The sequence below is a fragment of the Populus alba genome, chromosome 11, assembly GCF_005239225.2.
Source record: "Populus alba chromosome 11, ASM523922v2, whole genome shotgun sequence".
In the NCBI taxonomy this organism is placed as follows: Eukaryota; Viridiplantae; Streptophyta; class Magnoliopsida; order Malpighiales; family Salicaceae; genus Populus; species Populus alba.
Window position 1 is genome coordinate 18708405 of NC_133294.1, and position 72089 is coordinate 18780493.

The 72089-nt window shown below is 31.4% G+C and overlaps 4 protein-coding genes across 8 annotated transcripts; 3 read left to right on the forward strand and 1 right to left on the reverse strand.

The window, feature by feature from the left end:
* The first annotated feature begins 7619 nt into the window (after positions 1–7619).
* On the forward strand, positions 7620–12957 carry LOC118031370 (putative E3 ubiquitin-protein ligase RING1a). Of its 2 annotated transcripts, none has more exons than XM_035035751.2 (10): positions 7620–8084; positions 8204–8255; positions 10042–10100; positions 10374–10455; positions 10569–10689; positions 10774–10815; positions 11351–11857; positions 12093–12200; positions 12312–12521; positions 12629–12957. In XM_035035751.2, the coding sequence occupies exons 1-10, from the start codon at positions 7940–7942 to the stop codon at positions 12653–12655; spliced, it is 1353 nt and encodes a 450-aa protein (XP_034891642.1). In that variant the 5' UTR covers positions 7620–7939; the 3' UTR covers positions 12656–12957. The 2 variants fall into 2 exon arrangements, with proteins under 2 accessions (XP_034891642.1, XP_034891643.1); XM_035035752.2 differs by having other exon boundaries at positions 7620–8078.
* An 11523-nt stretch (positions 12958–24480) lies between these two features.
* On the reverse strand, positions 24481–31878 carry LOC118031371 (protein FRIGIDA-ESSENTIAL 1). 4 transcript variants are annotated; one of them, XM_035035754.2, is made up of 6 exons: positions 31431–31878; positions 26696–27152; positions 26347–26564; positions 25926–26258; positions 24787–25781; positions 24481–24685 (listed from the first exon to the last, which is right to left on the reverse strand). In XM_035035754.2, the coding sequence occupies exons 1-6, from the start codon at positions 31666–31668 to the stop codon at positions 24656–24658; spliced, it is 2271 nt and encodes a 756-aa protein (XP_034891645.1). In that variant the 5' UTR covers positions 31669–31878; the 3' UTR covers positions 24481–24655. The 4 variants fall into 4 exon arrangements, with proteins under 4 accessions (XP_034891645.1, XP_034891644.1, XP_034891648.1 ...); XM_035035753.2 differs by having other exon boundaries at positions 26347–26573; positions 31431–31876; XM_035035757.2 differs by having other exon boundaries at positions 26347–26573; positions 26696–26828; positions 31431–31875.
* Positions 31879–52477: 20599 nt separating this feature from the next.
* Positions 52478–58142, forward strand: LOC118031372 (receptor-like protein 4). Its single transcript, XM_035035758.2, has 9 exons — positions 52478–52677; positions 53642–54697; positions 55029–55176; positions 55739–55810; positions 55934–56005; positions 56669–56740; positions 56819–56896; positions 57101–57282; positions 57565–58142. The coding sequence occupies exons 1-9, from the start codon at positions 52605–52607 to the stop codon at positions 57684–57686; spliced, it is 1875 nt and encodes a 624-aa protein (XP_034891649.1). The 5' UTR covers positions 52478–52604; the 3' UTR covers positions 57687–58142.
* Positions 58143–63404: 5262 nt separating this feature from the next.
* LOC118031373 (ethylene-responsive transcription factor 12-like) lies at positions 63405–64304 on the forward strand. Its single transcript, XM_035035759.2, has one exon. The coding sequence runs from the start codon at positions 63562–63564 to the stop codon at positions 64090–64092; it is 531 nt and encodes a 176-aa protein (XP_034891650.1). The 5' UTR covers positions 63405–63561; the 3' UTR covers positions 64093–64304.
* Positions 64305–72089: the final 7785 nt, after the last annotated feature.

The window sequence follows — 72089 nt, forward strand, 5'->3', positions numbered from 1 at the left end:
GATGGTTAAGATAAGGATTGATACAGCATCTTGGATGGTAGAGGAGTCGAGGATATGTGTTTGTTCTTCAATCATTTGGATGGGATTTAAGATTTGGAGGTGTTCGATTTTAATGAGATGATAATCCCACGATTTTTTTAACTAACTAGAGAAACCAGCTATAACTTTATTAGGAGTGTCAGTCTGAGTTTTGTAGGTCTTGGTTGTCATGGTCATTTGTTGGAAGGTATTTAGAATGTGGTATTCTGACATTCCATCTATATTACTTTCATAGAGAGAGAAAGCATTATATTGATGTTAGTTGATAATGGTAGGTTCATTTTGAATGTATATATCTGGGGCAGGAAGGGTTTTGGGATTTTTCCGAAGAAGTTTATTAATTTCAGGAATTTGTTTTTGAAAGATATCATCATATGAAGTGTGGATAGTTGCTTGGCTATTTTGAATGATGTTTATTTGGTTTGTGGAGGTTGACAGATTGTTAATGACTTGAGGAGTGTTAAGTAGAATTAGGGTTGAGACCTCAATTTAGTGAAGGTGGTCTTTTATGGCTTTTAAAAAATCATTTTTACTTTGGAGTTATGTTTGGCTTGTTATGGTGACTTGATATAGTTTGAAAATTGGGTTTTTTAGTTCGAGGTTTATGGGTTTTGTAGTGTCGGCAAGGTTGGTGATTGTTTTTCGGATCTATTTTATTATTATTATTATTATTTTGGTTGATTGTTTGCTTATGACATCAAGGTTTGTATTGGTAAAGTTGTTTGTAAAAAACAAAGAAAAAAGGAAAAAGAAAAGGAAAGTAAAGAGTCAAGGCCACTTGTTATGTTTTATTTATTTATTTATTTAATAAAGTGACAAACAATAAGTAGTATATAATATAATTTAACAAATATGCATGCCCCCAATTGGATTCATATGAATATCAAATCATCATTAAAAAAAAAACCTCAATTTATTTTTAAAAGTGTTTAGATAATTAATTTAGTTTTTCTCATGTTTCTTTAAATATAGAGTTAATATTTAGATATACTTTTTTGTTTGTTGGTTATTTATTGATCTCGTTCTTTGTGGGTTTTTTTTTCCATTTTATGTAGAACATTTGTGATATTTTTTTATCTTCCACTAACGAGGCTTAGTAATGCAATCCAATCCCTTGCTAATTTATGATGATGGCTAAAATTTATTTGTGTGCGAACGATACAATTGGTTATAGAATAAACCAAAAAATTTGGGGGAAATGAGCAGTACAATTTGCAATGTTCATTTCCACCATTTTTTTTTAGTCATAGAATTTTATTTTATTTTTGCAATTTTATCCTTTCAAGTTATACTAACATTGTTTTATATGTTAAGATTCTTTTACTTTGCTTGCTATTCAAATATACAAAGTGTCGAAGAATATTATGATTATAAATTAAAGATCAATTTTGTAAATTAAAATTATAGGTTGTAGTGAAAAAAATTAAAAAAACAAGGGCTAAAATATACAAAAAAAAAAATGGAGACCAGCGTTGAAAAGGCACAAAAAAATTTAGTTTGATCCCTATAATTTTGTTTTACGCACTGTTTGAACTTGAAATTTTAAGATGTTACATTTCATTCTCAAACTTTATTTTTTTTTCTTGTTTCAAATTGTGAGTGTTGGATGGGAGAGAGAATTGTCATAAAATATTAAAAATAAAAAAAAGTGCTCAAATGATTATATTTTGACCAATAAAGAAATCGGTATCGCGCCAATGATATCATCTTTGCAAGAAGAGATTAATAGAGGTGATGTTGCCCTTTACCATGTCAGAAAAAAATATATTAAAGTCAGTAAAGCTTTTTTATTCATCTAAATGTGTTTTGAGGTTCAAAATGAATTTATTAAAATTTATATGATATTTTTGAGGTGTTTACATGAGAAAACAAGATGAGAAATATATTTTTGGATCTAAAATCTAAAACCTATAGTGATAAAAAAAAAATTATATCGTGAACATGTCGTTTGTTTTAGAAAAAATAAATATCTTTCTCTTATATTTTATATAAAAGTGCAAAACTCATATAGTGCAATTTCCTATAGTGATAAAAAAAATTATACTGTGACCTATAATTTTTCAAAACTCATTATGAAAGTGCAATTTCGACTGACTATATAATGCAAGAGGTAATTGTAATTTTTTAAAATATATCTGAATCACGCGTGCCTGCAGCCCAGCCGGGTCACTGGCTTGGGCCAGTGGCCTGGCCAGGCTAGCTGGGCCAAGCCCAGCCCATGTGGGCTGAGCTGGGCCCAGCCCCAAAAAAACATATGCTGGGCTGGGACCAGCCCAACCTAGCCCAGCCCAAAATAAAAATAATTAAAAAAATACAGAAAAATTAAAATAAAAAAATAAGAAATATATGCATTCAAAAAATATATGTATTATTATTTATTTATTCACTGACGTCAGAGTCGGGAATAAAAAAATAATAATTATTTTTATTCGTTTATTCAATTTTATTTAGCTAGAAAAAAAATAAGAAATATGTGCATTCAAAAAAAATAAATGTATTATTATTTATTTATTCACTGGCGCCAGAGTCGGGAATAAAAAATAATAATACTGATTTAAATTTATTTTTATAGCTACGTAATATTTACCAACACCAGAGTTGGAAATATTCGTAGTTAAATATTCACTGGCGCCAGAGTCAGGAATATTATAAGCAAATTTTCATAACATAAATTAATAAAACATTTAGCAATTTAAGACGAAACCAGCAATGCAGACTGCCTCAGGCAGAACGTTTAAGGGGTGATAATATCTTCCCTTTTACGTAACCAGTCCCGAATTAGAATCTCTGTTGACCAGTTAGGGTTCCTAGTGACCATAATACTAGGTGGCGACTCCTTAAACAAGAATATCCACATTAAAGAACAGGATGCCAGAAATCCGTTTTTTCCAAAGATTTTAAAACAATTTTTTTAAGGCCGCCGCGATGTCGGGTGCGACAGAATGGCGACTCCACTGGGGATTAATGGACTAAGCTTTGCCTTTTGTTTATCAATTGTTATAATGTTTTTTTTATATTATGTTTATTTGTTTATTTTTCTTTAATTTACTGCTTTAGCATGCATCCATGTTTATATTGTCATGCATCACGTTGAGAGCACACACCTGAAAATCTAGGATAAGTGGGAAAGTAACGGTACCTCAATGGCTTTAGCCTGAGTAAGACTCGTGAAACCATCCAACTCTCGCTTGATTGTTTACTCGGAAGTGGTTGATATGCCAAACTGATATTACTCAGGGCCTCTATTTTCACACTACTTGTAAGCCTCATATCGACCTTTCATGGACGATCACTGAGCATGCGAGAGACCCTTTGAAACTAAATAATGACCAACCCTTTGATGCACTCAACAATTAGGATCTTCCTATTAGGTTGTCATCCCGTGAAGGACGTGTCTGCATTCCATACGCATTTTTAATTGAATCAATATTTTTGCATAAATTGCATGATTTACATTTACAGGTTGAAATATAGGTTCCCATTTGAAACCTACATATAATAAACCCTTTCGAGAAAAGACAAATGGAAAACGAAGAAAGAGCCTAGTTGGAAGCCCAACATCAAAAAGAGGTGGACAATCTTAAAGAAGAAGTCGCAAGGCTTACTAGTTTACTCGAGCAGGCCTTGAGAGATAAATCCGGAAAAGCAACACTTACAGCTCAGCCTGAACCTATGTTGGTAAATCCCTTCAATCTACAGAATCTGGGGGCAAATGGATTGTCGTCTGATTTTCAACAAGCCATGCATTTTCATCCAGCATACCCCACGAGAATATCATTTACCATTGATTCTACAGAGAATGAATCTCAAAAGGGCAAAATGGTAAAAGAAGATGAGCTGAACAAATTCATTGCCCTAGAACAAAGGATGAGAGCATTTGAGGGAATTCACCTATATGATCCTATAAAGGCTGCTGAGATATGTTTGGTGCCCAACGTAGTCATTCCAAAAAATTTTAGAGTGCCAGAATTTGTTAAATATACGGGAATTCAATGCCTCATAACTCATCTCAAAGCATACTGCAACAAAATGACTGAGGTGGTTCATGATGAGAAACTGCTGATTCATTTCTTTCAAGACAGTCTGAGTAATATTGCCCTCACTTGGTATATGCGGTTAGACAATTGAACATGAAGAGAACTACGGTTAGCCTCATGTTCTCCAATTTTTCTGGGTTGATTGCTCTGGCTCCCCTCCAATAAGTTGTATCTGTATAATGTATTTATAAAAAATAAATTATTTGTTTTTAGCAACCAAAATTAATCTCTCAAATAAAATAAATAAAAATAGAAAAATTAGTTGAAGTACAATACTTTCAGGTATATCTATCTTTTATTTTTACAAGTAAGATTAACTTCTCATTTTAGTATTTAATTAGTGTTAACAAATCTTATTTGATTTATCAATTCATATTTTTTAAATTTATTTTATTAAATATAAACAATATATCTACATCTGAATTAAGAAAATTCATAATACCCCAAAACACATCCATAACAATGACGTTTTCTTCTTTTGCAATAAAATTAACTTATAATCATACTCCATACATTACACGAGTTATAAGAATAGTTTATATTCTAAAAAAACCTTAATTTACTGTTTTCAATAAAAATGATACTACAAGTCATTTGTATTTCCAAAATTACATTAATTATTTTCATGAAAACATCCGTGCAAATATAGTTTTGATACCCGATAGAGTGAGTATGATTTTGTATTTGAAACTTATTTATGAAAAATTTTATTTTTTTATTTTAAATTTATATTTTTATGATTTTGAATTATTTTAATGTAGTAATATTAAAAATATATTTTTTTAATAAAATTATTTTAATATATTTATAAGTAAAAAATACTTTAAAAAAATAATCACTACTAAAAAATAAATCCCAAACACCATCTTAATTTAGTATTGGACAATTATATCATATACACCAAGTAATAGAATTTTAAAAAATAATTATATAGTTTGCTCCTGACGTTTCCTCGAATCTCTTTCATTCCAAGTTTACGCAAAATTTGATTCTATAAATTGTTTTTATATTCTCGCTCTCTCTTGTCTTCCTCAAGCATTTAAATTTAATTTTATATTAAAGATTATTTTATATATATATATATTTAAATTATTTTAATATAATAATCTCAAAAATAATTTTTTTAAAAAAATATTATTTTAATATATTTTTAAACGAAAAGCATTTAGAACCGTAATCACTATTACAATACTAAACAGATTCTTTCTATTTAAGAATATTATATAAACTGTATTTTTTAAAATTTTAATTGTATTTTTTTGCTAAAAAATATTTTTAATACATGTTTTCAGATTATTTTAATATGATAATATCAAAAATAATTTTTAAAAAATAAAAAAATATATTATTTTAATATATTTTTAAACAAAAAAAATTTTAAATCATATTATTTTCCTCGTATCTTTACAAGTTTTCCCTAAAATATTTTCACATTGTATATCAACCTTAAAAATGAATAGTGTTTTAATCCATCACATGCAACTACAGATCACAATAAACATCCATGGATCCGGTTTGGCACATCCATATTTGAATATAAAATTATTATTTATACCCGACTCGAAACCTAATAAATATAAATTTTAAATACCCAATCCTAAATCGGTTTCAGATATCCATAACCCGACTCTAACCCAACCCCACCACAAACCCGAATAATATAATTTCACAGCTGAAATTTGAAAAAAGGAGAGTTTTAGTGGTGATTGGCGCAGATGAGAGCGCTTGTCTGGATCTGAGTAAGTGCAAACAAAGTTATAAAGATGAAGAGAAGTTTCCGCAGCATTAAAAATCAAGAGAGTGATGGCTCCATGTGTAGATGGGACAGATTAATTGAAGAAACAAGACTTCTTCGTCTCTCTAAATGCAAATCTTGCAAGCATCGAGCACTCCTCAGAGAAGTTTTTCAAGCATCATGCCTGGAGCAGATATACGAGGATTTAACCAGGAAAAGACATGAGGAGGACGATCTGCAAAAGTGTGAGCAGCATAAATTCATAGAAGTTAACGCTACAAGAGGAATAACAGGAGCCTTTAGCGCCTGTTATTCAGATCACAAGCCACTTGGAGAAAGAGTGAGAGGAAGGACCACTGTATATTTTTTTTTTATTAACATGTACATTTGAATTAGTAATTTGTGTATATTTTAATTAATTTTATAAATTTTAAAATAAATGATTATATTTTTTTAGTAGTTTTAAAATTTGTAAGATTTAAACTGCTAACTTTTACAAGACTATGTTTGTTTCTCGGAAAGTAGTTTTCGGGAAACTATTTCCCAAACTTTCTTGTGTTTGTTTGTCATTAAAAAAGTTGGTCAACGAAAAACACTTTTCAGTCAAAGAAAAATTTGACTTGATTTTCAGGAAAGTGTTTTCTTTTTAGCTGTGTTTGTTTTTCGAAAAGTGATTTCCGAGAAATCACTTTCCAAACTTTCTTGTGTTTGTTTGCTAGTAGGAAAATTGATCAATGAAAAACACTTTCCAGTAAAAGAAAAATTTGGCTTAGTTTTTAGGAAAGTGTTTTCCTGAAAAATTTTGGGGGGAAAACACTTTCCGGAAGTTGTGAAAAATTTAGAATTGTCATTATTTACTGATTATATCAAATTTGATCCTCAAACTTTTGATTGCTATATATATTTTGTTTTGAATATTTATTTTTCAATTTCATCTCTTAAAATTTTATTTTTATATTAACTTTGGTCCTTATTTTTTATAATTGCTATTTACTTTTTCCTTATCATATTTTTATTGAAATTTTTTATCTATCAAATTTGGTCCTCATTCTTTTGATTGTTATTTATTTTATTTGAAATAATTTATGAAATGTTGATTATTATTATTTTAATTTCTTCATCTTTTTTTTTTAATATTTTAGATTTGATCTATATTATTTTGATTATTATTTATTTTATTTGAGATAATTTATGAAATTATATTTTTTTTTTCAATTTCATTCTCATTCAACTTTTTAATTTGTAAGATTTGTTTCTCATTATTTTAATAAACTTGAGAAAAATAAAATATTAATAAGTTATTTTCCAGCTCATTTTCCATGACATAACCAAACACTGGAAAGTGTTTTCCAACTCATTTTCCATTACACTACCAAATATCGAAAAATACTTTCTCGAAATTCACTTTCCAAAAGGAAATTACTTTCCAGCAAACAAACGGAGCCAAAGTAAATCTAAACTCTAATTAGTTGAACTACACCTCTCAAAGTTATATATTTTATTTATATATAGCTTAGTGTAATTTTATTTTTATTTTTTATTTTAAGGATTTTAATATGTTTTAGGTAATGTAAATTTAACCCGAAAACTTAAAGTTTTATCTAAATCCGTGATAAGTTAAAATTTTATTTATTTATTTGAGTTGACATACATTAAATTAGTATGAAATTATCATTACTATATGCAATTTATGAATGAATATCTTTTTTACCCCAAATATATTTATTTAGACATTGCGAGTCTCGTTCATAAAGAATTAGTCCATATATTTTGGATGCATAATATTCATATAAATAGAAAGAATCTAATTTGTATAAATAGATGGAAAAAAATAGGCACAAGTCCTGTAATGCAATTGGCACGAGAAACAGCCTCTCTACCCATCCGTTCTTCTCGCTCTCTCAAACGAGGAAGGGTCAAGCCAAAACCTCAAGCAGTACTCCATCACCACCTCCTTCCTTTTTCACCATCTCCTTCTTGTCTCCTCTCTGTAGAATCAAGAAGCAGCAGCACCCATTACCATTAAGCAAAGCGTCACCGATAAAACAAAATCCCCTTCAATTCTTTTGCTTCGTTATTAATATTATTATTACTATTATTATATACATTGGCTTTCAAGCAAAAAAAAATGCCAGCCCAGAAACGTTCCTACGAGACCCTCCAGAAGGAAGATGATACTCTTCTTCGGCAGCAGCAAGACCACACTAACAACAACCATGAACAAAAGCAAGAGCCTCGAAGCGATATTGATGATGACGGTGGTGTTGGTGAGCGTACGTGTGCAAATATTTCTACGATAACAACAAGCACTAGTTCTCGCTTTGTGCATTTTGTTTTGGATTCGATTACGGTTCTTAGCTAAGTATGTTTTCCGTTTCTTTTGCTCTAACAGAATCCGATCGAAGCCAGCCTTCTTCAAGTATTAACGAAGACGTGAAAGAAGAGTAAGTTTTTCTTGTTTTGGATCGCTCTGTTTCATCGATTATGCTGTTTCTTTTTGATTTGGGATCTTCACTTTTTGCTTCTTTCTTACATTTTATTAGTGTATAAAATAACAAGCTTTGTGGGTTTCTCGAGTTTTGTCTTGTCTTTTCTAGCAATGGCTAGCTACCTATAGTTGAATTCTCAACCGCGTATTTCTCTATGATGGCGTGGGGAGTTTGGTGTTGGGTTTAAAGGGTTGTCGTGATTTTGGCTCCAATTGGTTTTTTTGCATGAAAGTTGGTTTCTTGTGTTACCATATATGTGTAGCTGGTTATAAGACAATTGCAGGCAGTTTCGTTTCGGGATTCGTTTCCGTGGCTGGGAATTTTGTATATGCTGGGTAAGATTCCGGTGTTTGCATGTTTGCTGGGTTGTTGAATTTGCATATATTTGTTCGTCTTCCCTTTGAATATGAAGCGTGAATTTTCCTGTAGCACTTTGTTGATGTGGATTAAGTTAAGCGAAACAACTGATCCAAGAAATGGTTTAACTGGCAGCATCATAATTACGGATTAGCTGTTAAGCAATTTGATGGATGATAAGTTCTTGTAATTTGAGAGTCGAGGAATCGTAGTTCTCTACTTGTTTATTTTTATTTTTGCCATACCATGCGGAGCTGTTGAATATGTATATGCATTTTCCAAGGAGCTGAATGATGATACTGACAAAGCTGCAAGCATATGAGTTGTGCAATGCTGTCACAATTTTGAACTCTAAGTTATTTATTTTGTAATTTGATGAATTTTCTTGGTATATAACATCTCTTTTCTTTCTTTGATTACATCTTGTATACCAAATAGTTTGAATTTTATTTTTTTAACCTCGGGATTTAGTGGTTTGGGATCTGATGAAATGCAATTTTCAAATGGTTGCCGTTCTTTTATTGATTGCATAGTCTAGACCAGCATGCAATCTCATGTTTGTAGTGTATATGTCAACAACTCGGGGAAAATTATCAATTTAATAAATGAGATCTACAAGCATTTTTTATCTGTTCCTATGACATTTTAACTTAGATTGGTGTCAGTTGTATTATACCATGCATTTCCTTTTGAAACTGAGATTTGTACAACAACGAGTAGCTATTACTAAAGTCTATGCTGAATCGCAGGTGCATATTAGAGGCAGAACTCACAAGTCTGAAATAGTGTCTGCAAAATAAACTTTTCCAGCTAATTTTACTACTGCAGGTCCTATAATGACTTTTGGCTAAGTGAGATTTTAGATGCTGTTCAATTTATTAGTCTTTTACATGTTTACTTACCTGGTTGCTGATGCAACATTTTCCTGGATGCTTAGAATAGAAAGGAAACATGTGCTTAGCAGAAGGCAACTGTGTTTTTTTATTAAAAAAAAAAAAAAAAGAAGGGATTCTAGATTAGAGCATAACTTTAGGATTTCAGCATTCTTTGGTAGATTTTCTGTCATTAAAATCTTGGAAGGATTTAATATGCATTCAAGCATTTTTCTTCTCATATTTTGCATAATTTTTACACCCTAATAGTTTGGACTAACACTTCAGTTGAGTTCATTTAAGAGCAGCCATGCGTACTATGCTTTTTTCCATAGATAATGTGCTACTAATCAAGTTTGATTTTCATAAATATCCCAGGCATCTGAAGCAACAAGTTTGAGAATAATTCTTATGCATGAAGAAAGAAAAAATTATTGCCGAGCACTAGACATCAATGATTGGCTGTGAATATGTTAGTGACTGACATTGTTTGTGCTTACACCTGTTTGTAGATATGTTGTAGTGAAGTTGTCGGAGATACGGAAGGAAGTGCAATGCCCAATCTGTCTAGGTATGAGCTTAGGGATTTTCTTTAGTATCTTTGAGATAACTTTTGATAGATTCTAAATTACAAATAGCAAGATGTTATCTGCTCTTAAATAATTCTTTAAGAAAAACTATTCTCTAGGATATGTAAATAGCACGATGATTTCACTAATTTCTTGTAAGCTCGTTATCTCATATATTCTATTCAAAATAGCTTCTTTCCCTTCTTTATATGCAAGCAGAAATGTTTATTTATTTTTATTTTTTAGAAAATTGATTTCTCCTTTTTTGTGTGCAGGGATTATTCGTAAAACAAGAACAGTGATGGAATGTCTGCATCGTTTTTGCAGGGAATGCATTGACAAATCTATGCGGCTCGGGTACCAAAATCTTGTTTCCTTGAATGATTCTTCCCCCCTAATGTCTCTTTAAAGGAGGCATTCTGAGACTAAAAATCCACCTTATTTAAAATGTATACCAAAATTCACTACAGAAACAACGAGTGCCCAGCTTGCCGCACGCATTGTGCCAGTCGTAGGTCTTTGAGAGATGACCCAAATTATGATGCACTAATAGCAGCTTTGTATCCAGATATTGACAAATATGAAGAAGAGGTAAATAGGATCCTTCCTAATCAGAATCTGATTCTGCATTAAAATTTGGAATTCAATTATTAGTTGCTTGAGTATCTGTGGTAGGAATTGGCTTTCCAAGAAGATGAGAAGGCACGTAATAAGGAGGTGAGATATTCAATTTTTGTTTCAAGTCTTTTTGTATACAGATTCTCATTCATTCATTCTTTAAATTTCTGGTGAATTGAATTTACTACACCAAAGAATGCTACACAAGCAAAAGACTAAATCATTCTTCATGTGTGTACATGCTATATGATAGTCAATAGCATGACTACACAAGCAAAAGACTAATTTAATTTACGACACCAAAGAATGCTACACAAGCAAAAGACTAAATCATTCTTCATATGTGTACATGCTATATGATAGTCAATAGCATGACTATTGCTCGAATGGTCAAAACATGAATTGTAATTCAACGCTTTATTATTTCTATGTGGATCCAAATGTCTTAGTCTTTCATGTTTCTATCCAGTGTACAGTACCCTTTTACTGGACCTATAATACAGATTTTTGATGATACAAGTCACTAATTTTACAATTTTGAGGCTCACTGGTGAATCCTTCACAGTAAACTTGCCATATGTCTTCTCCCAATTCATTTCTTAAGAGTGTTTAATGTTGAGCTTTATTTGGACAGATCCAGGCTACCATTGCCCAGACTTTTGATCGACAGGCTGAAGCTCTGAGTAGAAAACGGTCAACAGCTAAAGCGACGGCAGCAGTATTTGCAAGGAGAACACCAAGTCGATTTCGACATGCCCACTCAAGGGGAAGAAGAAATTATCAAATAGCTGAACTTCAAGGATCTGATGACAATGAAGATGCAAATGGTGGTGGAGGCAAAGATTCATCATCTACTGATGAGCACAGTGCAGAAGTCAAACCAAAAAGATACCGGAGGTGTTCAGCTGCTTTTAATGCAGATGGAAGTGGTGGTGAAAATGATTCAGAAGTGAATAAAGAATCTGTGGGGGCATCTGCTGGGCTCATTAGCTCCTCAGAAAGGCTTGCCTGGGGCAAAAATGGCATGCGGAGTCACACCCGGTATGGCAGTGCAAATGGCAGCAATGTAAAAAATGCTCGAAACAGTCGCATCTCTAAGTTAGCTGATTATCTACGTAACTTGGATGAAAATGATAATGAGGTAAAGTTGATCCAGGGCTGGTTTTGTTGTGGACTAAATAAAATGAGGAACTAAGGAACTTATTTGCAGCTTTAAACTAGATCAAACAGTTTCGTATTCCAAGTCACAGACTCTGCATCTAACCTTTATGACTGTCGACTTTGTGAAACTATTTTGTTTCTAGATTATTATTTCCCCTTGAGCTCTCACTCACTTTACTGCTTCGAAACGATTGACCTGTTTTCTTTAATTTCAGTTGGATATCAACCTCATGCTTGTTTCTTTTGATGAACAAAGAGTACCCAGTTTGCAGCGCCCATACCTTTGCTGCAGGCCAACTTTGTCGATTAAGAGCTTGTGCCAAGTAATTCTTCTTCCAACCCAAAACCTGTTTTCTATTAATGACATCTCATTTTATTTTAAGAGCTCCTGTTGCTGCATTTAGAATTGGCTATCCATTCTGTGTTGATTGCAGTATGTTGCTTTCCAAACCTCTTTGCAAGCCAATGAAGTGGAAATATATTTGGTCCAAGATATGAATTCCAAGCGCGACTTTTCTGTCTCCATGAGCTCTCCAGTTTCCAGGCACGGTATAATCGATCCATGCAAAGATAAATTGCAAGTTTTAGAAGAACACGAAACTTTGGGAGGACTCAAAACAAACAATTGCATTCATGGGCACCTGGTGAGCTCGTTTTCTTAGTTAACATCTACTATATCCATGCTCACATGCAGATGACAATAGTTGTATGAGCACCGTAACAAATATTTTATTTTGCTTTTTCCCCCCAGCTTCTGGCTTATCAGAAAAAGCTGTGAAAGTTCGAATGGTAGAGACATCACCTATCAACTGTCATGGATACCAAGTTTTCTACATCTTGCTTTACACAGGTATAGATTTAGATACACTCACAACAGGGAACTCTGTCGGGTTTATCTTTCTCAAAGCGTGCACGTTCATGACCATCTGACATTACAGAAATCATAGTAATTGTATAGGTTTATTTAAACAAGAATGAGCATTTTATAGCAGGAAAATGGTGTAAGATATCCAACCTTGTTCGTTTAAGGCTTTGCCATCGACTACATTCGTTCTATGTGCAATGCTGTGATTATGATTCTTTACTGCTGCATTATTTCCTCAAACTCTGATGCATGAGATTTTTGGAAAATTATTTTTTTTACCTAGTTATTTTTATTTTTCTTATTTAGTTTAAGAACTTTTACAGTAAATGAATTCTCTATTTACTCTATAATTATTTATTAGAATTTTTATTTTTCAGAATTAGAGTTTTGGCTTATGAATAATATAAATATGATTGGTTAGTTTGTTTTCAGCGTAATTTGTATTTTAATAAAAAGTTTTCTTCGACTAGCTTCTGTCTTCTTCAATCTTACCCCAAGTTTCCAAGTTGTAAACGGGTTCTTTGCGAAAAATATATAAGGGCACTTCTATGTCCCATCATACCAACATTTTCTAGTGCATCTTTCATTATGATTTTAAAGAATTTATTAGTTTTACATTAGCCCAATGATGAGCCTGCAATCCTGATGTGATTGGAGGATGAAGATTTTGGGATTTTTTAAAAAACTAGCAGAGTTTGCAAAAAAAAAAAAAAAAAAAAAATTGGTAAAGGAGTACAAAAAAAAAAGATTTTGAAAAATAGAAGTTATTTATTTTTATTTTTTTTGGAGAAACAACACAGATGGGCAAAAATCGTGGTTACGAATAGAGATATATTAAAAATTCACGTCTGAAAATAATGACATTTTAAGAGGATAGTTAAGATGAGCTTGTATAAATTGAAAGAGAAAAGAAAAGGAAATTAAAAAATAATGTTTTTAGTGGTATTCTGAAACCTTGATGAATTGACCAGATAAATTTAATAACATAAAAAAGATGGTGGTTATAAAATCAATGGAGGATTTTTTTGTCTGAAATCTATTCCGTAACATCTAAAAAATTCTTCAAACCCTAAAATATCAATTTATCAAACCAAAAAAACCTAAAAAAAGTTTAAAAATATAAAATTAATATAGAGAAAAAAACATTTGTCAACCCAAATCTACTCTTTCAAGCAAGATCATGATTTAAAACCACTATCATCAAAATACTCATTATTAAATTAAACTTGTTGTTAGGTGATTTTTTCTCTTTTTTTTTTTCTAAGTTAAAAATTAAAAGATAAACAAAATATATTTTTGGATCAAAATAAAAATTATTGAGAATTCAAGATTAGACGTATATTTTCTTTGTTTTTACATTTCAATCCTATTTCTTTTAATTTTGTTGTTGTATCATAATTTTAAACTAATTTAATATAATTAGGCTATAAAAATATTCAATTGAAATGAAAAAAAAAATAAAGCAAAAGGAGGCCAGGTGATTAGTAAAGCACCCTAAAAAAATTCATTTATTTTAATAGAGTCCTAGATATTCTTGTAGTACTGAGTCTTGGTCAACATATAGTTTGGATTATCCTTTTTGTTTAATGAATATTTAATAACAATTACAAATTATAAAAGAAATTAAATCACATTATTGTTCTCAAAGATTTAGATTCATGGTGGATTGCTAAGTGCAATCCACGATGGTTTTATTTATTTATTTTTCATTTTGGTCAATGAAAGAATTATAGAATAAATGGTCATTGAAGTCGATGCTTCGTAGAAGATCTTTCGTCTTGCTATGTTAGAGGCGCTTTCATTGCTTTGTTGAATCAATCAATTGGAAGAAATTTTTTTCTTTTAATTTTATCATTTTACTTTATATATTGGTATGGTTTATGTTTCAAAATTTGTTTTGATTTTCATATTCTAATGTATACAAGATGTCATAAAATATTTTAATAATAAATTAAAAGTTGATATTATTATATAAAATTCTAAATTAAAGTTCAAAAATTAAAACAACAAGAATCAAGATTAACACAAAATAACACAATTTTATTTCTTTTTTATTATTCAAAGGGTACAATATACTTTATTTTTTACAATTAAATTTTTTATTTTTTAGGTTTTCATATTTCAACTCTAAACTTTATTTTTGTCATATTTCATTTCCTTGATGTTCAGGAAAACAAGAAAAAGTCATTGAAAAAATAAAAGAAATGAGAAAATATTTGGTTGATTACATTTCAATCACTAAAAAGTTTGATCTTAGTGTCCCCTGATTCGTTCTAAAGAGAACAATTCAATAAAGATGAATTTTCCCTTCAAACATCCTAGGATATAAGGAAAAGTATATCGGGATATATAAATTTTATTTTAATTTGGTTTGATTTATAATTTTTAAGTTCATTAAATGGTATTTTAAGGTTGAAAATAACTTTTATAAAAGTTTTTATGGTAAATTAAAAATATTTCTAGGTTAACACAAGTTGAAATTTAGGTTTTTAGATTTGAAAACTCAAACTCTGACTCTTCAACCATTAGAAATGGCAAACTTTGAACTAAAAGATGATGTTTCATCTATTTTTCAGTTTTATTAAAGAAAGAAAGAAAGAGTGATAGTCAAAGTTTATGGGCTTGGACTTCCAGGCCATGCATGCGTAGACTTTTTCTTTTAGATCATGAACATAGGTTTGTGTTTTAGGCCTAGAAACTCATAACCATTTTGTTAATCAACTTTTAACATTTCTTCCTTAATTTTTTTTTAGTTTTAGAATAATTTTTTTAAAATTATATTTTAAGAGTTATCCACTTATGACATAGTTTTACAAGACAAAATAGAGCTTTTATGGTAATATTAAAATTTACTTTATGAATAATTATGTATTGACCTAATATGCATAATTTTTTAAATATTTTCTAATTAATATTCAATGAGAAATAAATATATATATTTTTATTTGACTATTATAGATTTTTATATAATTTTCTTAGATTTATTATTTTTATATTTTTTTTTCATAAATGTGGGTAAATATGATTGTTTCATGCTTTTTTTTCATTGAAATTTTCTTTCACGATGATAATAAGTTTTTTATTCCACAAAATAATACTTCTAATTTTTATTTTTTTTGTTAATAGAAAAGAAATACATGAATAATGAATAAGGGAATGGAGTTTCGGATTAAAAAGATACGTTGCTTCCTCTTTAATTCAAATCATTAGAATTGCTACAGATTTTTTTTTTATGTCATTACTTTTTTTATTCAATAAGCCATGTTGTCTAATAAAAAAAACCCATGTTATTGTCAAACATTAAAAAAAAAAAAGTCACATTCATAAGAAAAAGTAATGTTGATAAAAAAATGTTTTTTTCTTTATAATTTTAGTATTTTTTTTATTATACATGTAATAAAAGGAAATGGAGTTTTCATGTAGAAATGACATAATTGTAAATTTCACCAATTTTGCTTGTTGTAGTATTTTGTAGCGATGATAAAATCATAATTTTTAATTTTTTTTAGAAAACAAGGTTTTTTTATATTTATACTTGTATTTTTATTATTTTACACTTGACATATTTATTACTATTTCTTTCTTATCTTTATTTTTTGTAATATGTTTTTAGTTTTTTCTTTTTTTCTTTATATTTTGTTTAAATATTATTTCTTATTTTTTACACTTTGAATATTTATCACTCTACACTTGGCCTATTTATACTATTTTTTTGTTCTTATCTTTATTCTTTTGTAATGTCTTTTAAATTTATTTTTTCGTTACACTTTTTTTGAAAAAATATTAAACAAAGACAAAGAAAATGATGTTTCATTGTAGCAATTACAACATTGTTCCATTCTTCGACTACATTACAAATTAGCTTGAGATCTTACATGTTTTTATTAATGCATATAATTTTTATTATATTTTATTATATGTTAGCATCAACTTTTTTAACTCACAATTATATTTTTATTATAAGTTAACTTGTCAAATATGTGGTCTATATCATAAGACTTGAATAACCTTTTTAAAAGTATATTGAAAACTACTATGAAGCGCAATCACTAATAAACCCAATTATATAGGATGAAATTGAAATTCAAAAATCAATTAAAAACAAACACTAAAAAGTAACTCAATTTAACCTTAGTTAACCCGCCAAGCACGTAAATAAAGTCATGAGATAGGGGATAGACTCATAGAAAGAAAATAAAAAAAATCACAAAGTCTAATTCCAAATGAATCCAATGTTAAAAGCTGAAATTAAAAAGAAGAAAAAATTCAATTATGAAAAGGAGAAAAAAAACTCGAATTAATCAAGTTAACGCATCAAACTTCTGATTTAGATCATTAGATTAAGATAACCTCATAAAAAGTAAATTAAAAAAAATATAAAGTTTAATTCCTAATCAACACAATATTGAATGATGGAACTGAGCGAAAAAAAAAATCAATTAGAAAAAGGAAAAAATAACTCAAGTCAGCCAAGTTAATTTGTCAAACTTTTAGTCGAGGCCATAAGATTGGAATAATCTCATAAAAGGTAAATTAAAAAAAAAATCATGCAATCTAATTTCTACTCAACTCTACGTTAAAGGGTGAAATTAAGGGGAAAAGAGTAAATTATAAATACAAGAAAAAAAAATTGAGTCAATCAAATTAGAATGTTAAACTTTTAATCTAGATTGTGAAACTGAGATAACCTCATAAAAAGTCTAATCCCTACTCAACCCAATGTTGAATTGGTTTTTTCTTTTTAATTTCACCCTTTAATATTAAAAAAATTATTTTTATTTTTTATTTCAATTTTGATCCTTATTTTTTTGGTTTTTTTTTTGTCTTTTTGTTCATTTAATTTTTCTTTTCAATTTCATCCTTTAATCAAAAATAAAATTTATTTAATATTTCAATTTTGATCATCATTCTTTTAACTAATATTTTTTCTATTTTGGATTCTTTTATGTAATTGATATTCTTTTTTCAAGTTAATCCTTCAATATTTAATTGGTTGAAAATTATGATTCATGCTTTTTCTAGATAGAGTGTTTTCATTCTAATGTCTCAAGTAATGAGTTTGAAAAGTTAACGTAGGTTGACATCGTTTTTTTACTTATTTTCTTTTCAGCTTTGTGATTTTTAACATTCTATTTTCTACTAGATTATCCTAATCTTATAATCTAGATTGCAGGTTAAACCGAGTTAGCTAGCTCCATTTTTTTTAAGTTACAGGTTTATCATGCTAACTTGAATTGACTTGAAAAGAATTTTTTTGTTCTTTGTTTTTATCCAATTTTGTCGTTTCATATTAACAAGCTAAGAATTGAGCTACATTATTTATCCCTCATTTATATAAAAAGCAAGTTATTGTTATCACTTTTCTACAAAAAGAGTTGGTTCATTTGTTCTTATTAACTATTTTTCTATCATTTAATTTGGCCTTGGTTGGTCTATGGATCGAGTAGTATTTTTTTTATAACAAAAAAAAAAAAAAACATATTTACACTACCCAAACATTATTTTTTACACGAAAGAACTACTCATGATATCGCACGGGTACATGGCTAGTATTATCTATAGAACCTAGAAATAACTGCAATGTCCATATTCGACATTTTTTATTTCTTTTATCTACTTCCAAGCGTGATTTAACTATCATCGCATTTATTGACAAAGTTCAAAGAGGATTAAAAAAAGGAAAATGAAGGGTACGTGGAGGTAAATAAAAAAGGAACTTGACAAAGAAAGAAAACAGACAAGGAAGAAGAATAGTAAAGAGGGGCTCGCAAAATTATATATATATATATATATAAACTAAGAATGGTTTGTAAAACACTTTGGTGTATGAATAATTGTATTATGGATTGTTACAGTATAATAATATTTTTTTCCCTTCACGGTGCAAACCAAGGGAGAGCAAGTTAGGGGAGCAAAATGATATTTTCATGAGGTTGAATTAGCATTAACAAATTGAATGGGAATCTTCATATTTTTGTTGCACAATTAAATCACTAATTTACCCTTAAAATTAAAAATAAATGCTTGGTTTATAAAGGCTTCTTGGTATTTTTTTTTTCAAAACAATTAAAAAACTAAATTACCATTAAATGCAAAAATTCATAAACTTACTGTAGGGGCTTTTTTGTATTTTTATCATGGGTTTTTTTTTTTTTTGTTATGCTCAATTTGAATGAGGAGTAACTCAATCTTTTAACAAATGAAAAATAAAAAATGATTGATGTGTGCAATAACATCCAACATTAAAAAATGATCAATTACCATGTCTTCTAAAGTATTTAGTGGCAACACAACTGACAAAGTGGCGCATGTAATGAGATTTACAATGATTCACGAACGATGGACTTTATTTCTCCTCTCCTCTCATTTCTCCCTATGGACCTCGGGATTAGCACTAGACTTTTCAAAACTCAATTGTGTCCTCTTGTTTATATTTAATTCAATTTTGATCCTCACTAATTTGATTGGTATTTGTGTTGATTTTAATGCATTTAATTTTTATTTTATTTCATTTATTTTTTTATTTAATTTGATCCTCATTCTTTTGATTGATATTTTTTTTATTTTTTTTTTCAATTTTTTCCCTCAACAATTATTTTTTTGTATCTAATTTTAATTTTCATTCTTTTTATTGCTATTTGTTTTGTTTTTTAGTTCCTTATGAATAAGAATTTTGCTTCCTTATTTTTTGTGTTTGTCTTCTATAGGGTAATCTCAATTTCATGATTCGAGTAACTAGTTTCAAATACCAACCAAGTTTAAGTTCTTTTTTTTAGGTTCTTTTTTAAAAATTATTTTTTTTTAATTTCTTCATTTAATATTTAATTATTAGCCATTGAGCTTTGTGATTTGTTTTGTTTTTGTTTTTTTTTTTTTTTGTGGAGTTATCTTAATTTCATATACTAGATAGCGGGTTAGTCGAGTTATTACTCATTTTTTTTCTTGATGTTTTTTGTATGAAATTGATTTTTTTTTACTTTCATCATTTTACATTAAATTGTTAACCCTTGAGCTTTGTAATTTTTTCACTTTCCTTTCTGTAGAGTTATCTTAGGTGCGAGTTAATCAAGTTGACCTAAATTGATCTAGATTTTTTTTTAGTGTTTCTTTTATTAATTTTTTTTTCTATCTTTTTTTTAAAAAATTAATTTTTTAATCTCAATCTCATATCTCACGTGACAAGTTGGTTGAATTCATTTATTTCAGACATCTGCCCAATCACGATTTATTTTCAACAAATAGCTCATTTACTTATATATCATATTTACATTTATATCAGCCCTTTCTTTTCTGTTTGAAGAAAGTTACAAGTTATAATCCGAGTTAACTTAATTTTTTTTTCAATATTTTTTAATTTCATCATTTAACATTAGATTATTGAACCTTGAGTTTTATGATTTTTTTTGCTTTTTATTTTCAACAAGGTTATCTCGAACTCATATTCTGAATTACATGTATGTCAAGTTATTTTAAGTTAACTCAGGTTATACATTTATTTTTTATATTAGAAAGAATTTAATTTAATTCATAATATAGCATGGACCACTTATCCGAGTAATAACTATTAATGATCCGGCTAAAAGGTTGGGTGATTGCTTCACAAGTGTATCCTTGCTTCTTCTTTTTTAGGATAAGAGTAATTGTATTATAAAAAAAAAATTGTATAGAGTACGAGTAGCATACCCCAAAAAGCATAAAAGCTTGCTACTCTAGTCTATCTTATCAAAATTAACAAGGAAAAGAAACGAAAAAGTCAAAGAAATACAAAAACAGACTATGAAGACATACAGCATATGATTGTATCGACTCTCCTTTGCCTTCATCTTAGCATGACAGAAATATAATCTCATGTCTATGGTTCTTACTCATTTCCCCCCCATATGGATGAATAATGATATCACGTCTCTTAAAACAAAACTGAGCAGCTCTTGATTAAAAACACGGTTATTTTTAAAAATATTTTTTATTAGAAAATATATTAAAATATTTTTTTAAATAAAAAAATTTATTTTAACATCAGCACTGCACTTCAAATCAGCACTTCAAATGATCTAGCAGGAGGCCTCTGCTAATTATCATTACACTAAACGCATTTCAGTTGAATACAAATGACAGGCATTACGCCATGTTCCCATTGGGTAGACAAGCAGGTGCTGCTTCGCAACCACCGTCAAGACTTCACTTAACCCTAATCTATGGAGATTTAACGAACTTTTATCCGTCAATGTAATTTTATTTTTTAAATCTCTTCTGAATCTAAGACGCGGTAGAAGTCCAAAATGATGTGTATTTGTAGCTCTGTACAAGGAGGCAAGACCTACTTTGGAACGTCCATCAACACAAAAAATCACATCACTAACATTTTGCCTTGTACGCTCATCAATAATAACGATAGCTGTAACCAGTACGAACTATACCCTCAGGCCTCAAACCCAGTTTTTTAGATCTAAAAACAGTAGACAACAAGGTTAATTTGTTTTACTATACCTTTGCTTCATTGATATGTCCACCATGCAGCAGCCGCTCCTTTTAAGCTGCCTGTATCTACTCGTCCTTTCAAGGCCGTCGTTGTAAAGCAGACCCCAACGATACGTAGGAGGTGAATCTAAAATGAAGTAAAACCCTATGGAGGCTTGGAAGCATCAACAAGATTTATGAACTTGTGACTGCATGTATCTTAATAAAAAAAAAAAACAATATAATCAATAATCAGAATCTACAAGCACATAAGAAATGTTAAGCGGGAAAAAAACAAGGGAATACAAACAGAAAGAACAAAAGTCTAGTTCCATCTATCTATCCTACTATGTCAGTGCATACAAAGCCGAAGTCCATGAAACTAAATTTCCACCAAAAAATAATGGCAACCCATCAGCAAAATAAACTTTCTATTGATGTTTCTGCAGAGCATTCATCTGAATCACTCAGCTTTTCTACTCTCCTATCTGCTAAAGATCTGGAATCAAAGTCCCCTCATACTAACAGTGTTAACAAAGTTAGAGAGCATGACCAAGGATTTCTCGGTCGCACTGCACCAGTATTGGCTTCTCATGGTTCAAACAAGAATCATCCATCTGATATGTCAATCTCCAATACAAAGCTACAGCTACAATCCTTTTTATATCAATCAGAGCAGACTACGGTGACCCGTAACCCCAGCTCCAAAAAAGCAACTCATGGCAATTACAAAGAGATCGAGTGATAAAAGCACTGATGGTTCAGATAAACCAACTTGTAAAGAGAAAAAAGAAACAAAAAAGGAGCGTGCTGCTTCAAGTTCATCATTTTTCCAGGAAATATTTCAACCATTTGTCTCACCATGCAGGGAATGCCATGCTCACAAGCCCACTGTTAAAAGCATGCCAGCAGAACCTATCAAGTTACGCTAACTTGAGGCTCTACTTCTCGATTTTTTCAAAGCAAAATTTCCTAATCATTCATTCATCACTTGAGATAAGGAGTTAAGATGTGCTCCAATTCAATGAGCTACTATAGTGTGGTTCTTCAAAGTTATCTCACGTTTTTGTCAAAATCAGTTCAGGCATTACAGTAATTGAATAAGACTCCAAAAATTGTTTTTTTTTTTCGACTCATGTTGTTTTGAGCAATGCTACAACCCACCCCAGGTATAAAGACTACCGTATGTCTTGTATCCTAGGGTCACACTTCCTTATGATATGGACCAGTTTTACCTTAATCTCTATGTTTTAGCCTTCCTTCCTTTTTTTTTTTTTATATATAGATGTCCAACTCTAGTCAACAACTATTGTATCTTATCATCTACTGTCTGAATGAGCAGTGCATGGATTTCAGATTAATTTACATGTGGTGAGTCATTGAAGGAAATGAAAATGGAATAGTACTAAAACCATCATTAGTAACAATGAGCTTGTAGCTCAGTGGTTCTCTTGCAAAGCAAGAGGTGTCTGGTCCTAACATCAAGTCCCGCCTTTATCAATCCATTACTAATATCTCAAAAAAAAAAAAAAAAATTCATTGATAATGGGAAATGATGGGTGCAAGGAATCAGGCAATCAAACATGTCCATTTCTCCAATAATTATAATTAGGATTACTAAGCACACTAGTGGAATCATGTTTCCCTTCTCCGAATACTTCCATATACTTCTTTCTACAAGCAATAAGGTCTCTTTCCACAAACTCCACGTGAAAGAAAAATCACCATTTTTGGGTCGCCATTAATCCTTGTGTATTTCTCATGGTACATGGCATTGCATGAACGCATTCCCCTATCATTGCCTCTCTCCACCACTGTATCATAGACAGATAAAAACAGGTGCGCCAAAACAATTTGAACCACCAGGAAATCAAACTTAAGAGTCACCTATGAAAATAAATGTAGATCAATAGTTGTCGCCTTTATCTCTGTTCTCCAACTGAAATGAACCAAACTTGTCTAGTCCCATATAAATGCGTGTGATCACATAAATTAGGATTTATAGTCAAATCGAGCAGGTTTAGCTAGCCATGTCTCATTCTGTCATGTTTTTAGGATTTTGGTCTAACCCGTAGATTTGGTTTCTTAATTATTATCATTTGAACGACACAAATATCAGCGCTGTGTAGCTCAAACAAGCAATGATAACTGTGAAAAATCTTTAGCAAAATCAGGAAAGACCAGTTATGCACACGGGAGTCCACTATAAACTTTTTTAAACAGAAGCACGTCATAAGCAAAATAAGATTAAATTACCCCGCTGCATAAGTCATAAGCAAAATAAGATTAAAGTACCTCGCTGCATAAGCATCTCCTTATACGACTTTGATAGCATTGAAGAAAAGCAAGATGCACATATCATCCACAAAGACAGGAATCTGAAAGGCACAAGTAGAAATTATGACACCAGAATTTATAAATGAAAATGAATTTAAAAAGAAAAAAAAGAAGAAGAAGAAAGAAAGACCTTAACGTCGAAGGCAGTAAAAACATATCAAGAGAGCTGTTCCAGAGGCTAAAAGTTGAAAATGACCCTGAATCTTAGAAATCTACTCTGTCAAAGACCATAAAGCTGAAAATTACAACACCTAAACAGCCAAAATAAGGGTTCTCTTCCGCTTATAAGAAGCCAGTTAAAAAATATTTGGAATCTCGTTTGAGAAATTGGCGCCTTACTTTGGAAGGGCAATTTAAAGACATTCCTTGCAAATAATTTCACATGGTTACAAAACCAAGACTTCTTCTATCATTGCACCAGGCATTGGCAAAGTAGAAGAAAATCAGATAAGAATGTTGCATTTCAAACAAAGATACCAGTGAAAGAATAACAATGAGTATCCATTATTCAAGGAAGCCCGATATAGGCTAAACTTGAATGAAAAAGAAACTTGGCAACAGAGAAAGGTTGCAGTGACTGCTGGCTTAGCTCTCAGGAACCAAACGAAATTAACATTAACATGAAGAATTGTGCAATTTTTCTTGTTTCTATTATAACATTGTGTATTTTTTTACATCATGCCACATTATTAAAGAACTAGTTCAATCTAATAACTTAAACCATTAAGTGAATATCTAAAATATAAATTATATTATACTCTAACACACTCTCTCATATAAGATTCAAACTCATTCACTAAAACTCTGATATTATATAAAAAAACACCACCTTAATCCAAAATCTTAAGCTATTAAGTTAGGTCCTAAAAATAGTTTTATATTACTCTTTAATACACACAATCCCAAACTAAATGTATGTATGGTTTCATTTTCTTCCAAATATATGAGCTAGGAGGAAAAGAGTACTCCATAAAGAAAAATATCTTACAAAATTCACAACATTCCGCCTGAATCTCAGTTTTAACTACTGCTAAATAAGCCTCATACAAACTGTCATGGTTTTTTGAATAACCAGATGTGTCGGAAACTGTACAGAAAGAAGCCATATAGCCTGGCATCTTAAGATTTTCCATACTTAGAAATGTATCCCTGCAAATGAAACAGGCAACCATTAAGTGGCAGGCATGAAAAACTTACAAAATCCATATCTATCCCATCCTACATCTGATCTCTCAAATCAAAACACTCACCTCAACAAGCTTTGCCATTTTTGGCTGAGATGAAGAAAGATATTGCTTAATTGACTCAACAGTAGCTGGAATTTGATGAGGTTGCAAGGTGCTAAGAACCTTCTCAACTGTCTTTTTAACTATTGTGTTATGTGCATCCTTGCTGAGATGACCCTCACGCCAAGTTGGTTTCAACAAATCCTTAACAAAATCAATAAGAGCAGCACGAAAATGTCGCAGCACTTTTGATTCTTTTTGCATATCCCCACCTATCTTTTGATCAACCTCCATGTCATTGCTTTCTCTAACACTATCTGCCTTTAAGTCCTTTTTGTGTCTTGACCCATCTATTTGGGGTCTAGCATCACGATCATTTTTGTTTGTAACTCGATTAACTTTGTCATAACCAATACCCGAGGCACTTTCTTCCTTGAGTGCACTCCCATTTTCACCATCAGCTGTACCAGCTCCTCCTGTCACTGTTGCAGTGGTAAATGAATCTTTTCCAGGTGTACTGCAATTTTTGTCCGACAGACTTCCGTGGGGTTTATCATGAGAAGATATGGTACTTTTGTCACCATTAAATTCAGTGCCAAAGTTTCGATTTGATAAGGAATCACCATATATTGGTTGCTGCGATGTATTTGAGATGGATGCTCCTAGACTAAAGAAAGAGAATTTGAAGGATTTGTCTCCTACATTGGGCAAGACAAAGCTATCTCGAAGAGGATCATACTTGCTCCCAGCAGATGATATCATTTCAGGAGTGATGAAAAAGGAAGGGCGAAAAGGTACAGATGGCTCCCAGTCATTTGAAGAAATTTTTGTTTTATGCTCTGCATGACGCAATTGATCCCCAGGTACACTAGCTAGAGACAAACTTTCTGGCTCAGAACCAGAGAAAGCAGAAGCACTTCGCAGTAATGAAGATGATCTAGAAGCGCGATCACTATCGAGCAGCTTTTGAGAACCAAGCAGGCTTGTATCAAAAGAGGAATTAAAAGAAAATGATGATCCTGTACAGATTTGAGGCATGGTGAGATGAGAACAAAACACTGCTTAATAAAAAGAACCAAAGCTTGAATCATGCACATTCTAATGGAAAACCGAGTCGTGCAAAGAAAGTTAACTCAAGGAAGTAAGCTGTTAAGGATAGCTACCTCTGTTAATTAGAGAAGTGTAACTACCATAATCAGTCGCAGGCCAATGTTGTCTAAAATTCTCTATTCCTACATCCTTAAATGAGGAAGAAAAGCCAGGATCGCCTTTGGAGGAAGAAAATTGCCTGGCATTGAGAGGAATGCCCACTCTTTGTCGAAGTGACAACTTGTGCTTATCATCCAACTGATGCAACCTTTCGTTTTCTTTGTGTTCTAGTGGTGGGAGTCTTTCTGAAGAGAAATGAGAAGAAAATGTAGCTTCTTTTCCTGTTGAAGCAGCAACTGGGTCAGGAAAATGAGGAAACTTTGGTGTCTCCAAAATGTTTCTCACACCTGATACAGGGGAAGGAACATATCAGATATTCAGAACATCTTGATAGGGAAGGTTCTTCAAAATCCATATTACAAGAATGTTAAATACCTTCATCAAACTGGTGTTCTCGGGTTGCAACCTCATCTAGCCCTGACTGTTGGCTTGTGTTATCTGCTTTGTTGGTTGTATGAAGGAACCTACATGAACTCCCTCTAATGCACCACCCTTTGGCAAAAAAGTCACAGATTACCGCTGCGCGTTTGTTTCCATCCCTAAGCTCAGTAGAAGGGGATAAACTTCTTGCCCTTGTCCCAGAAGCCACCAATCTGGAAAACCTAATTGATTTGTAAGAAGTATGAATACCACGAGAAAAGGAGATATTACTCAGGGAAAACCCAAAGTAGAACATTCTAGGATAATTAAAGTTCAAGAAAAGACTAAGTCAGCATCACCACACCTCGATTCTGTTTGCTCTTTGCTATCCTGTGACTTCATGTCCACTGGTTTAAGTTCCTCCTTGGAATCCAGGACGACATTAGCCTCCTGACCCAAGCAGTTTCTCTTAGATAAGACAACATCCACCTCTAAGCCTGTGATAACAAATGGCTCAGTGGTCTCAACAGCTATAGCTTCGCTACTATTACTTAAATGAGTCTTGCTATTGCCAAAGGCATCTGTTTTATCAATTGCATGTTCCAAAGTTCCATTTTTTCGAGCAATAACCAAATGTTTACTCAATTTGGGGAACCCTGAATCTAAATAATTCACACATGACTTCTCCTTCTGCAATGTCAGTGGTCCATCCAAAGGGCCAGAACATTTGAAATTACTGACACTATCTTCCCTCAGTTCAGACATCTCATGTGTAGAATGTGATCCCATTTGCCTGTCAGACTCCAGATGCTGTCTATTATCTACATGGAAGAAGAGCTAAATAAAGAGTAATGCAAAGCTATCAACTTCTTAAGACAGATGTTTTCATAATAGATCAGGTCCTAAAAGATTTGTTTTTTGGAGATTTAAGTTAAAGGAAACTCCATGTAGGATCACTTATCCGACTAATTACTGAGTCAAAGCCAAGAACCTGCATGGTTGCTCTGTTGAGGAATTGCATAATCAAGCAAAAGGTAGAAATCTACCACATTTTTAACAGCATGCTTCAGTGTATAAGATCAGGACTAGAGAGACAGTACGGGACAAGCCATAGCAAAAATTCTTGACTATCCAAACTTCATTCTAGGAGTAAACAAATCATGGAAAAGGGCAAATTGATGACGTCCAAGTCATTTGTAGAAGGAAAGTGTATTCCCATAACTTTTAGAATGAAATGACTCCTAATACCTAAATTAGTTGATGCTGGCTGTGTTAATCATTTTCGAAGTAACTGCAAGAATGATCATGTATTTGGGGGTGGGGATGGAGGTTTAGTAAGCTTTTCATTTTGTGTCAAATCAATTGTAAAGTGTTGTTAATTAGTTTGAAAAGCAAGTGGCGGTGAAAAAGCTAATCTGCAGGCTCATATAGATGCTGAAATAGCACCTGCATCAATAGCCCTCCTTCTTTTTTTTTATGAAATTAGAAAATATTATAAGATAGGGATTCTCCTATACTAGAGTACAGGGAAAATAGGGTTTTGCTGACCCTTTGAACATCACAAAACAAAAATTATTCATAGGGATCCCAATTAAGCCTCGGTACCATGCCAACCAACATAACCTGACCTCCCCATTTGATTTGTAATGCGAGAAGGAATCAGTCCCAGATCACTCCGTACCATGACAGGCAACTTTACCAGCAAAACTAGCTAGTGCTTAGTCGAGCACATGATAATAGATGCATCTGAAAGCCTTCATTTTGTACTTTGTAAAGAGATCACAAGATTGTTCTATCCCATGGAAGTTGTTTTAATGCTATGTTTTAAATACATAGCATTTCCTCCACTCTAATCATAGACTTATTGTATCCAAAGCCACATCACTAAGAAATAAAGCGTGGGGTAACATTGTAACGAGGTTAAAATTATTGTGCAAGAGTAATTATTAAAGGTGAGATCCTTCTTTAGTTTATCTAATCAACTAAAAGTTAGTTCATAAATATGAAGGTGCAAAAGTTAATTTTTTAAGATGTACGGCAGGAGCTTAAAATCCAAGTACAGTGGCACATCACATTTTAGTGGACCACAGTTACGAGGCATAAGCTGAAAAGAGAGCAACTTCAAAGCTTGTGGAAGCAAGAGAGAGTAGAAAAGGCAATGCTAGGAAACAATTACCCTTGACCAAACTCCCAATTATGAAGAGAGAGGGAGGAAAAAAGGAAACAGAAAGAAGTTAGGCACATGATAAGGGTGAAGTAGTCACCTTACCATTTCTACTTTCTCTTGAAATTCTCTAGGTCTCCTTTTGGCCATTCTTTTTCTTGTTTTCTTTTATGCATTTCCTTTTAACTTCAATTTTTACCAGTTTTTCGTTTCAGTGCTTTTGAGAATTCTCTCCTCCATTTTACCAATCCTTCGCACCTTATCCACCTAGGTACAAGAATGAATGACATAAATCACCTATCTTGTCTTTCAAACTCAAAACCATCTTTGTGATCACCCATGACACTATTGCTTTCAATCTCAAAATCATTGCTCCCTCCCTACTTTTGTCCTAAATTTTGGCTCAATCATGATGTCCTAGATTGTTCCTCAACAAATCAGGTATAAAATATTAGATCATTGCTTCTTTTTCCCTTAGTTTTCATTAGTTTCAATAGTTTTCCAAAATTATTGTCTTTGTTGAACAGCATAGTTTAATGATGAAAGGGGAAAAAAACCTAGGGTAATTGAGAGTTCTACCAATAGTTGCTTATTTTTGGTTTCCAACAAATTTTCCACTTTGATTTCTTTCAAAGTCAAGATTTCTCCACCCAGTCAACAAAAAAAATCCAATTTAATTGGCATTGCATTTGGATATGTTGTAATGTATTTTTTGTTTCTAGTTGTAGCCCTATTTTTTTCTTCTGATCAGTTAAGCAATTTAACTTATATAATTCTATCGTATAATACTTCCAAATATTTCATTTATCCTATTGATTATTGTTATATTTTTTTTTTTTTATTTTGGCAGACTGTTCTTTATGTTCACTGATTATTTTAGTTTTACATCGTATGGCAAATGGTGAAGAGTTGTTTTTTTTTCTTTGGAAGATAATGAAGAGTTGCAAATATCTCTTTCTATTATGTTTGTAATTTTAGTCATTTGTTGCATTTATGTTGGCTAAATCATTAATTACTGATTTTCAGGATGTCAATGGCTTTTTCACAACATTTTAATTTCATTATTATGTGAGATTATATTTAATTTGTTAAAATTGGAAAATTATTATTATGCAATTACAACCTTTTCTTGTCTTTTTATAAATACTACAATACCTGATTTCAATAAACACCAGTCAGCATCAAAATGTTTTAACATTGATAATTGATAATGTGGCATCATAATATTCTTTCAGATTTTCTCTTTCACAAGGCACACAGCATGTATATAGATATCTCCATATTTCAATGCATTTTTTATTTGATTTCTTAATCACCCTCCATATTTTCTTATCATTTCACGTTACTGTTTTACTTTTCTTAATGGTGTAGTATCAACAAATTATATAAATAAGAATTATAAAAGGCACTTCAAAATGAAAAATTAATTAATTAATAGAAAGAGAACAATATGCATGGAATGGACAGTAATGAAGATAAAAGCACAATGACAACCTAGAGAAAATTAATCAATTAAATGACCATCAATGATTCACAAGGAGAGTATGCTAAAGATAATGCTATAGTAAGAATTAAAATTAGATGTACAAAATGAAAATGTCCATATGGAGTTCTATTAAATTAAAAGAATGCCATAAAGAAACATTCCACTGCAAAACGCTCTGATCCACTGGCACTGCAAAAAGAATTGGACTAAGTGCATAGGAATAAAAAAAAACAGTAAAATGGAAAGAATACACTGCAAAATTGAGGATGACACATTGGATGAATTCAGTAAAGAAAAAAAGATGAGCATGAGGCAAAGAAGCAAAATCATGATGGCAGAAGCGGCTACCAGAGAGAGAAAAGATGGGGAAAAAACCCGTTTAAAATGGCTTTGACATGTGCCAGACTGCATTAGAACTGTATTCATATGAAACAGCATCTTGATACAGTTCAAAAATACAAAGAAAAGAGGAAACCTCAAAAGAAAAAGGGTAAGATAATTGCTTTTCACATTTAAAAAAAAAGCACCAGAGGTATAGTGCAGCAGCAAACTTTAATTTTAAGCATGTAAATACCTGCTTGAAAACAACAGATTAACACCTCTACTAAGCCAATGCCAATGCCTGCATTTCTTTCATCACCCTTTTATGTAAAGTAGTATGTATGTGTGCGTGCGAGTAAAGTTGAGTGATGGAAATTTTCTATTCTATCATACTCTCTCGGAGTTATGTGATTGATAAATGACTCGTAAAGCATATCCGAAAAAACAGAAGAAAGAACTAGCCAACAACCTTGAAGTTCATACAATTCCATCAAATGCATCACCTTAAAAGCTAGTCAGTCATATGCCACCCAAACACCCATTAGAAAGACTCACCATTTCCATAGCTAATCAAACTCTCTAATGTACGATTCAGCATGCTTCCTTGAAAATCCGTAATAAGCAATTCAACCAGAACTCAGAAGAGCAATCATAAAAAGAAGACTAAAAAAATTAACAATTGGAAGCAACACCTAATTATCCCTGTAACATCACAATAACTATAACAAACAAAGCAAGTACACGCCATCAAAATCAAATGAAACCTGAAAAAACCTATAGGAGCTCACTTCTACTCCAAGCAATAATCACACTACCTCAAGCATTGGCAATATTCCCTCCGGCAAAACCATTCGAGAAAAGGCTCGTCTTTCAATGCCAATCACCTAAACAATCTCCCACTAAAACTTAAAACGCGGTATACACCATTAGCCATTTTTGAGTTAAATACCTTCAAAACTTCTAATCTTATCAAATTTAAAGCAAACACATAATTTACCACGTTCATCAATGAAGTAAATCCATACAATGCTAACGCTCAGCAGTAAGTCAAACAAAACAGTAGCAAAAACATCACAATATTACCTAATTTCAAAAAAAAAAATCAATCAATCAGATACCATAACTAACCGTTACGTCTCTGATCAACTTCCTCCTCTGCAACTTCTTCTTTTTCTTCTATCTCGTCCTCGTCCTCGTCCTCGTCGTTATCTCCCCCGCCTACTTCTTCTTCCGGATCCTCCTCTTCTTCGTCATCACCGTTATCGATATCCATGTCGGAACCCGAGATTTGAGCGAACGATGGATTGGAAGAGGGAAGGGCGTGGTCTTCGTCGTCGTCGCCGGTGGCGGCGGCTGATGTTGGCATTGTGTTCAGTGCACCAGGTTCGGTTTTTTTTTTCTTTTTTCGTTGCGGTTCGTACGGTTCGCGGTGAAACTTGTGGTATTTTTTTTAGCGTTGTCAGTGCTGTCTACGGTGGTGGAATTTGTTGTCAGATTTGATTTTTTTCAGAAGTTGTTTTCTAAATAAATTCTGTTAGTAATGAGTTTTTAAGAGTATCATCGTGGTTTTTTTCCGATGTATAAACATCACATTGTAAATAATTCGTATAATTTTTTGAAAAAAATTATTTAACGTTAACGTACTAATAAATTAATTGATAGTTTTTAAGAGTTACCCTCGGTATTAATAACTTTTCATTGGAGTTTTTAATTTTGACAGGGTATTTGTGTATAGGTACTCAAGCCAAGAAAAATCGGCGCCAGAAAAACCCCTTTTCACAATTTGTTACAAAGAAATTACTAGTTTATTAGTATGTTTTCTACCGTAAAACAATTACACATTAAATTATTTAATATTATTATTAAATTGAATCCAATAGGTTAATTTTAAAATCTTTTAATTTAATTTTTTTTTTTCAAATTCATGTTTTAAATTAATATATATAAAAATTGATTTGATATGATTTGACTTGATACATCTAAAAACAATTCAGATAATCATTAAAAAATATAGTTTGACTTTTAAAAAAATTCAAGATAATATTTTTTTTATTTTAATAGTGAGACGACAACATATTAGATTAATTAGGATTTTGTATTTTAAACTACTAAACTTGTGATGGATTCAAATGATAGACTCCATTGGCTTTGATAACTTTTTTTAAAATAAATTGTTTTTACTTAATAATATGATAAAAAATATAGATACTCGTAAAATTGAGTATCAGTCAAATATCAGGATATTTGTTTGAGATTGCAATAAACTTATAAAAAGCAAGCTGAAACAAATTATAAAGACTAATTCAAAATCAACCAAATATTGAAGGATAAAATTAAAAAAAAATCAATAAAGGATTCAATCATAGGAAAAAAAAAAAAAAGGAAGATGGAATTTAAAAGAAAAAAGAAAAAAAAAACAAAGGGGCTCAATCTAGTCGGTCAACCTTGAAACCTCTCGACTCATCTCTTTGACAAGCCTATATTTAAAATTAACCTACATGGGAGTTGCCCTAATGTGACTCAGTCAACTTGGTGGATCCAAAGGCAACTCTGACATTGGTAAAAAAGTGTGATTTAACTTTAAGAAAAATTCCAAGATGACATTTTTTTAATGTTGAAACGAAGACATATTGAATCGACTCAAGCTTCGAGCTTAAACCCACGATCCGATTCATGAACTCTATCAGGTTTAACAATTTTTTAATTATTTTTTACTTAATGATAAGATAACAAAAATAGACACCCATAAAATTAAGCATTAGTCAAATATCGAGATATTTGTTTAAGACTACGATAACTTTATAGAAAGCAAACCAAAACAAAGTATAAAGATCAATTCAAAATCAATGCATTATTGAAGGACAAAATTGAAAAAAAAAAAGCTAAAAAAGATTTAATTTAAAGAGAAAAAAAAAGTAAGATAGAATTTAAAAAAACCAAAAACAAATTGGGGTAGCTCTTTCACTCTTCATATGAACAGTGAAGTGTTGGGTTCACACCGGTTTTTTTAGTAGAATAGGTAATTGATAAAGAGAAAAAAAAAAAAAAAAGAACAGCTTTAGGCCTAAATGGCTGAATGACTCAATACCCTGCCATTTAGGCCTGGTGTGTAAGACAACCCTTTTAGTTAGGCTTAGGCCAAGGCACAAGGACTAAATAAAAAGAAAAGGAGGAAACCAGCTTGCATGAGAGAAGAAGAAAAAATGGCATGCGAATCAATGAAATGAAAGAGAGAGAGAAATAAATAAATAAGGAATTGCACATCAAAGACATATCGAAGCTCTAATCAGCACACGCGCCACGTCATTGAAAAGATCTCAATAAGATGAATCTAATAACCCCAAGAAAGACCACCATCAGAGTTGGGAATGAGACATATGAGCCCCTAAAAAATGGTATACGTGATTCACATGTTGGCGCATGTATTGCACGTATTAACAACTTTTTCCTCATTTTTTCCATTTCAATCATTGATTGCTCTAAAACTCTGTAGTTCAATCTTTAAATTTGCTTAACCGATAACATGTAATGCAAAAGAAGAAGGAAAGAAAGAAAGGAAAAAATATTATGCTATCTATGATTGTGGTCGTTCAACTCTCCAAGTCCAGGGACTAACACATATTATTAGGCAAAGTTATTATTTCTATTAAAGTTAGGACGACGTCATAGTCTCTTATGCTTACGCGTAAGATGTTAATGCAACGCTACCTTTCTTGATAATGACTATCTCTCCTATGTACTTTCTCATTAACCATCTTCAGCTAACATGTCTCCTTGAAAGACTTCAACCTTTCATGCCAATCACCCTTGAGCACTACTGTTTCCTAATAAGGACAAACATACTCATCTTTTCAGGTTACCTATAAGGAAAAACACTTATTATCCATAATTACTACACTCTTCACGAGTTAAGTTCATTTGATCAAGGTGTATAAATATTCCAAATCATTAGGAGAACAAACAATACAAAACATAACTCCATAAGAACAACCATACATTTTTCATTTTTCTTATTTTTCTTGTACATTATCTCCCTCCTATAATTTACTACTTAAACATCAAAAGGTTTCATATTTTGATTGAGGACTTATTCTGCAAGGAATATCAAGCCCAAAGACAAAGCTTACATTCAAGCCTAGACATTTAAGCCTGAGACATGGTTGTGGAAAGCCCAAATACAATATGAAGTTTTATGACTTCATCAATTATCATCAAGCTTTTAATGTATGATATCTCTTTTAAAAAAAGAATTGAGTTTGTGCTTGTTAATTAATATGATGTGTATTTTCTTATGGTTTTACTTTTAAATAAAAACAAAAGAATTTATTGTGAAATAAAAAAAAAACTGAAAACTTGGTAAAAAAAATGTATATTTCAATGTATACTTTTTTTAACAAATGTGGCAACATTGCAAGACAATTATTTGAAGAAATTGACATTGATATTAATTATAAAGTAATATAATTATTTTTTCTACCATGTTTATAATCCAATCTTAATGATTGTCTTTTTATAGTTGACCTGGTTGAACCCAAACTCAAATTTCACAAACTAAACTTAAGATGCTCAATTTGATCTTAAAGGCCTATATCATATATCGGCCTAACTTAGATGTAAGGCCTATTTGTGTTAGCTTTTCAACTTGCTTTTTGAACAAAAAGTAGGTTGAAAAACTAAGACAAATACACTTGTAATTATAAATCGGCTTTGTTAGTGTTTAATCAAGCAAGACCTCTCCATCCTTCTTTTTCAGGACCTTTTCTCATTACAATGGTTAGGTTTGAAATGGTATAGAAGTGTGAAAGGACAAGATAATAGTGATAACATATTATAAAACAAGATGCTGAGAAGGAACTTCTTCAAGTCTTGTTTGATAGATATAATATAATTTTTATCTCTATTTTTTGTTTGGTTATAAAGGACAAGACATAACAAAATATAAATAATGTCTAGTTTACATTTATAAATAGTTGATAAAGCCACGAAAACTTCAATAAGGAATTTGGGTTTTTCACAAATTATACTGGAATATTTAGGCTTATATTTGAGCATAATATCAAGTTAATTAGGTTATTTAAGCATGGTTCTTCTCCTGTAAAACAAGTCCCTTATATAGGTAAAAAACCCTTTGATTCTTAAGTTAGTTAACAAATGAAAGAAAAACAAAAAGAGAAAAAATATGAAAGTAAAAGTAATGGTTGAGAGGTCATGCTTATTTGATGGGTGGTAGGGGATATTTATACACATGTCACTTTGATAATGTTTAATTGAGCTAGACCTCTTCTTCCACCTCTTTGAGCACTTTTTTCTTGTCACAATGATTAGGTTTGAAATGGTATACAAGTGTGAAAGGACAAGACAATAATGATAACACACTATAAAACAAGATGCTGGGAAAGAACTTATTCAAGTCTAGTTTGATAGACAAGACATGATTTTTATATCCATCTTTTATTTGGTTACAACAAGACATAACAAAATATAAATAATGCTAGTTTTCATTTATAAATAGTTGATGAAGCCACAAAAACTTAATGAGGAATCTGGGTTTTTCACAAATTGGACTAGAATGTTTGGGCTTGTATTTGGGCTTAATATCAAGCTAATTAGATTATATAGACTTGGTTCTTCTCTTGCAAAACAATCCCTTGTATATATAAAGAACCTTCTAATGCTTAAATCATTTAACAAATGAGACAAAAACAGAGAGAAATAAAAATAAAAATGAGAGTAATAGTTAAGAGGTCATACTTATTTGATGAGTGGTAGGGGGTATTTATACACCTGCCACTGATAATCACATGATTTACTTGATCGTAACAAATCGTAGCTCATCTAATAATATATAGGTGTGATTATTATTTTTATGCTTTCTCGACCAAGAAAGATGTGTTATCCTTCATGTTTGACTAATGAAGATGATTTATTTGGTTAATGAATATTTTTTGGCCTATGTGTGAACTAGTCAAAATGTTTTTATGAGTTAACACTTTTCATTTAACCTGTTATTTCTTGAAACAAGCAATAAACAGCACCACCAATTCTCTTGAAAAAATTACAACTATACTTTATTGGTGTGTCATGTGATGTTTACTTTTGAATACATGTGATTTTGTAAAAATTCACCTCAATATATGTTCACATGATATGGACATTTTTGGTTGGGATATAGCTCTTTAGGCCATGGTCCAAATAGTGTAGACGTCATCATTTTGGGTAGGGATGTCTTTGTTTAGGCCATGGCCTAAATGATATGAGCATATAAAAGGCTCATCAATAGTTTTATACATGTTAAGCTTAAGGTATATCTCATAACCCAATTCTGAGTTATTCCTCAAAAATAACTTTTTCAAAATAAAAATCAAAAAATAAAATAAAAGTTGGCAATATGGAGAAAGTAAGCCAGGGAATTAAGTTGCAATAATTTAAAGGAAATTCAAGGCCTAATTATACCTCATTATGCCCAAAAAAGGAGAAAACAATGCAAATTCAAGGTCAAATTAAATGATTATTGGACGAATTTGCATAAAAATTAAGTCCAAGGACATAATTAAATTTTTCATAGGCCAATTTGATTTAATCATGGGCCAAATTGAATTTTTAATTATGTTTAAGAATTAATTTGGGTCCAATTAGAGGGTTTAATTAAGTGCAAGGACTTAATTATACTTTAAATGGGTCAAATTAATTTTATTTTTGGTTTAATTAGTGAGACATTAAGTCTAAGGACATAATTAAATTTTTAATAGGCCAATTTGATTTAATCATGGGCCAAATTGAATTTTTAATTATGTTTAAAAATTAATTTAGGTCCAATTAAAGGATTTAACTAAGTGCAAGGACTTAATTATACTTTAAATGGGTCAAATTAATTTTATTTGGGGCTTAATTGGTAAAAAATTAAGTTTGAAAGCCTAATTTAGGCTTAATTAAGAAGATTATAATTTTAAGAGATCAAATTTAATTTTTACCAAGTTAATTGATTGAAATCAGGGGCCAATTTGCAAGAAAATTGAAGTTTTGGGGTCAACTAGGGGCTAAATTGAAGAAATTCGAAGCCAAGGACCAATCTGCAAAAGGCACCGAAATTGAGGAGCTTAATTGACAAAAATATGGGGGTAAAGTTAAAGAAATTGAAAGTTTAATGGTCAATTAGGGGTTAAATTAATAAAATCCTAAACCAAGGACCATATTGTAAAAGCCACGTAAATACGGAGCTGCAATTGAAGTTCATCAGGGGTTTAATTGCATTAAATTGAAAGTTTTAGGTCAATTAGAGGTTCCATTGAAAGAAATTGTAAGATCAGGGATTAAATTAAAAATGAGTAAAAAATCCCGAATTCAATCCAAAACGGCGTCGTTTTACATATATATATATAGAGGGGGGGGCCAGACGACGCGTCATGTGGTCACCGTTCATTGTCTTTTTCTTTTACCCGGTTAAAGCTGGTCTAGTTGCCTACTTTTCAAGTGCATTTAATGCACCAAACATCCACCAAATTTAACCAAACTTGTACAAAAATGATCCCCTGCAGTTTCTTTACAACGCCAACTGAAAAGTTCGGTCTGAATGGCAACGTGACAGCGTCGACACTGACCTAAATAGTCCAACTCGGGCAGCTTTTTCTGCAGATTGAACAACTCATTAGGCACACTTTGAGCCAACAGTTGGGATCCTTCCTAACTGAATCATTGGTTAAAATTTTACCCTAGGGTAAACAAGATTACCCTCTTCCACCGCCTATAAATAGAGGCTCCGTTGTTGATCTGAGGAAGGAGAAAATCGAGTTCAAAGTCGGCCAAAAAACCAACCTCTCCCACCGTCTCTACAGTTTTTTTTTTCTCTTCCTCTCTCTCCCCGCCGTCCCAGCCTCCAAACAGAGCCACCAATGGCTTCTCCACCACCAGCTCCACCACAGTAAGCCACCAACCAACCACCGAGAGCCACTGTGACCCTTTCTCTCTCCTCTGTAAACCGGTTTCTTCTTTCTCCCATAGCAACTTTGTCGGCCAAAACTCTGCCACCGGCCACCATCTCTACCACAGCTTCGACGACCGTCCTCATGTCAGCCCCTCCCCATCTCAACCAGCCAGGCCTTCATTTAGACACTCTATCTTCAGGTGGCGCCGCCTCTCCTTTGCTGCCAGTCAAGTTGCTGCATGTAGAACGAATTCTCATTTTGCATGCAACATGATTAATTAGCATGGTTGTTGAGCTGGGCCAGCAACCATGCGGGCTTGGGCCGGACCATTTGGGTCCGGCCTGGCCCGAAAAAAGAAGAAAAGGGTATGTTGGGCCGAGATTGGCCCAACCAAAAGTTCCCTGGGCTTGGCCCGGCCTAGCTCACATATTCTATTTTATATATATTATATTATAATATTATTTAAAAAAAAAAAGAAAAGAAAAACAACAAAATCCAAAAAACATTTAAAATCATTTTAAAAAATTTGTGATTTTCCCAAATATTTTTCTATCCATTTTTCATAATATCGGGTTGTATATTTACATTGTAAAATATAAATATGGTATTACAATACACGGTTTTTCTCTGAAATATTTCAAAAAAAAAATTCAAAACATTTTCAAAAAGAAAAAATATTTCATTGCATATGGCCAAATTCTAAAATTTTTCCAAGCATATTTTTCATTAAAAAAAAAAAACCAAAAAAAATCCAAAAATTGCATCTTTTTCATGGCTTTTTTTTAAATAAATCCAAAATGGATATCATAACCGGTTTATGTAGACTTTAATATTTGTAGGGTGTAAAATTACACAATAAAGTACCATTGAGTATTAAAGATACAAGATGTAAATAAATGCGATACTAATATTTAGACTTTAAAACGGTTAGAATTTAACCCGATAAGGTTGAGACTCTCTCATGAAGAGAGATCTACCTTAAACCTTAGAAAAGACCAACAAAAAATAATCAAACAACAATACAGCTTACCTTAGGTAGGGTGCAGTGGGAGTGATGCGTCTTCCTTTTGCACAACCAGTCCCTTACTCAGACTCTCGGAGACCATAGGTTCCTAGTGACCATAATACTAGGTGGCGACTCCTAAACATTAATCATAATTTTATAAAAAAAAGATAAACTAAAAAAAAGTTGTTTTTAATCTTTTTAAATCTAAAAATTCAAATCAGCATTGTCATAACTCATTTATGGGTTATTCCCTAAAATTTACCCTTTTCCTTTTAAAATAAATTGAATAATAATAATAATAATAATAATAACAAGGAGACTAGAGATGTGGAAAACGCTGGTTGATGATGGATTTCAAATATGCATAAAACCGAGCTGCAATTTTGAACGAAGTTGAAAGCCTGGTCGTACTTTGTTGTGCCTGAAATTAGAGAGACAATACAGATTCAATATCAAATTAAATGATTAGTATATGAATCTACATAAAAATTAGTTCATAGACATAATTAGATTTTTAATAGGTCAATTTGATTTAATCATGGACCAAATGTAAGGTTTAATTATGTTTAAGAATTAATTTAGCTCCAATTAAAGGAATTAATTAGGTCCAAGAACATAATTATACTTTAAATGGCCCAAAATAATTTTATTAGGTGCTTAATTGGTGAAAAATTAAGTTTGAGAGCCTAATTTGAGCTTAATTGAGAAAATTAGAATTTTAGGAGACCAAATTTATTTTTTACCAAGTCAATTGATTCAAATGATGGGTAAAATTGTAAGAAAATCAAAAGTTTAAGGTTAATTAATGACTAAATTGAAGAAATTCACACCTAATGACCACTTTGCAAAAGACGCCGTACTATAGAGGCTCAATTGATTGAAATCATGGTGAAATTGAAGAAAATTAAAAGTTTAATGGTCAATTTGCATAATTCCAAAACCAATGACCGCAATGAAAAAGACGTTGAAATTTTAGGCTAACGTTGAAGTTTTTCAGGGGCAAAATTATATAAAATTAAAAGTTCAAGACTAATTAGGGATGTAATTAAAAGAAATCAAAAGTTAAGGGACTAAATTCAACTTTTTGTCAAATCCCTAAACTAAAACCTTAAAAGCTAAAATGACATTGTTTTATTTAAATGATATGGCACTTTTGACCAAAAAAAGATAGATCAGACGACGCGTCGTCTAATATTATTAATCTTCTTCATCATTCTTTCACCTAAAAGCTGTTTGTGACTACCTTTTCAGAGTATTTAATACTTCATCTTTTAATCAAACTAGACACCAACATGATGGCCTAACACTTGCTCATACCCCGATATAGTTTTTTTCTGGTCGATTAACACCATAAAGACCTTAATGCTGCCATGAAGAGGTCAACTCAGACATCCTTGAGTTGTCAAATCCTGAGAGCTTATGATGACAACTTTGAAACAATGGTTGGAATCCTTTTGGTTCGAATCAAGGGCCTATATTTGGCACTAGTAAATATAAAATATTCATCTTCAACACCCTATAAATAAGGGTGGATTTCATGCCCTAAGGAAAAAAAAATTGAAGCCAAAGTCTGGAAAAAAAAAAAAAAAACTAGTCATTCCTCATATTTCCATCATTTTCTCTCCCTGCAGCTTTCTCCTACTTTCTTTGTCGTGTCTCCACTGCAGTTGCCGCCACTAGCCACACATCAGTTTTCCTAGCATCGCAAACTAGACATCCCATACACCAAGAAACCTTTTTCTTCCCTTTTGGCTGCAAAAATTGCAACCATTTGCATGCAAAACAAGAACCCGTTCTACATGCAAATGAAAGATTAATTAACATGGTTGCTCGGTCGGACCCGCAACCATGTGTGTCGTGGCTTAATCCATTTCATCCTATCTCAAATGATTGGGTTAGGTCCATTCCAAACAAAACAAAAAAAGGAATAAAAGAAAAAGAAAGGTTGTTAGGTCGTTAGTTGTCCCAACCAAGCCGGGTTAGACCCATTTCAGCTTGGCCTATATGGTTGGGCCTAGTCCAACCTACTTCAAGAGTGAGAGAGAGAGGGGGGGACGCCAGGTCTGATGGGTTACCTGTCGGCCTAACCTAATGAATGGTTAGGATTTAACCTAATAAGATATAAACTTTCTCACGAATGGAGATCTGCCTTGAACTTTAGAAAAGACAGATGAACATAAATAAGACCTAGAAAAATAATCAAACTACAATGCAACTTGCCTTTGGTATGGTGAACTGGGGTGATATGTTTTCCTCTTCACAACTAGTCCCTTACATGCAGGGGTGGAACCAGAAAAAAAAAATTAAAAGCTAAAATATTAGTTGTTTTATTATTTAGGCTAAATATATTAATATTATAAAGGGAGGGGCTAGAAAAAAAAATTCCTTGCAGGGGTCCCAACCCCTGTCAACCCCCCTCTCCACCCCTGCTTACATGTACTCTCACAAATTATTAGGTTTTCTAGTAATTATAATACTAAATGGCAACTCTTGAACTTTATAATTATAATTTTATGATTAAACTCAAAATTCATTTTCAATACCTTTTAGAAGGTAAACTTGTTGTCATTTGATGTCGCGTGCTCCGTGACAAGCATATCTTCTTGTTTAAAAAAAATATATATATGAGTACAAAGTTGAGAAAACATTCATTAAATTTTCCATCTTGGCATTGTCCCAAATGTTCCCTAAAAATTGAAGACGGGGCGAAAATGGTTTTGTCTTTAGCTTCACAAAATAAATATAATGTTTTTTGTTTTGCACTCTTCCTTTTCATCCAAACCCAACCTATTAAGTTTTTGTGGTAGCTTTTTTACCGTGCTATAGACTAGTTAGCACTATTGATTGGAATAGTTAAAAAACATAATTAACCTAGATAACGAGGGTATAATGATTTTTCAACTTGACGCAAGAAGTTTGTTTTTGTCTTTTGAGTTTTTTTATTATTATTATTAAGTTTGATAATGGAAATTAAGTATTTTAATATAAAAAAATATTATTTAATTTTAAAAAATAGATTGCGCATCAAAACCACGTGGACATACATGGATACTCCTGCACTATTCAAATAATGCATAGCAAAAAATCTTTTTTTTTTTTCCTTTGTCCTTGGTTTAGCCTTCCCCCACCAATGTCCTACTCTCTACAATGATGCATTAGGTGTGCCTATTGAAGATTCAATTGCCATGCAAATATGATAACAATGATTGTGGTTGTTGTTTTTAAAATGTTTTCATTTAGAATTTAGAAATATATTAAAATAATATTTTTTATTTTTAAAAAATTATTTTTTATATTAATGTATTAAAATAATTAAAAAATAAAAAATATATTAATTTAAAGTAAAGAAAAAAATAATAAAAAACTTAAATTATTTTAAAATTATTTTTTAAAGGCAAAAATAATTAGTATTGTAGTGGAGGTTGATATATTTGATGACATGTATAATTTGATCAGTTTAAAATAAAATGCATTATTTTGGCATATTTGAGGGTCATGTCTTCATGGACGTGACTTGCCAACAAAATCACATCATATTTCCCACATGATTTGAAATTGTCGAATGTAATTTACTGCTCACTTGTTTTGTCGATGAGGTTTCATGTTCATATTTTGGATTCCATCAACAAGTCTCTTTTTTATTAATCCCATTAATTTCAAACTATATCATGTGCCCTTAAGCTTGGTTGGCATTATTCATTCTTCAATGTCACACCACTTAAAAATGAAGAAAGTCTATGGATTACAAACCACCCCGAAGAGCTAAGTAACCAGCATATTTGCCCACCCTATGTTGTGGGTTATATTAAAAACAATTTTGAGCGCAAAGAAAAATATTTAGGAATTTTTAATATAATTTTTTAAAAAATAGATTTTAATCATGAAATGAATGATATTTTGATCTAATATTGAAATGCAGAAAAGAAATTGCTCTATTTAAGTTAACTTGAGATGATCTATTTGAGTTAACTTGGGCTTATCTGTGAAACTCACAGGGATAATCTCGAGAAAAAAAATTGAAAAGCTCAATCATGAATTAACTCAATGTTAAAGAACGAAATCAATGAAAACATTTGATTAAAAAATAAAGTGAACTTGAGTCAACTAAGCAAACTCACAATGAAAGTTTTGCATGTCATTGGATACTATAAACTTTTTAACCCCAAGATTATTTTTCATTTAACTATATAATAATAAAGTGCATGATATTTTTTGTAATATTTTTTAAAGTAAAAATTGTGATAGGCATATGGGGCCAAGATAGAAAATATAGATCATTGACAACAAATGGTGAAATTACATTCTCTTAGGTTTGAGTTAAATATATATAAAAAAGATTATCTAAAAAAATAGGATGAAATTCTTTTCTTTTTTTTAATTGAGGGACGGAAAAAAGCATTAAACCATAGAAAAAATAAAAACAAATAATACAATGGATGCCATGGACTAACCCGTTAATCTTGCTACCTGGATCAATGATTTGCTTTATCAATTTTCTTAAAATCAATAGGAAAAAAAGGAGCTCAACCGCATGGGCTTCGACATTAAAAAAATAGCCTAGGGGTGCAGGTCTTCCAACTTAGCCCGTTTGTTTGGGCTTGTCTTTTTATTATTATTATTTTTTAAAGGGGCAAGTTTCTTGTCGTTTGCCCCATTTCTTTTAAAACAAAGACAGGGACAGTGGATGATGTCCTCTGCTTTCTACATATTCTATCGCTGGAAAATCAGGGGTTCTTTTTTTCTTTTTCTTTTTTCAATTTAAAACTCATTTTCAACCCATTTTTACCCAAAAACACCAATGAAAAAACCCAAATGCATGGATAAGTCTATCCATGCCCACAAAAAACAAAAACCAAAAAAGCTAAAAAAAATAAAATCAACCTGAAACCAAAATGATTCTCATGGCTAAATCTACCTCCTCGGGCAATGAGAAGAAAAGCAAACCTAGATCAAACTTTCCTCATGAAATGAAACTTATTAACACTAAAATTGATTATTTTTATGGTTGAAAACATTGTCAATGATGAATTTCTCTCCACACTGGAATCTGGTGAGCTTCTCTCTCTCCTCTCTTATAAAAAAGATTGAAACTAAAGGAAATGAAGTTTGATACTAAAATTTAATTTCAAAAAACTAAAGGGACAGATTATCTAATAAATAAAAAAGACGAGGGACTAAATTGAACTTTTTTAAAAAATTATTATCTCATTCCATATTGATTTATGAGAGGATAAACAATAATAATGCTATAGTGAATAGGTCACACCGCTTAGTGTTTGTTAACTAGATAAATGGATAGTATTACAACATGGGCTAGGTTATTTTTTCCTAACATATAAAAAAAAAAAAACATTTAGGTAATGCTAGTGTTTTTTAAAGAAGTAAAAAAAAACTCGAGGCCTAGGTTATTGATTTAATTAGGTTCAATAATCCTGGTTAATTTAACAACACAATTAAAAAAAAAAAAGATATCAATAGTAAATAAGGAAAAAAAAGGCTATAATCAACCATTAAAAAAATAAGACATCAATACTATATTTGGAAGGAGATGAAAGAAAAGACCGTTAAAGACTCATCATCGTTTCACCGTGGATCTCGTCCTATTACTAAAAAGAGCTTACTAAGATGGTTATAATGTCATTGTGAAAGACTCTATGATGACACCAGAAAAAGTCGCACATATCATCAAAGAAATGCCTGGAAAGGAAACATAACAAACATTGCGAAGCGAACTTCTCATGTTTATATTTAATCAATTAATTTAATCTAATTCAGAAATAAAATTTTCTTTTAAAAAGCTAAATTTATATTTAAAAAATAACAAATAAAATGATTCAAGATAATCCGAGTCATTTTTAAAATTAGTAAAAAATCCTATAAAAAAATAAATAAATAAAATTACAAAGATCAATCTCTAATCAAATAAATATCGAGAGATAAAATTGAAAAACATGAGCTTAAAAAAAAAGAAGCAAATGGAGAATATCCTAAACTTGGGTTAATCTCCTAGGCGCCTCTCATTTTATATTTAATGAATTAATTTAATATATTTCAAAAACCAACTCATTAAATAAAATGAATTTTAAAAAAATGCAAATAAAAAGATCTAACATAACTTGGGTCTTTCTCAAAATAAATGAAAATTCTATAAAAAAAAAATAAAAAAAATAATGGAGCCCAATCTCCAATCAAATAAATAGTGAGGGACGAAAAAAAAAAAGAAAAAAAGAATAGCTTAAAAGGGGGGAAAACCAAGGAAACCCGGTCAAATCTTTTTAACTTGAGTTAATCTCCCAAGCTCATCCCATTTTTATATTTAATCAATTAATTATATCTAATTCAAAAATAAAATTCATTTTAAAAAAGCTAAAATTAAAAAAATAATAAATAAAAAGACCCCCAATAACCCGGGTCATTCTCAAAATCAGTGAAAGATCCAATAGAAAGCAAATAAAGAAAATAACATAGCCCAACTTCCAATCAAATAAATGTCGAGAGATAAAACCATAAAAACATAAGCTTAAAAAAAAAAAAAAAAAAAACCTAAGTGAATCTCCTAAACCTGAGTTAATCTCTCATGATCATCCCATGTTTATATGTAATCAATTAATTTAATCCAACTCAAAACAAAATTCATTTGAAAAAAGCTACATTTTTTTTTAAAGTGACAAATAAAAAAATCTGAGATAACCCAGGTCATTCTCAAAATTAGTGAAAAATCCTATGGAAAGCAAATAAAAAAAATAACAAAGTTGAATCTCCAATTGAATAAATATTAAGGAATGAAACTGAAAAAACTTGAGTTTAAAAAATATGAAGGAAAACCAACTCTGACAAATCTCCTAAATCTAGGTTAATGTTCCAAACTCGCAACCTATAAAATCCAAACCCACATTCAATTAAGAAGCTCAATTCCTAATAAATTTAACGTGAAAGTATGAAAACAAAAAAAAAATCAATTCAAAAAATTTGCCTAAGTAAAAAAAAAAAATTAAAAAAATAATGATCAAATGTAGCATGAAAAAAAAAAAAGAGAGGATGAAATTGCAAAAAAAAAATCAATTTTAAAAACCATCCTAGATAAAAAAAAAAAAAAAGAAGAAGCAATCGAAAGAATAAAGTCCAAAATTAAGCATTGTAAAATTTGATGGGGTGAAATTATTATTTTTTTTAACAAACTTGTAAACCATAAAAAAAAAAAAAAACCAATAATAACATGGACCTAATGTGAAGGAAGAATAAATTGAAGGGTCAATTTGAAAATTTGAAGGGTCAGAAATGGAAATTTGGTAGGAGAGAGAGAAGAAGAAAAAAAAGAGCCACCTACGCTAAACCAGAGCCCCTCTAACCACATGCGCCGCCTGGGCATGGGGAGGACACCATGACGAATTATACACCATTACAAAAGGCAATGTTTAGTGGTTAGATGGTGACTTACGCGCCTCCTAAAAGGCATGAAAGTTGTATATATGCTAGCATATGCACAACAAACGCTAGCTAGTTTTTTTCTAATTAATATTCTATATTTATTAAAGGACTATGTATCCCCTGGCCAACATGATTATAATAAAAAAAATAAAAAATAAAAACATATGGAAAAGACATAAAAATCCCTTGACGCTAGTTTTACAAATTTTATCTTGAAGAGCATTAAGATCATTTTACTGTTTTAGAAAATATGAAATGACATCAAAGCCTTTTGTAGCCTTTTTTTTTTTTTGCTTGTAAGGGTAAACATGTAATTTTATTGTGATAGAAAAATATAGAGAGACCATTATAACCCCATTCAATTTAATAATAATAAATGGATCACATGGAAAATACCATCCTACCCCTAAAGGCAATTCATTTAGTTTTTTTTTTTAGGGAAAAGATGTCATTACATTATTCCAATCCATAGTGCAATAAGTCTATGCCCATAGTGTATTCACGATAGCACTTGAATTTTTTTTTAATAGATAATTGGACCAAGCTTTGTCATGGATTGGTAATCGTTAAAAAATGTCCAAGTTGTGGAGAATTTTTTAACATTATAATTAAATTTAACTTAGCAGGTTAACCTTGAAACTTTTCTACCCGACTTCTTGCCTAACCCTGATTTTAAATTAAATTGTATGAAAGTTACCTCAACTTACCCAATTGACTTGACAGGTTTAAAGACAACTTAGATGACCAACAAAAACATGATATGTCTTTAAAAAATTACAAAATGTTATTTTTAAAAATATTATGAGAGCAACATATTGGATCATTATATTGCTTAATTTGTCAAACCTGTGATCTGGGTTTTATAACATTTTTATACTATTATTATTTGATTATATGATAACAGAAATAGTCACTCGCAAAATCGAACATTAACCTAAAACTAAGGCATTTGTTTGACACACACAATAACCCCATAAAAAACAAACTAAAACAAAATAGCAAAGCCTAACTTTCATTTAACTCAAGTTAACTTGTTAAACTGACGACTCAAGTTATAGACTATACTTGGTTTAATAACATGTTTTAACCTATTTTTTATTTAATTATATGAAAATAAAAATAGACACTCTTAAAATCAAGCACAATACAATATCGAAATGTTTGTTTGAGATTGCAAAATCATCATAAAAAGCAAAACAAAACAAATTATAAAACTAAATTATCCATTAACATAGGTTAACCTTCTGAATCCATGATGCAGGTTATAGACTCCTTTACGTTTAATAAACTTGCTTTTTATGAAACTATTTTTATTTAATTATACGTTAAAGATTGACACTCGCAAAATTTATTTTCAACAAATTATTTAAGGATAAAATTAAAAACAAATCAATAAAAACTTAATGTTAAAGGATAAAATTACAGAAAAATCAACAAAAAATAATTAAAAAAAGTTCATGCACGCAAACTTGGCTTAAACAAAATAAAATTGTCATTTTAGTCTCTGAGTTTTATTTTGCTCGCATTCTTAGAGAGAAAACAAAGTCACTGGAAAAAAAAATAAAAATGAAAAAAAATTTAATAACAAAAAGCAATACACTTTATGAAACAATGATGTTTTGCCTCGTAATCTTCAGGGATTCACAGATCCTTTTAGGTTATTGTTAATAATAATATAAAGCTTGAATAGCCTCGGTAAACCATTAACAAAAATAAAATAAAAAAGTAGGTCGGCCATTGTTTATATGAAGAGTGAGCCTCCTAGCTAATTTGGTCTCATTATATAAAATTAAGATCTAAATTAAAACATGGAGAAATGAAAAAAAAAAGTTCTAGATATTTTTTTTTTAATTTTTAAATTAAAAAAATAAAAAAAAAAGTGGTTGAAAACAAATGAAGAAGAAAAAAAGTAGTTTGATGTCGTGATACTAACAACAAAAAATGATCTAATTTGATGTCAATGGTTATATTTAATGAAAAGAGTTCAATAGTAAAGGGTTTCTTCTATAAACATATCTAAAAAAATAAAGATCAAGTTTTGTTTTAATTTTTTAGGTTTGAGTTCTTTTAGTTTTCTTAGATGATTTTAAGATATTCTAAAATTAATATGTGATTTATGAAGATTTTTATGATGTTTATTAAATGTTTTTGAGTGAAAATAGTTTGAAAAATAGATTTTTAACTCAAAAAACTCCACCTCATAATTTTTATGACCACCACTATAATAACTAGATTCTGAGTTAGGCATGTCAATAGGTGACACTTCACCCATTTCTTTTCTTTTCTTTTTATTTTTTCAAATAAGGAGCGAACACATAATATCTTCTCTTTATAAAAGAAAAGAAATAAGCATGTTCAAGGAGTGCGGATTTTACCTAGACTCATATGCATGAACTTTATTTTATAAGGCTCTAATATGCTAAACCACTCAAGCCCTCATGCTAAACCCTTTATTTTAGGGTTTCTTCTATTAATAATTTTTTAATGTTTGGTAGTGTAATGAAAAATAAATTGGAAAATAATTTTCAGTGTCTGGTTATGTCATAGAAAATAAGTTAAAAAATAACTTATTGATATTTTATTTTTCTCAAGTTTATTAAAATAATGAGGAACAAATCTTACAAATTAAAAAGCTGGATGAGAAAGAAATTGAAAAAAAATATAATTTCATAAATTATCTCAAATAAAATAAATAATAATCAAAATAATAGAGACCAAATCTAAAAAAAAAGATGAAGAAATTTAAATAATAATAATTAACATTTCATAAATTATTTCAAATAAAATAAGTAACAATCAAAGGAATGGGGATCAAATTTGAGAGATAAAAAATTTCAATAAAAAAATACAAGGGAACAACAAATAAAAATTATAAAAATAAGGATCAAAGTTAATATAAAAATTACATTTTAAGAGATGAAATTGAAAAATAAATATTTAAAACAAAATATATATAGCAATCAAAAGTTTAAAGACCAAATTTGATATAATCAACAAATAATATGATATTTTAAAATTTTTCACAACTTCCAGAAAGTGTTTTCCACCCAAATTTTTCAGAAAAACACTTTCCTGGAAATCAAGCCAAATTTTTCTTTATCTGAAAAGTATTTTCCGTTGACCAACTTTTCTAATAGCAAACAAATACAGGAAAGTTTGAAAAGTAGTTTCCTGAAATCTATTTTCTAGGAAACAAACATAACCTAAGCATAAAAAAAGGAGTCAACCCTATTTTTATGGTTATTCTTTGTTTATATGGTGATTTTTGGTGCTTTAGTAGTGTTTAATATTATGATGGTAATTATTTTTAAAAATATTTTTGGTATTAATATATTCAAACAATCTAAAGATAAAAAAATAATTAAAAATTAAAAATATCAAAATGGCATTTATTACTAAAAAACCAAACATTACCTCTCCAACGAATTAGATATTGATTTTTTTGAATTATTGGGAAACTCAACACCTAGATTTCGTAAAGGAATGAAAGTGACCATGTCAAGTTTTCATAGCCTTGTAGAACAAGCCCCCTTCACATTGACCCAACATCTTCGTTTCGGGCACTGATCACCGCCGATGATTGCGCACCAATTCATGGTCCTTCCCTGAAGAGAAGACGAAGTCAAAATGACTCCAAAAGTCAAACTAGCTGAGCTCACAAGTACTCTCAACCGTCCGATTAAAGTCTATTGCCCCCACGACACATAGTGGCATTGACGTAAGATTCAGAAGGAAGCAATTTAAAGTTAGTCCATCAACTATACATAAAATCTTAATTAAGTTCTCAAAGAGTCAAAAGTTTTCAATCACCCCCTTCCATCGACTAGCATTAGCATCTTTAAAAATGTGGTTGTGATTACTTTTTAAAGTGTTTTTTATTTAGAAATATATCAAAATAATATTTTTTTAATTTTTAAAAATTATTTGTGACATTAGCATATAAAAATGATATAAAATATTAAAAATCTATATTAATTTGAAGTAAATAAAATAATAAAAAAAATTAAATTTTTTTTAAAATATTTTTTAATGCGATTCCTGAGAAAATTTCATATCATTGCTCACATGTACATGCGCTCTGGGTTAAACAAAGAATTTGGGAAACTTAATTGAGAATCACAACATCAATTGGAAAGTGATTTGAATTAATTCAAGGCTAATGGTGTCTCATGTTTCGGAAAAATGGATTTAGGAGCTCATCAAATGTTTTTATTGGAGACTGATGGGGTGATTTGATTAAAACCTGGGACTTTTAATGACCTGATTGCAATAAAAAATTCTTTGAGAAATCAATTGAGAATCTCTATATAGTCCGGGGCCAATTTGAAGTTTTCCCATTCAAATTATACAAAGCATCGCATTTTATTCTTCCCCATGAACCTATTTCCCTTGTCACTTAATAACGAAAATGGGATTTTCACCTGGAAGTAACAAAGATGAAACTGGAATTAGCAACTTTGCTGCCCTGAAATTACATGCACCTGCTCTAGGAACCTTGCATCATTGCATCATCACCAGAAACTTTATGGGCCCCTCCATTAACGAATCTGATGCTGACACGAGAACCAGCTGCGCCGTCTGATTAAAACTTCCATCAGCGCTCATGAACTCCGCAATCGCCTGCTCAAATCACGAGTCAACTTAAATGGAAGAAGGGAAAATTAAAGGGACTAAACTACATATATGTCCACCATCTGTATGTGCTTTTGCTACTTACTCCCTGATGCTCTAATTTTAACAATATCAAATTTCACACAAGTCACTAATCATAATATAAAAGCTGTTATCTTATTAAATAAATATAATGTGGACATTTATCTAAATATATTTTTTATTTTTAATTAAAAAAATAGTATAGCAAAAGGGAATAAATAACTGGTTGTTATTATTCTATTTATTTGTGTTGATTTATGACGACTAGGAATTAATTTAATAAAAGCCAAAATTGCTTCTAATAGGGTCTTTTACATTCAAATGCACATATTGTTTATGATTTTTAAAATATTTATAATCGATGTCATTATGTATATATGAAAACCTATTTTTAAACTTCTTATTACCCTATTAATTATAGTTTTAAAACCTGGTTCGATCCGACGGGTTGACCCGGGATCCGGCCAACTCAGGGCTAGAACCGAGTCGAGTTGAAGAAAAATGGAAGAAGGAAAAACCCGGTTTGACCCGGCGATCCGATCAAAAACCTGATTGCAATCCATTAACTTTTGTTTTTTTACTAAAACAATGTCGTTTTGATTTTTATAAAAAAAATTGACTCGAGTAACTCGGTGACCCGATCAAAACCCGGAACCCGAGTCTTGGATCGAGTCAGGTTTAAAAACTATGCTCTTAACTATAAAAATATTTTCTTATTATAATAACAATAACGTGATCATACATTGATTCTTATAGTAGTCTCTCAAGATTGTTTGATAATATGGTAAAAATTATTTTTTAAAGTAATTTTTATTTGAAAATATATTAAAATAATATATTTTTATTTTTTATATTTTATTCTTAACATTAACATATTACAATAAAAAAATATAAAAAATAATAATTTAAAGCTAAAAAATTTTTAAATGTGCGGTTTAACTGCAATGCTAAAAATAGCTCTAATTCAAATTAGATTCTATTTTCTCCGATAATACGAGAGTAGAGTGAACTATAACACAATTGGGCAACCACTGTCATATTTGGCCGCATAAATTATTAACTTACAGGACCAAACTAAAAATTATTATATATTCGAGGACTATAGTTGCAGTTTGCTAACATAAAATTAAATATCGAACAGTTTACCTGCAAACACGTCCAAGCACACACACACTAGCTCTACCAGCTACTTTCCTCTCCCTTAAAAAAAAGGAAGTGCAAGAATGTGGCAAGCGATCAAACAATAGAGAAAGGGCGACTGGCTACAAAAGAAGAAAGCATTGAAGCTAAAAAATGCAGAGAATTCCATTTTTATCACGGATTCTTCTGTTCTGCTTAGCTTTCTCTACTTGCTTAGCTAAACAACGTGAGTAGCTTTCTCCACTCAACTTCATTGACTTTTCTTATTCAATTGTGCTACAAAAAAAGATCGATTCTTTTGTGGTTAGGGATTTGGATTGGTGATTTGTGAAGTGAATCTCACTTGCATTTTAGTTTATTTTATGATTTGTGAGTTGTTCTTGTGAATGTTGTTAATGATTTTGTTTTTCTTTTTTTTGGTTTTGAGTTTATTTTTTCTTTTTAACTTCCTTGTTGCATTGGTGTTTGGGGAGAGGAGCAGAACTGGGAAAACAATGAGTTTTTTATTTTATTTTTGTTATTAAAATCTTTGGATATGGAGATATTGACTGCTGAATATGATTTGGATCTGTTTGCTAGGCAAGAAGTGTTGGAAAAGAAAGTTACATTTTTTTTCTTTCTTTGCTGTGTATCTGTCGAGAAAACAAGAATACTGAAGTCTACTAAACTGGGACTAAGACAGCTATTTGGGGTTTTGTTATTCTTGATCTAATCATTTCTTGGGGGACAAGAACATGAAAACATGTTGCATTCTAATGTATAGGGAAAATTGAAATGGCAAGAGAAAGAATTCTTTCTTTATTTTTTGTTGATTCTGTTGGTGTATTTGGGTATTTGATCTGTTCTGTAACTTTGTCCAATGGACCGGGCTACTAGAGTCTAGAGCAGAAACTATTGGTAGATATATTATAAGTTATTTAGTATTAGAGGTGACAAAGCAGAAATGCGTAGCCTTTTGGGTTCTAATTCACATTTGAACGATCAAATAAGTAGATGTCTAAGTAACAAGGTGTATATATATTTTTTTGGTAAGAGGGTTGCACCATTTTCTTCTTTTAGCAAATGTGAGTTCAATCTTTTATGTTAGAATGGAGTGCCAGAGGATAGATCAATGACTATATCTGTTTTGACATTATAAAAGTCATCCTTCCTTTTCAGTGTTACTTATTAGATTTCTACTCCTGGCACAGCTCCTTGGGTTATGCGCATAAGTTGTGGAGGCCGGTTAGATGTTCACACAGCACCAACCAATACTCTTTGGTTTAAGGATTTTGCTTATACAGGAGGGATTCCAGCAAATGCTACACTTCCCAGCTACATCAGTCCTCCACTAAAAACTCTTCGTTATTTTCCCCTATCATCAGGTCCCAATAATTGCTACAATATTAATAACGTGCCAAGCGGACATTATGCTGTAAGGGTCTTCTTTGGACTGGATGGACATCCTAATTTTGATAATGAACCTTTATTTGACATTTCAGTAGAAGGCACCCAAATTTATTCTTTGAAATCTGGGTGGACTAACCAAGATGACCAAGTTTTTACTGAAGCTCTGGTGTTTCTAAATGATGGAACAGCCTCTCTCTGTTTCCATAGCACAGGTCATGGAGATCCAGCTATACTTTCTATTGAGATTCTTCAAGTTGATGATAGAGCATACTATTTTGGCCCAGCCTGGGGTCGTGGGATAATCCTGAGAACAGCTGCCAGATTGAGCTGTGGTAATGGGAAACCAAAATTTGATGTTGATTATAGTGGGGATCATTGGGGTGGGGATAGATTTTGGAGTGCAATCAAAACTTTTGGCCAGGGATCTGATTTAGCTACATCTACTGAAAGTGGCATCAAGATGGCTTCAAATGCACCAAATTTTTATCCAGAAGCTCTTTATCAGACAGCCCTTGTTAGCACCGATACTCAGCCAGATTTAGCATACACAATGGATGTGGACCCCAATAGAAACTACTCAATTTGGTTACACTTTGCTGAGATTGATTCTTCAGTCACAACTGCAGGGGAAAGGGTATTTGACATTTTGATTAATGGCGATGTTGTATTTCAAGAGGTGGATGTTGTCAAAATGAGTGGGGATCGTTATACTGCTCTTGTACTTAACACCACAGTTGCTGTAAATGGAAGAGCTCTGACCATCAGCTTGCATCCTAAAGAAGGCAGTCATGCCATAATCAATGCCATTGAGGTGTTTGAGATTGTTGCAGCCGAGTCCAAAACTTTATTGGAAGAAGGTACATATACCTTCTGGTTCTTGTTTTCTTCTGTTGCACCTCTTTGGCCATTATTTAACATGTTTTCCTAATCACCTTACAAAGTGCATCACATTGTTGATTTATGTGGCATGAGCATTAATACAGACCTTCTGCAAATTTTCAGAAGACAGTTTCGAACACGTATTATATTGCTGTATATCTGCCTTTGATCTTCATTACATTAAACACATCTTTTCTAGTTTGTCTTGTGGTGCTTTTTGCTTGGATTTATTCTACAGATAGGAAAAGCATTTCTGGAAAGTTTGGAATGTATAAACTGTTACTAATCTGGTTGTTCTTCTTTAATCAGTTAGAGCCTTACAGTCATTGAAGAGTGCATTGGGCCTTCCTCTTCGGTTTGGATGGAATGGTGATCCGTGTGTTCCCCAACAACATCCATGGAATGGAGCAGATTGCCTTTATGACAAAACTAGCAGCAAATGGTTTATTGATGGACTGTACTGTCTCGATCCATTTCCTAAAAATGATTTATTTTCACGTTTTACTTATATTTATCTGGGAATAAATATTGTTTTTTATTGATTCCATCTTTTTATTTATTCGTGCAACTCGTTATCATCTTGGTGCATGGTGCCACTAAAAATCATGTAGAAAATTTGGAAAACCTCTGCATTTATTGTTAAACAAGAAATCCTTCTGCAGCAGTGCATAACAAGTTTCATGGCATTATCAAATAATGTCATCCATATAAAGAGGCTTTATTAAGTATTTCTCTGTAGTTATGCACTTATTTTGGGGAGAGAAGGAAAACTTGCAAAGTAATTGATTTAAGTATCTGCTGACCAGACTTTTGATTGAGAATTTAACATGAAATCCATATGTTTCATCAAATTAATATGTAGATATACTAGTAAATTGTACCTTTGAATTTGTCTTATAATTGACTAATTATAGGTCTCATCTCCAGTTAATCTGACATTAAAACTAATAATTCAGTTCTTGGTATTTTTTATGTCAATATCATACATCACTTAACATGGATTACTTCTTCATGTGCAGTGGCCTTGACAACCAAGGTTTGAGGGGTTTCTTGCCAAATGACATATCCAGGCTACTTCATTTGCAGAGCATGTAAGCATCAAGCACATATAATTTCTACTTGCATTTTAAACTCCTGAAACGTTGGTCACTTCAACTTTCTAATAACACTTCGCTTTCATCTTCTACTTCACACTTAACTTTGTACGTTCACAGAAACTTGAGTGATAACAGCATCCATGGAGCTATTCCACCATCAATTGGATCAATAGCTGGCTTGGTAGTTCTGTAAGTCTGCTTATCCATTTATCCCATCACTGATTCTGATTTCAATATAAACAAAACCGTTTTCTGATGATAATAGATTTCATCAAATTAGCTACTGGGACAGCATGTGACTGACACTTGATAAAACATGATTAGTTAGATGATAATTCTTGAATTATCATTTATTTTCTCATAAACAATTTGCATATAGGTAAATTGTCTAATCAAGTCCATTGTTCCTCCAACTGGTCACATCTCCTGCTTACATTAACAGGAAATAGAGCTCTGATCTTTCACTGATTTATGCATTTGTATTATTTGATAAGATGCAAATGAGGAAGTTGATGTTTGCTTAATTCAATTTGGTTACCCAACAAAAGATAGAGAGGAAAGGAATGCTTAAAGAAAAAGAACAGAGCACAAAATAAATTTCTATCTGGTACATTTATTCTTTGAAAGGAAAACTGATAATACCCATATAAATCTAACACATTCTAATCATTAGTCATGATCATTCAAGTATGCTTGAAACTCTTATAAACCCTTTGATGTGGGATGTGAACCAGCTGATTGTTAACTTTTGGTTCAAACACAAGCTGGATGCAAATAGAAGTGCATTTTCCGGTCCTAAATATGTGATCTAACTGTACTAATAACATTTCTCCTCGTATATATTGCATGCAGGGACCTTTCCTACAATCTCTTCAATGGATCAATTCCTGAAAGCCTTGGACAGTTGACATCATTGCGAAGACTGTAAGAATTTTCACACGCAGCTAATTAATCCACAGAAAAATTGTATTCAAGACTATAATTTATGCTGTTATGTTGTAGGAATCTCAATGGTAACTCTCTGTCTGGAAGAGTCCCAGCAGCACTAGGAGGAAGGCTTTTGCATGGAACTAGCTTCAAGTATGTTGCAATAAGTGGTGCTCTTAAATATTTGCTGGCTTTGAACGGAATACATGCCATAACATGTTTATGATATGTTTGAACATGTTGACTTAAAGACATGCATAACCTTTGGTTTGTTTTATCATGTTGGGAAAAAAAGAAGCCATAACTGAATTCCATTCATCACCAGGTCTACAATAATACTCACCGTAGTTTGTGCAGTTTTACTGATAATGCAGGTCTTTGTGGCATACCTGGATTGCCTACGTGTGGCCCTCACCTCTCTGCTGGTGCAAAAACTGGTGTTGCATTTGGTGCTTCTGTTGGATTCCTTCTAATGGTTATCTGTTCAATGTGTTGGTGGAAAAGACGACAGAATATTCTCCGTGCACAGAAGATTGCAGGTAAGGGTATTCATGATAAACTCTGAGCTACATGATGGCATAATTTGGTTTCCCAACGTTTATTAATAGTGATTTGCTTGCTATTTTTACTGAAAAATATTGTAGCGCGTAAAGTTCATTGTAAATGACAACTCAATTTATATTCGTTGCTGTAACAGAGAGAATACTTTGGTCTCAGACACAGTTATAGATGGAATTCTCAAAAGCACATGCCTGCTTGAGAAGCACCATTAGGTTTCTCTTGTTTGCAAGCTTATATTTTCCTTCTTCTGTTATTTACAGCAAGAGGTGCGCCTTATGCAAAAGCAAGGACACATTTATCGCATGATATCCAGTTGACAAGGCATTATAATCAGGGCAACGCCCGGACAGCTGCTGAGAATGGACCTATCTTACTCTCATGATTAATCAACAAGTAACACAGAATCCAATGCATTTGAAATTTGCTTCTACTCGAGTTCTTGAATTCTGATTAGTTTCCTTCTGAACATGAACCCTCCCAATTCGATTTGAACTCCCATTCTTGTGGAACTCAGGGTTCAGCAATTTTTTTGTGTGATGAAGTTTACAAGGTCAGAAACATCAATAGATGATCCTATCATCCTTCTGTGGCATCAAATGTCATATAGAGTGAAAAATCATACAGAGTGCTTCTCATTTCCCATTCTTTGGTTCGGTTGGCAAGGGAAGGTTGTATGGCTTCAAAGGGTTGGTGCATAGTGATATCAAAATGGTTGCTGGTTTTTTTTTTTTTTTTTTTAGGTTCATAGAAAGAGATTGTTGTAATATATACACAAACTATGATTTAAATAATAACAGATACACAAATGCAATTGCCACCAACCTTTTTAGCTGTTTCATATTTGTTCTATCCTGTTGTTACCTTTCTCCAGAAATTATGTTTTGTGCCTTGAAGAACTGAACTTCTTGATGAATTGCATTTTGACCCTATAGATTCAGCAATATTTCAGTTCGACCCTCCCTTCATGCTAACTCTATAATTTCTGCAAGAATTGAAGGTCCTTTCTCTATTTAATTCTTTCACGTTCTTCTTCTTTCTTATCTTTCTTTCTAAAAGTTGACTTTGCATATTCTTAATTTTACAAAATAACAGGTAATTAATATATAAAACTGGATTAATATTTAAGTTCTTGTGCTCACAAAGTCTAATGTGAACGGAGAGACCCATACATATCCTTGAATATATAAAAAAAAAAAATATAACAAACTAGTATATATTAAAGCTCCCATAACTTTGTTTTCTTTCTCCATTGTTGAGTTTATAAACTCTAAGCTTTAATTGGGTATAAAAATATGTGTTTATATATAAGATTTTTAGATTGGAGGTACGTAGTGTATTTAAGCCTTTGTGCATGCAAGTCCAATAGTTCCATGCATCTTCTCGAACAAAAAAAAAACTTCCTATCAATAATATTCCTGTCTATACTTTGGAAGGATATATATCTTATTAAAAAAAAAAAAAAAAAGAGGTTAATAAGTGTCGAGGAATTGGAAATTAATATTTCCGTTAACCTCAAACCAAACATGACCTAAAAAAAGGGTTAGCATTGGAAAGGGAGAGAGTCTAAAGTGGCGTTAGAGAGGGGCGAAGATGAGGTTTTCACGACATCATCTCTTCATCTCTCTATCCAGTGAAGGATATGCTCAAGGAGCAAGCATAAATGGTTAGAACACAGACAGTACAATCCATGAATGATGTCGTCATTGTTTACTGGATGCATGCATGTGTGCTTGTGCAGAAGATACAGCCCTCAAGACTCTTCAACGAATATATGTGCAGATAGTTAAGAACAAAGCTTTACTGTGTCAGAAACTTATTTAACACTTTTGGGCAGCAGCAGATCTTGTACTAACTGCTAGTAACCCATAATTTAAAAATCTGGTTCTAAGTTGGGGGCTCGAAGCTGAAGAAAGCTGACCTCATAGCTAGAGTGAATTTACTTTTCTTCTTTAATCGAGTTCGATCTTTTTGGACCACGTTTCAGACAAATTACCATTCCAACACTCCTCCCGCAAGGCTAGCTTTTGGCAGAGGCACTCTGTGTCGTGTTGAACGTCCACAGAAGGCAAAAGCAGAATAGGGCTAAAATGGTGTTCTTCTCCTTCTCCTTCTCCTTCTCCTTCTCCTTCTTCGTTTTCGTGATTCATGGTCTCCTATCCTCCAAATCAGCGGCAGACATCAATAAGGCATGATGAACACAGAGAAAAATGTATTCGTTATATTCTTACGAAGTTACGAGTATAAAACCATAGACGCAAGCTTGACAAAAATCGCACTCGTAGATCCAGATTTTAGGGGAGTAAATAATAATAATAATAATAATAATAATGAGCCCATATCGTGGTCCTGTCCATGCAACTGGCCTATCAACTATGATTCTGATGAGAACAAGACACCCTCCTCCTCAGCCTCCCCTAAGATATGTAGCAGTACAATTATATATATAAAAAAAAAACAATGAAAAAAATTCCTAGATACACCACACGTGTGTCTGATGTAATAATTAAAGCAGAGTCGAAGAAAAGAACTAAAATCATGAAAATAATAATAATAATCATAATACCCCTTTCACGTGAACATGTGTCAGTTTCCCTCCCTGAGATTTTTCAGTCACCAACACAACCCCCAAGATTCACCACCCACCACCATAGCGACACCACCGTACCCCCCCCCCTCTCTCTATATATATAATCTTTTTTTCTTTTTCCTTTGTTTTTCTTTTGAGTTAAAAAACAAAACTACCTTTCATTTTTTTGCCAATTTACAACTCGGGTTTTCAAAAACATACAACAGTAAGTGTTATTAAACAAAGTTCAGGTTTGGTGGGTAAATCTGATAACCTTCTAACTTGATTCTTGGCTAGGGTTGTATTTTATTCAGTTAAATTTAATCCATTTAATATGTTAATTTATGACATGATTAACGTAGATAAAATCCAGGTAATTTTCTTAAACAACTTGTAATTTTTAAAAACATTCTTGAAAATACGTTATTTTAGATTGTCCAAATTCAAACTGAACCTTGCTCCAGCTAGATTTTATAACTATGCATTTAAGTTGGATATGGCATTATTAAAAGTGAAAAAGAAAGAAAAGAAGAAGAAACCAAAAGGGGCTCTTCCATCGGTGGCAGCCATGGAGTTGCCGGAGTAGATAGATACTTCAGGTGAAAGGGGATATCCAGGGTTTGTAGGGAATCTGATGGCTAAGCATGGTGACAAAAATTTTACAGACGATGATTTCGAGCTGCCTCCTATGACGATGGCAAAACCGATTTGATACATTGATAAACTAAAGAAGAAGAAGGCTAAGTTTGTCATTTACTCTCAAATATTCAGATTTTGTTTTTACCACGATAATACATTTTGATGATAATGGTTTCAGTATATTTTGTTAGGCCCAAAAACCGAGTCAACACACTATCTAAAAATAACTCAAACTCGGGCCTGTCTCCCCAGCTCAGACACCACAACCCCATGTACCCTCCACGTGGGGGCTCTGTGCAACTTTTCTTTTTCTCGGCTCTCTGCAACTAAAAAACGACAGCAGCTACCATCCACTCACTAACAGACACGCCAACCACTAGACCCTGCAATATCTGATCCGATCTAATAATCATAATTATTATAACACACGCATATGCATGCACCCTAGCTAGCTGCCTCTAAAAAAATGAGAGACCACCTCATTATTTATTTATTTTAAAATATAATATAAGGGATGTTTGCTTTTTAGAATATATATTTTTTAAAATAATAATTTTTTATATTTTAAAAATTATTTTTTATATCAATGAACTCAGCAGCAACGTACATCTGGGGATTTGTTTACTTGCTCGCTTGCTAGGGCTGACGTCAACATTACAAGCACTAACGTGTGGTCACACGACATCCACTCGCTCACGTACATATGTTGTGTTTTGTAACACACGCTCTCCCTTCTTATGTCTAATCAGGCGGCGGCTATGAAATTCTATTGTTGTTCTTTTTATTTATTTATTATTGTTTTTTTTTTTTTAAGTATGTAGGACCCGGTCATTTTAATCAATGATAATACTCAAGACTGACTTGTGTCTTTATATATTCACTTGCATATCCTTCCATAATTTTTAGTGATATTAAACGAGTTTTTATTTATTTATTTGAATTTTACACATTAAAAAAAAACATTATTAAAATAAAATAGTTCAAAAAAATATTTTAAAAAATATCATAATTTAGAGACTCCCAAGATAGAAAGAACAATAGTTATTTTCATAAATTGTAAAATGACCTAACACAATTTACAATAAAAATATAAGAGAGGGAAGAGAAAGAAGGAAAAATTCCCAATAACAATACCAACATATTATCGACAAGATAAATCAAATGATATTAACGATAAATGAAGTGGGTCACACGAGCCTCTCAAAGATGGTAGGGTTTATTTGTCTTTAAATAGTTCATTGACCTACTTTAATCACAATTGGTGATCTTACTTGGTGCTATTAGATTTGTTTTGTTGAAATCTTTCTAACAATACTGATAGTGTCGTTCTCATAATTACACTTGGAATAAAAATCTTTTATATACAGTGTAACATATAATAGTTAACATACATACCAAAAAAAGTAAATTTCATTTTTTCTTGGATTAATGATGATGAATTAGTCACATTTGGATAACACGCGTCACTTATAATAAAAGAGAAGATGGAGAGAAATAAAATGATACGACTGAAGCTTATTTTTTACCACTAAAAATCGCCGCACACTTTTTCAAATAAAAGATAATATTTGAATGTGAAATCATGTTATTACCCTCAACCACACTAATAATTAACAAAAAAAAAAAACGGAGGTTAAAAGACCTTAATACCCTTGACCTAATGAATTAAATTTCTTGGATCCAAAGATATATGTATAATTATATATATTATGTACAAAAAAATACCTAAATACCTCCATCCCAAATTGTTTATTTTTTTACCCTTGAAGATATTTTGGTTATTTATTGGTCATTAAAATGCCGAACATATAAAAATACCCTAATTAAATTAATAATTATTAATACACGGTATAAAAATATAAAAATATTTCTGGTTAAAAGAGAAGTAATTTTTGATTGGTTTGACAAAATGAACATTATACTTAGAGGTGAAGAAAAACACGAGAAGGGGTCCGAGGTTTGTTTTTAGTGTTTTTTTGCTACACGTAAGCTATTTAGCCCTTTTTGTTTTTCAATCCAGCTCTGCTTTATGATCAAGTGAGCTTGATCTGACTCTGACATAACGAATTACTTAATCGCAGACTTGACTCAATGATAAACCTAATCCAACTTGGGATCCGAAAAACTGGATCACTGATCGAACAGACCGGGTTTAACAAGCTCCAAATAAAGTCTTTTATGTTAACCAGTCTTGATTTGCATATATATATATATATATATATATATATATATATATATATATATATGCGATGATAGTTAATTTTTAAAAAATTATTTATAATTTTTTTTAATATTAATATATCAAAATAATTTAAAAATAAAATAATATTAATTTAAAATAAAAAAATATTTTTTAAAACACATAATCAAACTATTTTTAAAATTAAAAAGGTGTGTTGTAGGCATAATTTTTAGACCCGGTTTGATGATCGGCCTAGTCCAAGACCTAGGTTCTTGGATTTGACTAGGTCACCGAGGGTCACTCTGGTTATTTTTTTTTTAAATCAAAACGATGTTGTTTTAGTAAAAAACAAAACAAAAATCAACAGGTTCCAATTAAGTTTTTGACCGGATCGTTAGGTCATACAAAGTATTTTTTTTTCCTTATTTTTTTTTTCAATCCGGCCCTGTTCTAGCCCTTGGTTGGCTGGGTCCCGGGTCGGGCCGGGTTTCAAAACTATTGAGGTATGTATTAGTTTTTAAAGTATTATTTATTTTATTTTTTAAAATTTATTTTTGATAAAAATATAATAAATAAATAAATATTAACAGAATTACAGTTTAACTGCACCGCAGACACCTTTTAAATAATTAAATAAGAAAAAATTAATTAAAATATGGATTTGCACATACAAAGGCCCAATCAATTCTTTATATAAACAACCTGGTCGTGCCGTCCAGCCGACGATTACGGGTGACTAAGTGGGACCCTCTACTTTTATACTCTCTCTCTCTCTTTCCCTCGCTCTGCTTTCTCTTTTAACTTCTCTCTCTTACTACTACTTCTTCAGAGCTTCCTTTTCTATTCTCCCTTTCTGCTTCCTTTTTTTTCATGGCTTCTTCGAGGGAAGGACACTACAGGGGGGTTCGAAAGAGACCATGGGGTCGCTATGCTGCAGAGATACGTGACCCATGGAAGAAAACACGAGTTTGGTTAGGCACATTTGACACACCTGAAGAAGCTGCGCTTGCTTATGATGGTGCAGCTCGTTCTCTTCGTGGAGCTAAAGCAAAGACTAACTTCCCATCACCTCCCTCCACTTCTGGTCTCTCTTTTGACCTCAATCTTCCATCGGATCCTCACCACCACCACCTTCATTGGAGTTCATGTCCTCATTTGGGGTCTCACAGGTTTGGTGGTTTTGGTGAGTTCTTGCAGACTGGAGTAGTTTTTAATGAAGTGAACCTCCATGCTATCGAGGCTGCAGCAGCTTCTGGTTCAGTAGCGAAGAATGAGGGTCCTGGTCTTGGTGCTGTTGCTGGAACTCCGGCGCCGGAAAATGTTGCTCCAGTTTCATTTTTGGGGATGGTGCGACGTGGGCTGCCAATAGATTTGAACGAGCCCCCGCCTCTGTGGCTGTGATTGAATATTTTTAGCTATAATTTAACTGATGGTGATGGGCTGTATCTTCTTGTTCTTCTTCGTCTTCTAGGTTTCTATTATTGACCTTACCACCATCTCTTTTTTTCTTTTTTTTTCAGTTTCTACCTCCCTTCTGTACTGTTTACTATCGTCTCTTTGTATTAAGAAAAGGAGGGAGTAATATTAACAACAAAATCATTAAAAACTAAGAATCATGAAGCACTTCTGCTAGTATATATATAACTTTGCTTTTCAGCTTCTTTTAGTATCAATGGCAACTTCTTTTCATCCGTTAATATACTTGTCAATCTCTGCGGTTTCCGGCCTGGATTCTGCGTCCTGGTTTAGACCCACACCACGAAGAAGACAGAAAATGATTATATTATTGTAAACAAAGAGTTCTTTTGTTTTTCCTTACCTTTTGCAATTTTATCTCACGCGCTTGTTTGAGACGCGCTAGTGCTTTGAAGGTTGAGCTTCATCTTGGCACTCATAAAATAGTGGTGTATAAAATATTTATTTAATGCCATCTTTTATTGTAAGAACATAAATCATATGTTTGTTTACAAGGAACTATTTTGTATATCCGTCCTATGTTATTCGGAAATTTAAATTTTTTAGTATTATTATTAAATCTAAAATTACAGTTGTTTTGAAAATTTTTTCTTCAAAATAAAATTTTCTATAAACATTTTTCTTATTTATTTTAGCTGATGTAATATTTTTAAGTGGAATAATTGTTCTTGTTTAAAAACAAAATATTTAATGATTGTTAAAAAAAAGTTGACAAACAATATTAAAATAATATCTATATTTTGTGTGATTAAAAACTAAAATGAAAATCATAAATATAATAAAACAATATTCGAAATCTATTTAAAATCTTAATAATAATAAAAATTTTCAAATTTTTTTTCATAATTAGTATTATTATTTTATATCAGATACATAATATTTGAAAAAAAATAAATTATTAAAATTCAAATAAAAATTTATAATAGCATTTAAGAATTTAATAGTCTATAAGAACAGGGAGAGTAATTGAATTTAGTAATTTTTATTAAGGGTAAAAAAAACCCAAAGAAAAATAAGGAAAAAAGAAAGAAAAAAAAAGACAGCAAAGAGCTAGACCCAATGCCTAACCTGACAATATACCAGGATAGACTTGCTCACCTTGTCCTGTTTATTTTTCTTATTAGGAGGGAAAATGCCGCCTTTTATTTTTATTTTGAAAAAATGCCCTACTTTAGTTTTTTTATTATTATTATTATGAAAGGTGTGGACAACATGTATTTTTTAAGAAAGAAAAGGTGTGACAGAAAATAGGTAGTTTATTTATACCCCCGTGCTTGAACCTGTAATCTCTGGCTTGTACCTTGCACTAACCATCTTGATTATGATAACATGATTAAAAAATATATATTAAGGTAACAATAAAGCACCATAAGAAACCTTTAGAAATAATAAATTTTAATCGATTGTGTTGTTAGAAAGAATGCAATCCTATAAATTGTGTTATTTCCTCACATGTTAGTAATGTACCAAATAAAAAATTTATTTTATCTATATTTATTCTTAATGTTTACCTATTTTTAAATTAGTTTCTCTATTAGATAAATATTTTCCGAATCTCACCCTTATCTCTTTTAAACAAAATTATTTCCTCACACATTAATGATGTGCCAAATAAAAAATTTATTTTATTTTATTTTTTTATTCTCAATATTCTTATTTTTTAATCAATTCTTTATCAAGAATTTTGTCTTAAATTTTTTTGTTATTAAAAAAATTGATTTATTAAATTCATTTTATTCCCAAAATTTTAGTCATAATTACTAATTAACCTATTAAGGAATCTTATTAAACTTTAAATTGACTACAGCTAACCTATTAAGGAATCCTATTGAATTTTAATTTGACTACAAGTAATTGTTTTTATTAATAATTATCATAATTATTAATTAACCTAAAAAGTTAATGAATTCTATTGAAATTTAAATAGATTACTGTTGAGGATAAAATGACGTCAATAAATTTATTTTTTTATTTATAAAAGATAAAAATTATTTTAAATTAAACTAAAAAAATTAAAATATATTTCAATAGTTTACATTATTCTCAATAACATAACCTATTCAATTGTGCTATTAAAAACAACGTAATCTATATGGTTCGTTCCTAACAATGTGACCTATTAAATGAGCTATTTTGTTTTTTTATATATATTAATCTATGCTATTTTTTTAATTTTTTTGAAAAAAATGCTATTTAATTTTTTCCAACAAATAGTCCTTCCAATCAAGAGGACTAAAACAATATTCCATTTTTTTGTACTATTTAAGGTTCCAAAATTACATTGTTTTCATTTACTTTGAATATAATTATTCAAATCTATTTTCTTTCAGCAATGACTGGGAACCAAGGTTGGAATTACCCTATACTCTCAGGGACATGACACCCCTAAAATTTTGAAAAACTTCAATTCAACCTTAAATTTTTGAGTTTTTCATAACAATTAAACATTTTCCCCTTGAAATTATTATGTTCTTTCTTTGGTTTCTCAAAGTTTTTTTTTTTTTGAAAAGCAAAGAAACTCAAAGATAGGTGCTAATGTTTTCCTTTTGTTATACTTGTTTTCATACAAGTTAGTGTGGTTAATAGTTATAAAAATATTTATAAGTCAGCAGATAAAGGATTCCAATCTCTAAAATCACTTTATCTTTTTCTTAAACCTTTGATAATCTTCCACATCTTTTCAAACACACATAACATGATCTTCAAGGCTTTATTCCTCTTACAATAGTGATAAATTAAGCATTTAAGGATCCCTTAAGCTTGACAATAGCTTATTATACAAGCACTCATGATTCCTAACAATTACCAAAAATAAAATCCACTTACAACATCTTAGCTCATTATCGGATTTGAAAAATCTGGACCTGTTGAAATTTTCTTCTAACCTTATTAGTGACACTTTCTATAAGAAATCTTAAACAAGAGCCAATTTAGTTTCTTTACTTTTCATATATATTTTCAATTTTTTTCATAGATGACAATCCAAAATCTTCAAGATATAATACAGTTAAGACCTTTTTATCATCATTGCTTCATTAGTTTCTCCAAATCTATTCAGTTAGTCCAACAAGTAAAAATGCTCAAAAATACTTTTTTTCCTGGTATAAAAGCAAGTAAAGACCATGCCCATTCCATAATGGGTGATTCTGTATATTAAAAACCATAGTCTACTCAAATAATACCATTCAAAAAAATTATTTCATCTCAAACTAAGTGAACCTCACTTTGAGATAAGGGCGGCTGATGAGAGATGGAATTCATTTTCCCCTACATAACCTACTGGATTGGATATGGAGTGTTTATAAAACCCGAAAAAGACATTATTCTAAACTGGTCATGTATGGTTAGCATATTCCTCTTTAATAGATGACCATATATTCTCTTGTCAATCAACTGATAATGTATCCCTTAGAGGAATGGCCATGTATTTTTTGGACTAACTATGCACCCACGTGAACGAACTGGTCATGCATCCCCTATATTGACCTTGCATCGAACTAACCATGTCTTTTGTTCTAACTTTGTATCCCTTATCGGTAGACTGGTCATACATTCTCCTAAACAAGACTTGTACTCTCAAATAGAACTTATATCTCCAAACATGGTTTATACCTCTAAATCTAATTGTTATATCTAGGGGTGAGCAAAAAATCAAAAATCAAAAATCAAAAATCAAAAAACAAATAACTGAAAAAATCGAACCATAAAAAAAATTTGATTAGAATATTTAGAAAAACTTCCAGTTTGGTTTGGTTTCAGTTTTGTAATGCTAAAACTGATAAACCCAAACAAAACCAAACCGATTCAAATTAAAAAAAAAAAAAAAAAGGTTTTATAGATACCCTTCACACGGATATGCCACATAACCCACACTAAATTTTCTCAATCCCCACATCACTTGCAACTCACAAGTTCACACCCAATTTTTCGTTCTTCAATCTTCATTAATTTCATTCAATAATCTTCATCAGTCATCATCATATCTTGCAAACCAACTACCTCCACCCAAGCTCTCACACGCCACACCTAACCTTTCAATCTTCATTCTTTAATTTACATCTCCAATCTATCATCCCAGCAACACCCCTAAGTCTCAGCAGCAGTAAGATTTCTCTCTGTTTTTTTATTTTGCCTAACAATTTTTGTTTCTCACTTTGGCACCATTCTAGCCATGCCACAAAAATAGAAATCCAACAAAACTTAGTGGCAAAAAGTAAAAATTAATTTGACATTTGATGATTACTTATAAGGAATGAAAGAAGTTGATGAATATATTTAATTGGGCAATAAAGAGACGAGAGAAAGGTGGAGCATTTGATGATGAGTGATCTTCGGTCTTAGTAGTGGTTTGGGTTGTTAGGTTATTGATAGCATGCGTTTTTTATAGAAATTGGTGTGGTTTGGGGATGAGGGTGGCTGGTACGGGTGACTAGTGGAGGCAATAAGGGTGGGGGCTGGGCTTAATTCTATGGTTTGGATTGTTGGCAGTTGCTGGTTTTTTTTTTTTTTTTTATGAATGGAAAATGTGTTAGAAAGTGGTAGTGGACACTAGATAGTGTTTATTATGGTGGTAATGGTTTGTGTTTGAGAGTATGGCTTTCGGTGATGTAGGTTTCTGGGTTTGTGATAGTGAGTGATTGATTACTATGAGAGAGCACGGTGTGTTTTTGTGGTTCTATGGGAGGCCATTTGTTTGAGAAAAGGTTGGTATGGATTCAACATTGTTATGGGGGTTGATGGTGATAAAGATGAGTTTGATTTTGTGGCTTTTGGATGTTAAAAAACAATATAGATTTTTTAGGTTTTCGACATAGAAAACAGAACCAAACCGAATCGCAACCGGTCGGTTGGAATCAGGTTCGGTTCGGTTTTGGATTGTTTTTTCAAAATTTTAGTTTAGTTGTTTTTATAAGTAAAAATTGAATCGAATCGAAAATTATCACCCCTAATTACACCCAAATAGGCCATTTTCTTTTCTAACTTAATCTACTCTCCACCAACTATGAAGATAAAAAGTTGATACATTAAATTAGGCTCACAAAACAATATTATGACATTTATACCTAATTGTTAACCCTTGGAACATTATCATTTTCACTCAACAATGAACTATTAATCATTACTATTATCATAAACAATGGTCTCTAATCCACACGGCATAATGTTGTTTCTTTTTCTGCCACAAGTTATATGGTTTATAAATATATAAATATCTCTGAACAATCACATAAAGAGTTTTAATCTCTCATATCACTTTCTCTTCTTATTCAACCTCTAATCATTTTACATTTTCTCTACTAACACACATAACACAACTTTTAACACTTAATATCTTTTTCATTAGTGCTAACCTAAGCATTTGAAAGTCTCATATGTTGAATGAATGACTTATTTTATAGATGTTCAAGATTCTCAATGATTACAAAGCACAACAGTTCATTTACATCATCTCACCTCATCACTAGCTTTGCAAAGATCATGGTCTTTTAAGGTTTTCTTCTAACCTCGTAAACTTGGAATAACTATCAAAGCTGAGACTGTTTTAGGCTTAATATTTAAGGAAATGATGATATATTCTGTGATGTTATAATAAATTGTTGATTTCCATGGAGAAAGTGGATGGAAGGTGAGGTGTTATAGACTAAGAGCGTGTTTGGCAGTGTAGTAGCGGTTGTTTTTTAAATAGCTTTTCGTGCCGAAATACATGCCAATGATATTTTTTATTTTTTAAAAATTATTTTTGACATCATCACATCAAAATAATTCAAAAAATACAAACCGCACTCAATTTTTATATAAAAAAATTAAAATTCATGAAAACACCAGTTGAAACGCAGAGCCAAACAGCTCCTGAAAGAGAAGAACTACTAGTGTCAAGGAGTAAAAAATGTAAAAAGCATATATGACCGTCTTGTTAAAGGCAACACGTTACCTGAGCACATGTTCAATTAGCACACGTTACCTGTGTGGTGGAGAAACTGCTAACTTACATGTTCGATTCGCACACGTTACCTTAGTCGTTAGGGCCTGCAAACGCAACGCGGCTTCACACGACAACCTATTCGCTCAGACAAGGTACAAAGTACCATCAGTTGAAGCATAGAGTGGGAAGCCTAAAAAGTAGGCTCAAGCCGCCATGCTTTTGGACACCTATGCCATGAATTAGGATGGTGACGTGGCAACCCATTTCTGCTTGATGATCTGCCATTAATTTCCTTGGATCCTTGGAGATGATGTTCTCTGGGTTGTTCGGGAAAAACATGTGTAGAAGGTACAAACCATATGGTGCTCAAATAATGGGATTAAGAATTTATGTTCTTAATTAATTAATTAGACAATCATGCTAATTTAGGTATTAACAACATATTTGATCGAATGCAATAAATCATGTAATGTAATTGTTTATTACCTAAGATTATGAACCATATCAATTAAATATTTACGCATCATTTAATCTGTACACATTATTTTATGACTGACATATTATTAATTAATTAATTTAAATATGAAAATATTCAACTTCTAAGATCATTCACTTATCGATCATGATTTGGGCAAATTTAATAAATTGTAAGAAATTCACTGGTTGTTCCATGATATTAGATGATGAAATAGGTTCGAATATTCTGTGATTATGTTCAGATAAAAAAACCAATTTAATTTAGCATTTAATGCAAATTCTCAGGCAGCTAAGTCCAGGCTTCACAGACGTGTTTATAGTGTGATAAAAAGAGGGTGATGCTAAGAACAAAAACTGTACACAATGCAAGATGCTGAAGCAAATTCAATTTTCATGATAATATATATAAAAATATGTACATCATAAGGATTGAGCGTATGAAAATATTAATTAAAGATATAGATGTGAAACCAGAGACTGATTAAAAGAATGACTATAAGTTATTAAGTCAACACTCAAGTCATCTACTCATCCTAAGTCAATTATTTTAATTAAAAACATATTTTTTTTATTTTTTTTTTTAGAATTTACTGGTGTTAATTTGTCAAAGTTACTAAAAACTTAGTTAAATAAATTGAATTTTAAGCTAGAAATGTCTTGTTTAATTTAATTTAAAACTCGATTTAAATTATGGATTGAATCTTGAGTTTTAAATTTTCTAGCTCCGCGTATCAAACCAGGTTTAACAACTACAAGGTTTAACAATAAAATAACAAAATAGAAAATATAAAGAAGGTTGAAAAACAAAAGATTAAGACGAGGGGAGAGGAAAAACCTTAATTAGGATGTTTACCAAAGCTTAAACCCTAGCTAGATTCATAGAAATGTGATGCACCAGAATGCATGGTAGATGAAGAAAGGTCACGCACACCTAACTCCCCTGCCGCCCAACAAAGAAGAGTGAGACAAATTAATGGAGTTAAGAAGCAGCCTAGCTGGTTTACTCTTTGAAAAATCACAATTTCCATTGCCTTAGAAAATCAACTTGTGTGGTCATGTGTTAAACCATTGCTGGTCCAACTTTCCTTGTATTTATCTTCCTGCTTTTAATATCTATCCATAAAAGAGAAAAAAGAGAGAAATTAAAAATTAAAATGAGAATATATTAAAACATTGCATAAAGTTTCCCATTCTAGGGATAGCTTTAAAATAATGATTTCAAACCAGTTGTGGAAGGTTTAAAGTAAAGAATCCTCAGGACCACGTACTCATAATTAAAAATTCATACCTAATATGGTGAAATGATTTAGGAATATTGAACTTTAATTTAGTCCAAATTCAACGAACTTTGCAATAATTATTTTTTTAAAAAAAGTCTTAAGGTCAACTATTAACCTGTAACTTAATTTGTTATTGTTAAGTACTAGTGTTTAAAGCGTGGTAATATGTTCCGGCTTAAATAAATAAATAAGAAATGTTTAAAGTCAATTATTTTATATTATATTATCAAACATGTTATAAT

Excerpts from the sequence above, each read along its gene's own strand:
- LOC118031371 (XM_035035753.2), bottom strand. The coding sequence starts at position 31,668 with ATGCCAACATCAGCCGCCGCCACCGGCGACGACGACGAAGACCACGCC. Across the intron at positions 26,259-26,346 it reads AGAACACCAGTTTGATGAAG|GTGTGAGAAACATTTTGGAG; the intron begins GTATTTAACATT and ends CCCCTGTATCAG. Across the intron at positions 25,782-25,925 it reads CACTTCTCTAATTAACAGAG|GATCATCATTTTCTTTTAAT; the intron begins GTAGCTATCCTT and ends AAATCTGTACAG.
- LOC118031372 (XM_035035758.2), top strand. The coding sequence starts at position 52,605 with ATGCAGAGAATTCCATTTTTATCACGGATTCTTCTGTTCTGCTTAGCT. Across the intron at positions 54,698-55,028 it reads CAAAACTTTATTGGAAGAAG|TTAGAGCCTTACAGTCATTG; the intron begins GTACATATACCT and ends TTCTTTAATCAG. Across the intron at positions 56,897-57,100 it reads TTGCATGGAACTAGCTTCAA|TTTTACTGATAATGCAGGTC; the intron begins GTATGTTGCAAT and ends TAGTTTGTGCAG.
- LOC118031373 (XM_035035759.2), top strand. The coding sequence starts at position 63,562 with ATGGCTTCTTCGAGGGAAGGACACTACAGGGGGGTTCGAAAGAGACCA.
- LOC118031370 (XM_035035751.2), top strand. The coding sequence starts at position 7,940 with ATGCCAGCCCAGAAACGTTCCTACGAGACCCTCCAGAAGGAAGATGAT. Across the intron at positions 8,256-10,041 it reads AACGAAGACGTGAAAGAAGA|ATATGTTGTAGTGAAGTTGT; the intron begins GTAAGTTTTTCT and ends ACCTGTTTGTAG. Across the intron at positions 12,201-12,311 it reads CGATTAAGAGCTTGTGCCAA|TATGTTGCTTTCCAAACCTC; the intron begins GTAATTCTTCTT and ends TGTTGATTGCAG.